The following is a 72,089-nucleotide window of genomic DNA, read 5'->3' as shown; positions in this document are numbered from 1 at the left end:
GTTCAGCTCAGTGCTCTGTACTGTCCTCTTTGGCTGGTGTGTTTGGAATTTTGCAGAGCTGTGTCAGTGTTTGGCCGAGCTGAGGGGCTAAAAGGTGAAAGAACCACACTAAGCATAGCCAAGCTATTTCAGGGCTACAATCAGTGTAGCTGAGGACTGCTCTCAAGCTATTGTGTATACAGACATGATGGATGTATCCTGACACCACAGGCAGAGCAGTGAAACAGGCAGATTCTCTATTCTTGTGCTGAAACGTACATTCATGTAAATTTTGATATGAGAAAAGTGATCGTTTGGTCAAAAATGAAATTTACTAAAATGTAGTCAATCAGTTCGGATAAGTTTGGTGTCCAAAGTTTACACCTTCAGTTTGGTCTGGAACTATGATTAAAGAAAGGTTATAAGCAACAGTTTTGCATCTTGCATGTCTACCACACAATGTGCAAAAACAAAACTTACCTCAAAAGACTTTTGGCCTTATTTTTCAATCTTTAATTAAATTGTGTGAAAAAGTTTTCATAGGCCAAACCACAGTAAATATGCCCACCAGATTTACAAAAAGTTTTGGTAAAACTCCTTTTCGTCATACTGCATGTTGATAAATGCTGGTCAGCCATATGTTACCAAGCTGACAAACTGCACAGGAGTGAAAAGGGCAAAATGATGACTAATCGATGAAACTCCAGTAATGCAGCTCAGTCACTGCAGCTCATCTGCTACAACAGGCACAGATGAACTATATCTCCTTTTATAGAGTGCCATTTGTTTTGTCCTAATTTAAAAGCTAGTCTTATTTGTCTTAATTTATGGGTTTGTATTGGATTGCTTCCTTTCAAGTCATTAATAGGACATGAAAGGGTTTCTGAAAATTTTCACTAAATTCTTGTGTGCAATTGAAACTAATTAGTGATTTAAACTTGACAGCAGAATCTGTGTATAAAATGGCAGTAACACATGGCAATTATAGGATGGATTTGAAGCCTATCAATCAAGGTTCACATTTCTTGCTCCTGCAAACAATTTACAAATAAACTTGTGTATCCAGCTTTATATATGAGGCCCATTGTTTGGCTCCATCATAGAATTTGTCTAAAAAAACACGTTTATTTGTCTTTATAAAACATCCCAGTCAAATTTGAACTACATATCAATTAAATAACATCTAATTTTGGCTTTATAACTTGGAAATCTGACATATACTACCTATGTACTAAGGATGAAAGTTATTCTGACTTTAATCCAGTTTAGAACAGCATTTTTACACAAGGCTGATTTCAACATAAATTAGCAACCGAAAGAATATTTTTCTAGAGGGATTCTAGAGGAATTTAAAAGAATTAAGATTTTCATTTGACTCACCCTTGAAGATAGTGGTGCCATACAGTGACAGAAAAAATACAAGCAAATCTCATTGAGATCATGATCACTTTCAGTGCATAAACTACAAGTACACAGACATCCCTTGATTTTCCTAATCCCCTCCTCCTGCACCTTTCGCCCCATTTTCCTTCGTTCTGCAATCCACTCACTCATCCGCTCTCTCTTGTATTCTCTCGGTGTCTCCGTCCTTTACCTTTTCATAGTACTGGATGTTTTTGTCCGCCATGCCGGTCAGCAGCTGTCTGAAATCCTGCCGCTTGTTGTTCTGCCAGCGCTCCCAGTCGGCCTTCAGGTCGGCGTTGAAGCATTCCACGCGGTCCTGGCACTTCTCCACGTCTGTGGGCACCTGCATGAGGACACACAGATAACTTTCTTTTATACCCTTCAGATGCCACTGCTTTTATACCCTTGTTGGTGTAAAACTGACTGAATATTAAAATAGCTTTTGGTTTCAGTTGTGTTATAGTCTCTGCTGTTCCACTAGTTTGCTGGTACTGTTAACAAAACTTCATCAAAATTCAATATTGGGCTATGCAGTACGTATTTTGATGTCTTTGCAATATGATAGTTTTGCCATTTTCCACTGCACTGTTGAATTCTCAATTCGAATTGGTCAGAAGGTGTTGATTCATTTTCTATAACAGCGCCTCTCACAATAGTGACCGCTACAAGGTGAATATTGCAATGGACTCATCATTATTACTAATCATTATTATAGTATGTGTAGTGTAATTATATTATATATATATATATATATATATATATATATATATACACATATACATACATACACACATACATACATACATACACACACACATATATATATATATATATATATATATATATATATAAATACATACACACACACACACACATGGTGAGGTTTTCTGTAGTAAGTAGACTTTAAAGTTTATGGAAGGAATCAGTGTCAGTGTTTTGTAATAGTCAGAGGTAAAGCTACAACTTTAAGTTTTCCAACACAGGAATATCCTCAGGAGAGAGGGCTTTGTGGTTTCTCTGTGATATGACAAGCTGCACTTTTTGTCTTGACTTCAAGAGATAGAGATTACAGAGGTTGGTGAGGGAATGACTGTTTATAGCTGCTATGACATACAGTGATCAGCCAGAACATTAAAACCACCCACCTAATATTGTGTGTTTCACCAGTTGTCCTTCTTCGGAGCACTTTTGGTAGGTACTAACCACTACACAAAACCTGCTGCTTTCGAAATGCTCTAACGCTGGCCACACACTTGAAGATTTTAAGCCCGATGCACCCTTCCCAACAACTGGAGGCGTGGCTTGATTCAAGGCTTATTACTACCAAATTTTTGTCCAAAAAATCCTCGGTTGTGTGGTGTCATTACAATTTTTTTACTGCTTTGGATCGACTCGGAGCCTCCCCGATTCCAAATCTCTTGATCGGGCTGCCGGAGGTGGGATACCCGCAGTAGCCAATGAGAGCGAGCAAGCATCACTAACCAGGTGTTGCGTGCTTTTATAGCGGAAACATGGCAGCCACAAACGTGGAGTATGGTTCCACAACAGAGACAACCAAAGAATTTTTTTGTAGTATGCTGAGCCTAAAATGCTGCACACTCTGGTTCTTGAGAGACAGAGACAGACAGAGAGAGAGAGAGAGAGAGAGAGAGAGAGAGAGAGAGAGAGAGAGTGCTAAATAACTTTCTACTGTGTGAATGAGGTGGGTGATATTCCGCTAATAAACAAAATGAAGTGTGAGTAATATTGTCTTCTGAGGTCACAGTTGATAAAATATGAGTTTCTGTGAAATCGTTACTACAATAGATATGAAATGAAATCGTTACTACAATATGGCCAAATCGTCTAGTGTGTGCGTTCTGAGGATTATAATGTTAAAAATTGGTTGAAACAGTCCTTATGTCTGTGCTCTCCTATGGTTTTAAAATTGGTTAAGAATAAATAAAAAAATTCGTATAATGTGTCCATGGCATAACCCAGTCATCTAGCCATCTCAGATTGGTCCTTGTCAATGTTGCTCAGATCCTTAGGCTTGCCCATTTTTCCTGCTTCCAACACATCAACTTTGAGAACTGACTGTTCACTTGCTGCCTAATATATCCCACCCCTTGAGGTACCATTGCAACGATATAATCAATGTTATTCACTTCACCATGTTATGACTGATTGGTGCATGTGATAACAGGAACCAACTTGTTTCATGGATTAAAAATAACTATTAAGAGATTAAAAAATATCACGTCGTTCTTTAATAAATAAAAATTTGCTAACGTTTGCAAAATGCTGTGGTGTAAGAGGCATAAAACTCTTTGGGACGTGCTGTTATTGAAAAATAATCAACTTCAGGGTGGTAACAGTAAATTTGCTTCTGGTCACCTCACACCTATAACAGCACCAGGTTTTATTTCTTACATGTCATCTACCCCTTAAATGTCATACATCATGATTTTATTTTTTAATCATACTTTAATAATTAAAAAAAAAAAAAAAAGATTCTTACTGTTGTCCTCTTTTCCTCACGGAATGCTACAGCCTCCAGTTTGGCCTCGTACTCAGCCTGGACTTGGTCCCTCTTCTTCAAAACATTCTGCAAATTAAGAGTAACAATGTGATTGAAACACTGTGTCTAAACTTCGTAAAGAACCTTCCAACTGTGCATAAATTAGGTTATAAAACCAAGACACCATTATACTATGAGTCATAGTTTGTCTGAAATTAGTTCACAGCTCAGCGTTTGGCATCACTGCACTTGCACACACTGATGCAGCTCCAATATGGAAGCTATTAAAACAGCTTTGCATAAACGGTGGCCTGAAGTGTGTGCTTGGGAACTCCAGGGAGAAGAATGATGGCCCTGGAGATTGGAAAAGTTAACAACATGCAGTCAGCATCAAAGAAGCGCTGAGCCTCTAGGTCTATTCTCATCAGACCACTGTCAGCTGAAGGATATACGCTTTTCCTTCCTTTTTGAAAACTGAAGATGTTTTTACTGTTGAATCTGCAATACAATCACTGCTGCAAGGCAATAATTTACCATTTAGTAAAGCCAGAATATCTTGTTGTGAGATCAGTCCTACGGTAAGCCCAATGTTTTGCAAAAAATGATGATCACTGGTGTATTTCCTGTACAGTCTGCATTTTTATTAAAATGATATTAACCACACGTTCTCTATCTTGTTATTTTTTTCTCAAAGCAGAGACGCTCCATACAAATGCATGCATGCATTCATTTTCACAGATAATGTCTATTATATTATCATATTATATGCAATTACATTTTATATGAAAACACAACTCCATTCTTTCTGGTGTAACACTTCCTTTCTCTTTCTCTGGCTCTTGCCCAAAAGGAAAGTGAAGGCTTCATCGTCTACTGAGGTTCAGATTTTTGTGACATGTATGTATGCAAGTGACTGGAAACACTCCAGAAGGTTCGAGAGCAGAGATCAGCACACAGACAGAAATCTGACAGGTCTTGGTAATATGCAGCGATTCCATGACAAAGCATGTGACATGAGTTACAGCTCTGCAGCTATACTGTTATTTACCCTCCTGTCAGATTAGCAACTGACATAACAACTGTATAGCAACTTGACGACCACTTGTTTTGTACGTACATGCAAAACAATAAGCCACCATTTCACTGACGGTGACAAAGTGACAGTACGATGTCTGAATTGAGATTTTCTCAATTCTGTGCAAATTATGTACAAGTTCAAATGACTGGCCTCATTGAGCAATCCTACGGTAAGTGTTGTCCAACAGTTCTTCACTTCCCCACTCACAAATTTAGTTCCTACCTGCATGTAGTTCTCTTTTATTGTTTGACATGCAAATATGGAAGAAAAATTTATAATCATGGTGACAGTCTTGACATCCTCCTCTAAACATACAGTCTGGCAGACGCGTTTCCATTTGGATACACATTTTTGTTCACCATGCAATCTTTATTAGGATTTATGAGCCAAGAAAAACATGGATCAAGTTTGTTAGCTCAGACCAAACCCCCTGTTTACTAATTACTATCTGGCTGTTCTTCAAAGACAGTGGAAAGTCCATTAACCCTTACACATCCCCAAAATAACACCACCACCACCACCACCATTACGCAAAACGCCACACACAAAAAGTCTGACAGGCAGCCTACCTTCATGGATTCAATATAGAGAACGTATTCTCGCAGGACAGGCAGGAATTCATCACTCATGTCCTCTGTGAGTTCCTCCAGAGCGCTGCAGCAGTTACCCACACAGCCTGCTACGCCGTCCAGCGGCTCCTGGAGCTCCTGCTCAGAGGAGGCCCATGAGGAGTAGAGCGGCCCATACTCTCTCAGCTCCACCAGGTACTCTATGGAGAAATATGCAGGATAGGAATGCTGTTTAAATTGGGTTTTATTTTGCATTGCATAGTCTAATTAAAGGAGCCGTTTGTAATTTTTAGAGCCTTCTGCTACCTAAGATGCACACTGCAGCTGAAATTAGAACATTGACTAGGTTTACATGCACATCAATATTAATCGGAATTTGGCGATATTGTAATTAGTATTGAGTCTGTAAACACCGCAATCTGATTGCCTAATAGACAATATTCTGATTCCCACCCCCGGAATATGCCCGTTTTAATCGGAAATTTGTTGCATGTAAACAGCTTATTCAGAAAACCCACTGAAAGGAGATGTATGCACATGCTCAGTCCGCAAGGAATTGTGAGTGGCAACGGCAGCATCTTAAATCTCCTGGGAAATAGACAGCAGGAAAGAAAAAGCACGTGTGTAGATCGGCATACTTACAACAACCACGTATATAGGAATATTTTTGATGCCTGTATGCATATAAACATCATATTCGGGAATATGGCTGCAACCCGAATATAGCCCTTAAACGCAATTTGATGTGCATGTAAATGCAGTCAGTGTCAAAACTTTGCTTTCCCCGAAACTGACTCTATCTACATGTTGAAAGTACATATATTTTGCAAGTTGCCTTTTAAGGAAAGGGGGCAGAGCTGAGCTGGGGGAGGAACTCATTTCTGGGACAGAAAATGTAAACAGAAACCTGGTATGATCAAATTAGCTATAAGCAATTGTACAGTGAAACTGTGAAGCACAGTTCTCTAAGGAGTCTTTGAAACTGTTCGATTATTACTAGTCTAGAAAGATTTTTTAAACACTTTTGCAGTCCTACTTCTTCCTACTGAATATTTCGAAATCTGTACACATATAAACATCATATTCGGGAATATGGCTGCAGCCCGAATATAGACCTTAAACACAATTTAAACCCTGCGTAAGGTGATGATATTATCGGTATACACAGTACATTTGAAAACCTGACTGGTCCATTGTTACTCACAGAAACAAATAACTGACTGGATGTTAAAATCGAATGTTAAACTGAAGCATTTTAAGATAGTTTTTTGGGCTTAAGCATCCAAAATAGCATAAATGCATTCACTCTCACTACTTACTGCTGCTATTAAGTTATTTCACAATGAAATGCTTGGTCATCAACATTCTGAAATCTGGAATGCCAGTGTTTTCTCATACAGATCTTCGAAAGAGAGTGGTCATTGTAGCCCTTACTTACCCGACTGCTCTTTGATGATCCTCTGTGCTATCCTGTCGATGGTGCCTAGTTTCTGCGTGAACATGTCCAGATAGTCGCCCATTGTGGCAAACTCTATCGGCCGCGCTCTCAACTTGTAGCCACCCGTCACATACTTCACAGACTCACCCATCTTGGACAGCAGAGCCAGACCTTGCCTTTTATTCAAATCCTATAACACAAACATAAAACAGCTCATACCGAACATTCTTACAACATCAACTCAGCAAAAAATAAGAAACGTCCCTTTTTCAGGAGACTGCATTTAAAATTTTGTCAAATCCAAATAAGCTTTACAGATCTTTATTGGAAAGGGTTTAAACAATGTTTTCATGCTTGTTCGATGATCCATAAACAATTATTGCACATGCACCTGTGGATCAGTCCTCAAGACAGGAACAGTTTACAGGTAGGAGGCAATTAAGGTCACAGTTACAATAACTTAGGACACTAAAGAGACCTTTCTACTGACTCTGAAAAACACCAGAAGAAAGATGCCTAGGGTTCCTGCTCACCTGCGTGAACATGCCATAGACCTGCTGCAGGGAGGCATGAGGACTGCAGATGCGGCCAGAGCAATAAACTGTAATATCTGTAATGTAAGATGCATAAGACGGTGCTACAGGGAGACAGGAAGGACAGCTGATCGTCCTTACAGTGGAAAATTACATGTAACCATGTGTCCCCCCCAGACGTGATCGAGAACTTGTAAATGCCTTGGTGGACTCTTGTTCAGTTGTTGAATCTTTTTATGTTAATACAAATATTTACACATGTTAAGACCTTTGCTGTAAATAAAAAAAGGGCCAGCCATGATACAGCATCCCTGGAGCAGAGAGGGTTAAGGGCCTTGCTCAAGGGCCCACAGTGGCAGCCTGGCGGTGCTGGGGCTTGAACCCCCAACCTTCTGATCAGTAACCCAGAGCCTTAACCATTGAGAACATGAGAGGATGTTTCTTTTTTGTTGATTTTACAGTTGTACAAGAGTAATCATTTATCGTTCCACTATCCAGGTCTCCTACGAGTCTGGTTCTTCTCAAATGTCCTAATAAGTAAGACTATGTCTATTGTTAAAACCAACACACAAAATCTAATTAGCTGATATTATACCAACAGACAAACTCCAGGTGTCTTGCTGGGACTTGTTTTAAAAGCTTGCCCACTCCATGAAACACTTGCAATGCATGGCAAGTCTTGTTAATAAGCACGGCTGGCCATCTTTGAAAAGTTTATAAGAGTGATTATATAAAAATCCCATGATCAGTAATAAAACACGCATTAGTGATCTGACCAATGACACAAGTGGTGTTTGTATACCAACGTACAGCCGCAAGCCACATCATCATGACAAACTTCATTACTAATAATGAGCCCTAAACAGCTGCAGCTAAAGAGCTACATAAGAGCTGTTTTATGAGTTAATCACAGAGCAAGAATATGTGACAATCTTTTTGTCTACAGGGATCCTCAAGTTAAATTGAATATTTTATGGCTTTTTCCAATATCATTTAAAATGTGTAAAAAATATATATATATATATATATATATATATATATATATATATATATATATATATATATATATATATATATATATATATATATATATATATATATTAAATACAGAACCACAGCAGCTTCACATCATTAATGATGTGTTGGTGTACACAGCATTAATCAGCAAAAATATCTGTTCTTCTTCAGCCACTTTGACACGTGACGTGTCTCTGTGTTTGTTCCCTCAACAGCATATAGAATATTAGGCTCACCATCTTAGGAATGTTTATAGCATCAAATCAAAGAGCATGCAAATTTAAATTAAATGTTACTCATTAATCATCTAATGAAGTATGCTGCAATGACTGATATAACCTTTGGGCCAGTAGAACATTTCCCTGCCATAAAAAATTCATTTAGTCTCACTCCGAGAGCTTTGATCAAACGTCCAGGAAATGGAAAATGTGACCCATTAACATCCTTACAAGACTAGCAAACCAAACCGATGTGGTTAAAAAGTCAGGTATAAAGAGGAGTTTAAACAATCCTATCAGGACACCAATGCACACCAAAGGTGTGTAATTTTTTTTTATTTTATTTGTTTCTTTGCCAATAAACTTGTTCATCAAACAAAGAGTTATTGTGAGTTAGAACATGAAGCTGTTACTTTGTCTGAGCCCTCATTTGCAATTCTATACACATTTCTGGAGAGTTGAATGCAGAAAACATGATATAACATGTGAAAACTGTTTTCTCAGTCTCATGCTAGCTGCCATGCTAAGAACATTGACAGTCTCTCACACACACACACACACACACACACACACACACACACACACACACACACACACACACACACACACACACACACACACACACAAACACACACACACTAACCTTGGCAGAAAGGAAAACATTGAAGTGCTCGTTGAAGGAAAGGACAGGGTGATCGGCAACCCGTTTCAGGAACTTATCCAGAGCTTTTCTTCTCGTCTCGACAAATTCCTCTGAAAAACGATCCACCACTCCTTTCATCACAAATTTCTCAGGTAGCGGCTTTGGACGCAACAGTAAAAACACACCGAGAATGAAAAAGACAAAAGTTATAGTCAGCTAAAATTTGACAATTTCAGCCCCTGTGCACTTAAATTAATTATCCCCTGGAATTAACATGCTTTATAAAAAGTGTAGGGCTAACATATTCCCAGCTGAAAATAATACCCATATTCTGCTATTTGAGGGTTTTTTTGGTGTAAGTTCCATAATAACTAAAATGAAATCAGCTTCATTCGGGTTAATATACTGTGCTGGCTGGAAGATTGATTAGATAATTTCTATTTGAGGCTCTACCTACTGGAATAAGGTGGGTTGGTTGGCTGTCCTCTAGCTTGTTCCTCAGCCAATCAAAGTCCTGGTAGCGCCGCCGCACTGAATATTCAGGGAGGTCAAACTCTGTTCTGGTAGTCTATGGATTAAATAAACAAACAAACAAACAAACTAACTGTCACATGACCTTTTTCAGTAGGTTTACTGGTATACTGCTAAGCTTCTGTACAGGTATGAGTGTCAATTATTTACTTTTGCCACTCACTGATATGTAATATTGGATCATTTTCCTCAATAAATAAATGACCAAGTATAATATTTTTCTCTCATTTGTTTAATTAGGTTCTCTTTGTCTACTTTTAAGACATGTGCGAAAATCTGATATTTATGCAGATATAGAGAAAATTCTAAAGGGTTCACAAACTTTCAAGCACTATTGTAGATCCCGTTATTTTAAGGAGTGAAACATGACAGGGTTATGATGTTATAGGCAAATAAATCACAATGAGATGGTATGTTTCAAAACGGCGTTTAAACCTGATCCTGAAGTGTTTAAATCCTCTTATACTACAGCAATTTTCCAGTGAATCATTTTATTAATTAAAGCTTAGTTACAGTTAATGTTAGGGGAATGTATTTCCTGTTACCAGTCATCCCCTTATATAAAAAGTCCCTTACAGACCATTACAAAGTGCTGACAGTAGAGACTCCTTACATAACTGCTATATACATATCTCCTTACAGAAATTTTCACAATATAAATGATTATATAGTTTTCTTTGTTAAATAACATGTTACTATCAGAGCTTATAGAAATGAATCAACACTTTGTGTGGTATAACCTTGTATATTATAATGTGAACATAATCAGTGTCAATACTTACAGTATATTCTGTGTAGCATCTTAAACATTACTTAGATGCATCTTTTTCTAAACATGCCACTTTTTTAAAACATGTAATTACAGCTTTAGGGTTGCAGAATGCTGGAAATGGGGAAAAGACGATGGCGCGTCAGTGATGTTTATTTTAGCATCAGTGTCAGGTTTGCGGGACGCCTAAACCAGTATCAATTTTTTTTTACAAAGGCAGAAAGAGCACTAAGTGTTTCTATTTTCTCTCTCTGAATTAGCTGAGCTTTATGTAAATGATCTGTAATGGAGACACAATGCAGCAGTTATCCATTAACCATGGCACTATTTCCACTACCGCTAAAGATTACTGTCTCCGGGAACAAAAAGCAAGCAATCATCCACGGATGAATTCACTGCTAACAGTGTGCCACTAGTAACACGTCTTTTAAATCACCAACAGGATGAAAACAAGCTTTGTTCTGAAAAGTCTTTTTATAGAATACTGAATAAAAAGTGGTCCAAGCACCAGGATCTATAATTGGTAACATGTTCCAGCTCAATGATTCAGCTTAATTTAGACTGTATCTGGTTTCAGTGATATTTCATATTAGAGTTAAAATGTGATCACTGTTTTCTTTTCAGTACTTGGAAATCCTTGTAGCTGGCAGAGCACCTGATATTACGACATTTCAATTAGCACTCATCTGTCTGGCAGGGTCACATACTTTGGCTCGTCCTTGTGACGAAGTGAAAAGAAGGTCAAACAAGAACCTGCTTGAGTGAGCAGCATTTCACATAAGGACTATGAGAGAGCTGTAGAAAAATACAGCTACCATCAAGAACACTTATATACGATTAATACATTTATAGAATGAGACCGAATATTACCACTAGTAAATGAAATGACCGATCCAGACATAAACTGACTAATTTAGACACAATTATTGATGTCACAGTTGACCCACTAACCTTAGTAGACACTCTGTATGTGATGTAGGTCTCCATGGCAGACACGTGTTTCTTCGGATCGTCCACGGTCACAAAAAGATCCCGCGTCTCTCCATCCAGGTCGTCGTCCAGTTGCAGGCGATTTAGCAGAGAGGACGAAGAGGCCGGGCTAGACGTGTCCACTGCATTACCATTTGGGAGACTCAAGTCCTAAAATGCAGCAAAAATAGTGATTAAGTATCATACAGTAAAAACATGAACAGAAGTGACCTACAATAAGCATATTCTATTAAAATACTTATTCTCAGTCAAGAGGAAATCATACCAAGCATTTGTAGCTATGTTTACATCCACGTATTTTGATGCAAACTTTTGGGATATTGCATTAAAAAAAAAAAAAACACGCTGAATGGAAACACCACATGTGAATAAAATCTCCAAAATGCACATAAAAGTCTTATGCATTCAATTGAGGCAGATCATTTTTTCCGTTTGATAAGAAGTCAAAGAAAGTCATGTGACTTTGCCTCATCAAACCATGTGATTCGATAATTGACTAAGAAAAGTAAAAATGGCAGAGAGTGAGAGCTATGCTTGGAAAACAGATTCCCTGAAAGAGACTATTTTGTTCTCCTGCACAAACAGTGCTTTATTCGCAAATGCACATACAATGCCCTCCACTAATATTGGCACCCTTGATAAATATGAGCAAAGAAGGCTGTGAAAAATTGTCTTTATTGTTTAACTTTGTGATCTTTTGTTCAAAATATTCACGAAAATTCTCTACTCTCATTGATATCAAACAATTGCAAAGAACACCGGTTTATCCGAAAAGAAAAAAAAATTGTTAAATATAGGCGTGCAACAATTATTGGCACTGTTTTAGTCAATAATTTATGTTAATCCAATTCAATTCAATTTTATTTGTACAGAGCTTTTTACAACGGTCATTGTCTCGAAGCAGCTTTACAGAAATGTATAAACATGAGATACAGATTTTAAATGTGTGAATTTATCCCAATTGAGCAAGCCGGTGGCGACGGTGGCAAGGAAAAACTCCCTAGGATGTTAAGAGGAAGAAACCTTGAGAGGAACCAGACTCAGAAGGGAACCCATCATCATCTGGGCAACAACGGATAGTGTAAAAGCAAAGGAAAGTACATTATGGTTTTACATGAAGTCTGTTTGTTGAACTAGTCCTCCCTTTATTGAGAAAAGAATAAAAAATTCCACTCAAAATCTTTCCTTCTGTGGATGATCTCTCTAGACTTGTACAAAGGAACTACTGCTGTCATCATAAAGACTCTCCTGTGCTCATCCCTGGACTCTTACTCACAATATATTCACAGCCATTGCACGTACTGATCCGATACTGGACTGAAATCCTGAACCAATATTAGATCGGATTTGATTTTACAAACCCGTCCAGTGATGCATTTGATGTCATATTAATCAACTTAACACACTAAGATTATGCACATGAAGAGGGAACAGTAAAAGGATATCAGTACTGTATTCAAATTCACACACGCCCTTGACTGAAGGACCCGTGAAAATGTACAAAATATGAGTTTTACCTAAACATGTATTGACTGCCCCAACAACTGTCTCTTCTCTGTCCGCGGTCATTCTTATTTTTAAAAAAGCTGAAGTACTCACTTCAGTACACATAAAATCGCTTATTCTGTCTGAATCAGATTGCTCAGAATATAACTGACAATTTGTAATATGCATCATTAACCACAACCCTTGTGTCAATGATACTAAAGAGTAAAGGAGTGAAACATGATGCACTCAGTCTACACTCTATGGCCCTGTCCCAGATTGTGTACTACACCCTGTGGTCCACCTCCAAATCAACACTTTGGCAGCAACATCAAGGTACAGACGTATAGTAGACAAGAGCTCAAGGGCTTGAGGATTTAAAAGTAAGCATTTGGGACACACCTCAAGACGACTTCACATTTCTGAATGTTTGGCATGTGAACTTTCACGATGGTTCGCATTTCAACAATACAAACTCTGTTATTACTCCCTCACGTATCTGTAAGGATAGTTTCAATGTGCTCTGAATGAGAAATAATTAGAAATAATTGGTGCTTAGTGGTAAGCAAGTTTGCCTCACACAATCAGGGTTCGGGGTTTCGAATTCCCGCCTCTGCCCTGTGTGCGCAGAATTTGCATGTTCTCCCCGTGCTTCAGGGGTTTCATCCAGGTACTCCGGTTTCCTCCCCCAGTCCAAAGACATGCGTTGTAGGCTGACTGGGATTTCCAAATTGTCCTTAGTGTGAGAATGCGTCTGTGATTGTGCCCTGCGATTGGTTGGTGGCTCGCTTTGTGTCCCGAGTTCCCTGGGGTAGGCTCCAGGTTCCCCACAACACTGTGTAGGATAAGTGGTAAATAAAATGGATGGATTTATGGATGGATGGAGTACATATGATGATTGCTAAAAACATTTACTTTACTTTTTCATTCAATAAAATTCAATGTTCTATGCTGGCCTTGTAAAAGGGTATTTTAAAAAGGTGTATAGAAGGCTCTTGTGAGCACCATTTAGAAAACCAAACTGAGACGTAAGACACTCTACGGGTTCACAGACCTCATGGGCATGCTCAAACGAGGACTGAAAGACTGTTAATGTGCCATGTGGGACATGGCAAAAAAACAAAAAAACAACTCTGTATATAAGACAGACACGGTCAGCTTAGATTGGAGTCACCTTGATGCTCAGATACTATAACCGCAATGGATCTGGAGCACAACTAAACAGAGTGCACAGCCCAAACCAAAAATCCAAAACATTTCTTAGATGTACAAACAGTGTTAAGAGTATGATTTATTGAGATGCTAATCATAACAGGTGGAGAGAAAAAAATCAATGCTTCTGGCTTGAAAGAAGTCCTTTAAGACATTATAAGACTCTGGAATGTATCAAATTTCTGTCAGTCTGGGATAACAGCAGGGCAGTGTGTGTGTTGCAGGTGTTCTATGAAAAGGGATGTGTGTGTGTGTGTGTGTGTGTGTGTGTTTCATAGGTATGAGAGAAACACACACACAACATAACAAGACTACTCTGGCGGGGGTGAACAAATCACTAGCCCGGGACATCAAGACAACCTACGGACAAGTAGGCTAGCAGTCCTGTGTTGTTTTTTCTTCTCTCGTTTAACAAGAAAAAGAAAAAAACCCTAGTTTTTATTTCACATGAACATTTAAACAAAACATGCTTCATGGTGGTGTGACAATTCTTGATGCTATAACTATAGAGCACTGTTCTGAATCCCACTGCCTTATGCACCCCCCCCCCAACCACATATATATATATATATATATATATATATATATATATATATATATATATATATATATATATATATATATATATACACATATATATATATATATATATATATTACACACACACACACACACACATACACACACACACACACACACACACACACACACATACACACACACACATACACACACATACACACACATACACACACATACACACACATACACACACATACACACACATACACACACATACACACACATACACACTATATGACAGCTTTCACTTTATGCCAATCCATCGCAGCACACAATGGCACACACACCCAGTCACACACTACGGACAATTTAGAGATGCCAATCAGCCTACAATGCACGTCTTTGAACTCTGGAGGAAACCAGAGTACCCGGAGGAAACAGGGGAGAACATGCAAACTCTCTTCAATAAAGCAGTGTTAAATTCCAGATCACAAACTCTCCTATCTGATAGAAATTTGATAAAATCAGTACGCTGTAGAGAAAAGATTTCACTAAAGACAAACCGAGGCCTGTAAAAGCTTTGCGTCTTGAAGCAGAGCAAAAAGTTGCTGCAAAAACAAATTTTTCTAGCCAACATCCTCATTTTAAATTCAGTACTTTTGGAAATGGTGACAGCATTTTCCTGACTGCATGCCCACATACAAGAGCTCTGAATCATTTTTATTTTTTTTCATGCATTAACACTGTCCAGCTGCGGATGTGTTCGAGCCACGGTGCAACAAGATGGAAGTGAAACTTATTATTAAAACAAATTAAATCTATGAGATGGAATCTCATGTTTTTGTCTTGATCAGGAAGTTGGCTGTGATCTCTTCCTGTCTGAGGTCTATATGAAAACCGTTTATATTACACAAAAAAGGGGGAGTGAGGTCCAGATCAGCAGCATTTTGGAAAGAAAGCTGACTTCTGAACGCCAAGGCAATTCATCACGTACAATCTGTCTGCAAAAGCACTTCTGATTTAAAAAAAATAAAAATGTATTCAGAGTTTGCCTTGAATAATCTACACATCTACTGAACTAAAACAGTGTGTACAGTCTTCATCAGGAAGTAAAACAGGTCAAGATGGCTTATGGTTTCTTCCTTCCTCATGAGTGACCGAGCAGAAAATGCGCTGATGGAGGAAAAGCACCAGGTCAAAGTCTTGAGATGCGGCTTTACGCTTCATTTACCTGTGAAAATAATACAACATAGTTGTGTTGCTTGGATTCATCTCCATGTCATCAACTAGTGATGGAGCTGAACTGTAGAGTGGAAAGATGACTGCCCTTGAAGGGTGTAAGGAATAAAACTTCCAGGCGTGCTGTTAAAGGAAAATAATGAACGACAGTGTCGTGTCATGGGGCCTGATATGAAACACAGCAACAGCACTTCCATTAGTGTTTTGTTCCTCTTGTACCACGGCAAGTTGCAAATGATCACAATTGTTTTGTTTGTTAAACAACACTCCACATACGCTGCTGTGAAAAACTTTTCTGATTTCTTCTGTTAATCGTACTAAAGTGTTTCAGAAATTAAAACAAAATCTAAGATAAAACAAAGGCAACCTGAGTAAACACACAATACAGCAAAAACGTTATCCAATACCAACTGGGCCTCCGTAGTTACTAATTTGTGGGGTTCAGCCGGACTAAACACAACCAGACCTGATTACCTGTTCAATCAAATCAACACTTAAATAGAACTTTTTTAATGAAGTTGGTTAGAATGTCTTACCCAGTAACACACTGTGCCAAAGTTGAAAGAAATTCCAGAAATGATGTGGAAGAAGGTGATTGAAATACATCAGCCTGGGAAGGGTTACAAAACTATTTCAAAGGCTCTGGGACTCCAAAGAACCACAGTGAGAGCCATTATCTCCAAATGGAAAAATTTGGCACAGTAATGAACCTTCCCAGAAGTGGCTGCTCTTCCAAAATTCCTCCAAGAGCACAACAACTACTCATCCAGGAAGTCACAAAAACCCAAGGACAACATCAAAAGGACCTACAGGCCTCTAGTGCAACAATAAAGGTCACTGTTCATGACTCCGCTTTCAGAAAGACACTGGGCAAAAATGGCATCCATGGAAGAGAGGCGAGGTGAAAACCACTGCTAACCCAGAAGAACATTAAGGCTCATCTGAAATTTTCCAAAACACACCTTGATGAGCTTCAAACCTTTTCGTAGAATGTTCTGTGGATTGAGGAGTCGAAAGTAGAACTTTTGGAAGACAGGGGTCTCGTTACATCTGGCGTAAACCAAACGCAGAACTCCACAAAAAGAACATCATACCTACGCGCAAGCATGGTGGTGGAAGTGTGATGGTGTGGGGATGCTTTGTTGCTTCAGGACCTGGGCAACCTGCAGTAACTGAGGGAAACGTGTATTCTGTTCTCTACCAGAAAATCCTAAAGGAGAATGTCCGGTCTTCAGTCTGTAAGTTGAAACTCAAGCACAACTGGATTATGCAGCAAGACAACGATCCAAAGCATAGGAGTAAATCCTAGTCCTAGAAGTAAGTGAAAGACTGATCTCCAGTTATCGGAAGCGTTTGGTTGTATTTATTGCTGCTCAAAGTAGCACAACCAGATTTTAAGTTTAAGGGGGCAATTAGTTTTGGATAGATGTTGGACAACTTTTTTTGCTTCAATAAAAAAAAATATATATTAAATAAAAACTGTATTATTTGTTTACTCAGGTTGTCTTTGTTTAATGTTGTATTTCATTTGAAGATCTAAAACATGCTTTAAGAAAATGTTGTCATGTCTTTGCCATTTAAAAAAAGCACAACTGACAAAATATCTGCAGGTACAGTGCTTCCCACAGGTCTGAAACATGCTTGCGGTGGTAGCCCGTGGAAACCATTACTCGCCAATAGTCTACTCTGTGTTACAAACAACAAATAATGTCCGACTTAACACAATATTTTGATTTATTGAATATTTATATTGATTTCACATAATATATTTCACAGACCCAACCACCCCCAACCCTCCTCTCCTTCTACCCACATGGGAAGAGTAACACATGGTTTATAAAAAAAAAAAAAAAAAAAAAAACTTCAGCATGTATAAAGCTGGCACTGTTTGTCAGAGCACTTAATCTTTCTGGGTTTTCCAAAGAAGAGCCTCAGTGTCTTTGCACATAGGAACACCTTCGGTGCTGGTCCATGTATTGATATTCGCAGACATGGAGCCAGGTGCTCCCCTTTCAAACTGTTTCTCAGGTCAGTTTTAACCTGAAAAACAGACGAAAAACAGGCAATTGGCTTTAAATTAACTATACAGAAATTAGATCCAAAATACATTTAGTGCTGAAAGAAAGATAAAATTCACTTACCCTCTTTATGGTTGAAAAATCTCTCTCACCGTTACCGCTCGAGATGACCAGCCCCGCTGACGCTAAAAGGCAGAGGTTTGGGTATATGTCTGCCCATTCACTGCTTTCACTGGCTAGTAGCTGCTTTATCATTTAATTTCATTGTTGAGTACAATTGTAATTTCATTCCAAATTAACCGACACAGTTATTTAGTTATTTCTTAAAATTTTCAAAAAATTTGTAATTTAACCTTAATTAAAGTTAGGAGTCTGTCTGTCTTCTAACTGCCGTAGCCCCAAAATAGCATAGTTACCGCTTTCTCTCATAGGATTCAATGCTACGTAGCCCCACACCCGACGTGCAGACGAATATACTGTATATATTGTGGCCACGAATTAAGAATATGTCCCTCGTTTCGATTTAAAACGTGGCCACGATTTACTAAAATGAGGTATGAATTCTTGATACTTGGCCACGATATTTATATTTTTTCCCCCGCATGTCATGTGCGGGTCTCCGTACTACCAACAGTTACACAATAAGGAGAAACTAAGGAGCTTTCACCGTCTTTTCTTGTAAAGTATCCACCTTGTGCGCAGATTCTGACGTAAAACCGAAGAATGTCTCTCCGTGGTTTTCTACAGCGCATGTGCAACTGTCAGGAGAGGAGACCATTCTCACAATAGCAGAGCGAACAGGCACGGAAGGGGTAGAGCGATGGGAGAGTATCCACTAGATAATTGATCGCAGATGGTGTCGTTATCTCAGACGGATTAAAAAATTTTTAAAAAGGGTCGCCAAATATACTTGGGCGGTCATTAATATACCTGGGCGGGTCGCCCAAGTAAAGTCTATGTGTGGGAAGCACTGCCTTGTTATTATTTTTCAGAGACAATGTCGGGGAAATAATGATGACACAGCAAAAATTCTCAGCTCGTCTTCTAATCTACAGCTGAGGTCTTACACCTTGCAGAATCTGCAAAATGTTTTTTTTTTTTTTTTTTAATGTAAGAGGGATCATAAAATCCCTAGTGTTTTATTTAGCATTGCCATGAATAATCTATTTCACATAACAGATAGTCCACAAGACACAATAATAACTGAACTTACACAAATGAACCAGTTTAAAAAAGTTTAAATACGCTTGATTCATAATACAGTGTGTCGTTACCTGGATGATCAACAACTGTATTTTTTTTTTTGTTTTGTGATAGATGTTCATGAGTCCCTTGTTTGTCCTGAGCAGTTAAACTACCCACTGTTCTTCAGAAAAATCCTCCAGGTTCTGCACATTCGTTGCTTTTCCTGCATCTTCTCCAACTTTGACCCCTTTCCAACAGTGGCTATATGATGTTGAGATCCATCTTTTCACACTGAGGACTGCTGAGAGACTCGTACACAACTATTACAAAAGGTGCAAACATTCTCTGGTGCTCAAAAAGGCAACATGATACAGTAAGAACAGGGGGGTGTAAACTTTTGAACAGGAAGATCGGCATAAATTGTTATTGTATTGTTTAAAGATCTTACTTTTTTCCATTTAGTACTGTCCTTCAGAAGCTACACATTTACATGTATTGCAGAAGACAATAACATAACAATTTGCACTGATCAGTCTGTTCAAAAGTTTACACCCCCCTGGCTCTTAATGTATCGTGTTGCCTTCTTGAGCATCAGTGAATGTTTGCACCTTGGATTAGGGTTAGGATTAAAAGAACAGTAGGCAGTTTAACTGCTCAGGACAAACAAGGGACTCATGAACAACTATACATAAAAAGTCATTGATCATCCAGGTTTATAAAAAAAAATAATAAAAAAATAATTAAAAAATAAATAAATAAATAAACAGTACTAGTTCATCTGTTATGCGAAACAGCTTATTCACAGCAGTACTAAATAAAATAAAAACAAAATGCAATTTTTATGATCCCTTTTATTTATTCTTAAATTATTAACATTTTGCAGATTCTGCAAAGCATATGTAAACTTCTGTCTGTGTCCAGATGCCATAATATCTTAAATTCAGCAGTGTTTCAGACATCCACAGCAGCTCATCCACAGTCAAAGGAGGAACTTGAAAGATGAATCTTCATCTTTGTTCCAAATGACACACAATCAACAACAGGCTCTAAACACAGCCAATTACATGGCCACAAGCTGAACACAGGCCTGTTGTCACTGTTTATCCCAGATGTCAAAATAGCAATTTTAACTCTCGTGGTATCAACTTAATATATGGCCTCAAATCATGACTTAAAGCAATGTTACTTTTAGTATACTTGGTTTTATGCTGTGCTACGTCAGCACTCTTTTGTTTATTACTTACGAGATGATCACAGTGTGATACATCATGTGTTCATCATGTCAGATTATACAGTATAATGAAGATCTTCTAACGATAGATAGACCTGTGCTTAAAGAAAATGACTATGTTCTAGATTTGAGTGAGCTTGAGGTAATAGGGATGTTTTTCGAGCCATTAACATGTTTATAACATGTTTATCTTACACCATCACCACTACTGTATTCATAGCTGTCCTGTGAGCTCCGCATCATCCATCATAACGGCAGTCACATAGCTTTTCATGGATGTCTTTGGTCACAATGGCACCTACGGTGAGCACATCACATTGTTGTTGCTGAGATCACTTCTCAACTCATAACCAAATAATTTGTTTAACATGTGTGATTTTCTTCTATAACAGCAAAATCGGGCTGAAAGCAGAACAGTGTAAACCTGCCTTATTATTATTATTAATAATAATAATAATAATAATAATCATCCATAGCACTTATCCTACACAGGGTTGCAGGGTCACCTGCAGCCTATCCCAGAAACTCGGGGCACAAGGCAAGGGACACCCTTGATGGGGTGCCAACCCCATCGTAGGGCACAATTGCACACCCATTCAGCCACTACGGACAATATTCCAATCAGCCTATAATGCATGTCTTTGGACGGGGGGAGGATGACAGTTATATAAAACAGTCGAAGAATAAATGGCAAAGGATATCACATAATACAAGAAAAGATTCAATGCAGAAGTAGTGAACTGGTTCAATCTAAAGTCCATAAACCCAATGTGTCACTCATTATTTAATGGCCACTGATTTTAGAGCTCTAAACTGAGCAGCTTGAGTATAGAGGAAGACTATATTATTAGTAGCACCGGGGAGATGCAATCACTGTGTTTTGATCCTATACAGCATATACCGTATACACACACTTTATGCCTAAATATAGCCTAGTTTACGGACATCTGACCATTACAGCCATATGTGTTTTTTGAACATCCCATTCCAGATTTAGTCTACTCTTCACTATTATAATAACCTCCACTCTTCTGGGAAGGCTTTACACTGGATTTGGAGCGTGGCTATGGGGATTTTACCATTCAGACACAAGAGCATTAGTGAGGTTGAGCAATGATGTCTGGTGAGGATGCCTGGAGTGCAGACAGCGTTTCAAATTATAACAAAAGGTGTTCAGTGGGGTTAAGGTCAGGGCTCTGTGCAGGCCACTTGAGTTCTTTCACACCGACTTTGGCAAACCATGTCTTCATGGAGCTCGCTTTGCGCATAGGGGTAATGTCATGCTAAACATGTTTTGGGCCTCTGAGTTCAGTTTCAGGGGAAACTGTAATGGTACAGCATACAAAGACATTCTACGCAATTGCATGCTTCCAACTTTGTGGCAAAAGTTTGAGAAAGGCCAACATATGGGTTTGTTGGTCCACAAACCTTTGGCCATTTAGTGTATATACACACACAGATATATAAACTCAGCAAAAAAAGGAACTTGCCTTTTCAGGAGACTGTATTTGAAAGGTAATTTTGTAAAATCCAAATAAGCTTTACAGATGTTTATTGGAAAGGATTTAAACAATGTTTTTCATGCTTGTTTAGTGAACCATAAACAATTGTTGCACACGCACCTGTGGATCAGTCCTCAAGACACGAACAGTTTACAGGCGGTAGGTGATTAAGGTCTCAGTTACAATAACTTAGGACACTAAAGAGACCTTTCTACTAACTCTGAAAAACACCAGAAGAAAGATGTCCCGGGTTCCTGCTCACCTGCGTGAACATGCCATAGGCCTTCTGCAGGGAGGCATGAGGACTGCAGATGCGGCCAAAGAAATAAACTGCAATGTGTGTAATGTAAGACGCATAAGACAGTGCTACAGGGAGACAGGAAGGACAGCTGATCGTCCTTACAGTGGAAAATTACATGTAACCATGTGTCCCACCAGACGTGATCGAGAACTTGCAAATGCCTTGGTGGAAGAGTGGAGTAACATCTCACAACAAGAACTGACGACGCTGGTGCAGTCCATGAGGATGAGATGCACTAATACTTAAAGCAGCTGGAGGTTACTTTTAATATTGACCCCCCCTTTGTTCAGGGACTCATTATTCCATTCCTGTTCATCATGTCTATGACACTTCTTCAGTTTATGTCTCAGTTGTTGAATGTTTTTATGTTAATACAAATATTAACACATGTTTAGACATTTGCTGGAAATAAAAGCCGTTGAATGTGAGAGGACGTTTCTTTTTTTTTTTGCTGGGTTTACATGCATACAGACTTACTGCATACACATACTACAACCCTGCAGAACACTTGAGACACCCTAATATTAAAGTTTTTTCCTACGTTACCTGACATTAGCTTCAGATTGTCCTGTTATGTCTAGTATTAACCTATACCTATAACCCTGCACAGTGATTTTCTATTTTAGTAATAATTTAATACTATACATCTCGCTGTTGAACCCAGTGATATTGTGATCGTGATATTACATGGCAGAGCACAAATCTAATATCGGTCATATTAGATTAAATGAAACTGTAATCAATGGCATAATAAGAATGCTGTGGTAACTATTACACACACACACACACACACACACACACACACACACACACACACAGCTGTAATCATGCACTACTAGGTTCATGCTGTATTTCCTCTGAATACCAAACACATTAAACAGAAAAACTGTAATCCTTCCATTCATAAACCAAAAACACTAAACTTACTAAACTGTTGTCTGTCCTTCTGTGTAAACTGGACAATATGTGTTTAGTGTGTCTATTTTCAGTTCCTGTTCTCAGTGAAAAAAGGAAGACAGGGTAAATAATCCAGCATGGTCACATTCACTACACTCATGAATGTACTTAACATGCACTTTCTCGATCAATGCTTGATCACGTGTCAATGAAACGGGCTGAAATATATCATCCTAAATGCAGATTAAATAAAAGCTGCATGAATCAAAAGCCTGCGCTAGAAAGAAATCAGCCACAGCCACGCTCCTTCATACCATTGTTATTTGAGTGGTGACGCTGTGCTCGGTTGCAACCAACATCCAAAATCATCACCATGGTTGTGCAGACGCCAAAAATGAAACCTTCTACTGACATCTTTTTCTCTTTGACAAATGGGGGGATTTACGCTGCTAGCCCACTTAAACCAGCTGGCTAAAACACAGCACTGGAAACACTAACGGTGCGTCTCAATCACTAGCTCTGTCAGGACACTGATCAGGGATTCGGCCATTTTAAGGGCCGTCTCAATCGCAAAGCCCTTCTGCTCTGGAACATTTATTCCCTAAAAAAATCCCACAATGCACAGAAAAATTTAGGGAGCATTGATGCTCACTATGTTGCCTTACTGGAAATGATGCCATATATTCTGAAGCCTCTCAGATCGGGGAAAAAAAAAAAATAATAATAATAATAATAATAATAATAAATAACGGTGGACGAACTCTCAGCCAACTTCATCTACAAACCAAAGTAGCTTGTTATCGTTGTTGTAGCTCTCAAACGATTACTTACGTTAGCAATTTTTAACTTTATTTGACGTTCTATGTATGGTTTGTTTGTGTCTAACAGCTTTTAAGTGTCTAACGATTTAACAAAAATCCACCAGCCACTAGCTCCAATCCTGCTTGGACAGAAACACATGTGATTAAGCAAAACCTCCAGGAATTTGTCAAGCAAAACGCCGCAATATTCTGAGGATCTTGTGATTTTTCTAAATTATCGCAGATTTTCCACAGATTTGGGCCAAGACGCGACATGTGATGTCATCGCAGCACACGTTCGGCCAAAGCCCTCTTCGATTCACGTGCGTCGGACATGAGTTCAGCTAAAAGGTCTCATGCGAAAGACTGTACGAAACAATTCCGCGTGATTGCGGTGTCGCCAATTCAAATAGTTTTCCTCCAAAAACAAGCACAAAAAAACCTTCTCAGATTGCATCTCAAATTTCGAAGAAAATAAAAAATCCGCAGCAAAATCGAGCATTTTTGTCCGCAACAATCACAAAAAAACCTTGCAAAATCCTGTACCAAATGGATTAAGCTGACAAATTTAGATGACGTATAATGTCAGAAATATACCGGTCCTACCTGTTGTTGATAAATACCAATGGTGACATTTTTACAATGCAGGAAACAGTCATCAGTGTCACGTTGTCTACTGAGCCAGGGTCCTTACAACGGTGTCTGAACCGGTTTACACGATATACTGATTCACAACCTAGGGAGCTAGGCAACTGATTGAGACGTACCCTAAGACTGTATTACAAATCAGATGTTGAGTTTTAAACCCCTGAAGACTGCAGGGCTCACCGCCGGGCTCACCACAGGTTTGCATTGGGTCTACACTTGGGCTTTGAAAATCAAAAGCAAAAGCAGTCCTGCTTCCAGTCTCTTGCTTTTCGTTTTTAAGCACACAGACAAAACAAACCTGCTTATTCCAAACCTGAAGAGCAATCTGACTCTTTATGTCATGTGAGTGTAGGTTATAAGAAGAGTTATACAAACAGCTTGTTTATTAATAAACACTACTGAGAGGAGCTTTAATGTTTAGGCTCAGGATCAGTTTGTAGCAGTATTAAGTGCTTTTATAATGCTTTTTTCCACCCAGATCCGTCAGTGAGTGAACGCATTTCAAAGCAACACACACACACACACACACACACACACACACACACACACACACACACACACACACACACACACACAATCTTTCAGTCTGCTGTGTTTAAGGAGCAGAACAGGCTTCCCTGTACAGATGGAGCTGCTTACCTTGTGGCCGATGCTGCTGCTGGTGGTGTTGTTTGCTGCATCTGGGCTGGGTGTGAGGACGGACTCCTCGGCTGACAACGGGTGGCAGATGTCCTGGATAGATTTCTGGCCCGATGAGGGCAGAGATTTTGGGGTGCCGGCACTCATTGTGCTAGCGAAAGAGATAATGCTCCGCGAAATCACTTTATCTTTGCCCCCTCAGGTGGTTTGAAAATCTCGGAACACCGCGTAAACCCGAGCGGCAAACATCTGTCAGCTGACTGGCAACGCGCATTTCCGGAAGTTCACCACGCTCAGGCGGAAATAATATTAATGATTTAAAAAAAAAAAAAAAAAAAAAATTAAACGCATTACGTAATGACATAATTAAACATCCTGGGGTTGTTATCTTTTAATTAAGGCTTACTTTTCTGTTATTTTTCTCGATGTCTGCTTTACAAGCGAGAATAAACACTAGATCTGAAAATACTGTGCGATGTTTGTTTATGGTAACGTGCACGCAAGAGAAGTGTGAAGCGGACGTCAAGCGTTATCTCAGTGCTTGCCAGATTTGTACAAAAGCATCATCTGTTATTAAGCTCACTTAATAGTAATGTTATACAGTACTTTAATTGCCCAACGTTTTTACTTTTTGCTACATACCAAACAGAAAAAATCTATATCTATATCTGTCTTGGCTAAAGGAGGAAAGATTGCTTTATGGGTGATTTTTCTTTCAGATTTTTCTCTGTTTTTCTTCCATGGTTTCATCTCCTGGGGGTGCGGTGGCTCAGTGGTTATGGGTTCTAATCCCACCACCGCTTTGTGTGTGCATGGAGTTTGCATGTTTTCCCCGTGCTTTGTGGATTTTCACCGAGTACTCCGGTTTCCTCCTCCAGTCCAAATGCATGCATTGTAGTAAGAATGGCATTCCCAAATTGTCCGAAGTGTGTGAATGTGTGTGTGATTGTGCCCTGTGACATGCTGGCCCCCTGTCCAGGGTGTCCCAAGTTCAGTAAGCAGAACGAATGAGTTTCTTCTCTTCTTCTGTTGCCTCAGATTCTAAGTCAGATTGAGGTTTTGGCCTTTCACTGGGCCATTTGAACAGATTCAGGCTCTTGTCCTGTTGAAAGGTGAACTTCAATGCACAGTGGCTTAGTGGTTAGCATGTTCGCCTCACACCTCTAGGGTTGGGGGTTTGATTCCCACAGCAGCCCTGTGCACGTTCTCCCTGTGCTGTGGGGGTTTCCTTTGGGTACTCCAGTTTCCTCCCCCAGTCCAAAGACATGCATGGTAGGTGGATTGGCATGTCCAAAGTGTCTGTAGTGTATGAATGGGTGTGTCAATGTGCCTCCCCTGGTGTACCCTGGGCAATGTTCAGTATCATACTGCGGAGTGGAACCATGATGGTTCCACTATGAAGTGGAACCTTGACATGAACAGAAGAAGAAGGTGAACCACCTGTAAAAGATTTTCCTCTGGGATTGCCCTGTATTTGGCCCATCCATCTTGCCTTTCACCATTTCCTCAGTTCCATCTGATGAAAAGCATCCCTACAACATGATGCTACCACCATCATGCTTCACTGTTTACTGTTTTACTGATTTACTCTTTTAGTGTTGGACAAACACAGAGCTTTGTGCCAAGGCCAAAAAGTGACTTTAGTCTCATCAGACATTTGTGTGTGAGCGTGTGTGAGTGTGTGTGTATTTGTGTTCGTGTTCGCGGGCTTTGTCCAGTCGAGAGCATTGGGACTTTTATTTTGAAGAGAAGACGAGGTCTATTCTGATCGCTGTAGCTGCTTTCAGACTTTCGTCACGTGGGCAGGCCCCACCTCATAGACATATAAATATGGTCCCCTTTCCTGTGTTTAGTGAGGATGGTTCGTGCAATTCTTGTGTTAGTTGTTTAAGGTGAGCGTCTATAAAAGTGGTTTTTACAAATATTTATTAAAACGTCTGCTTTTTCAGTGTTTTATTGAGATTTGTAACAATGTAGAATTATTAGAGCACGTTTTACTTTGAACAATGATGCACTTAATGTGGCCTACTAATGTTGGCCGTGTTAAAAGTAATATCTGTATCTAAAATTTCAAATTAAAATTCTTTATTTTTACCACTGTATTTCATCTAGGGATTTTATTCATGATTAGTTGCAATACACAACAAGTGAAAAATGTTGGCCACGTGGAGGAGTCGACCACGTGGTTGGGTTAATATCCTTATCTTGCTAACTTTATGAAAGAAGTCCATCTTTGCTGAAACTGAAAAGTGACTGGCCCAATGATTAGATTCACTACCCATCTGACCCTGTTTCTGGGAAGGATTATTTTCTGTAATATGAGGGTTCAGTCTATAAAATCACCTGGATGTGTTTTTGTGATAACCAGAGTCTCAAGTTTTCACCCCAGATATAATATCTCTCTCTCTCACTCTCTCTCACTCTCTCTCTCTCTCTCTCTCTGTTTGTTTTCTGTATTTTTTTTTTCCCCAGGAAGTATCTGATGATGACGATGAAGCGTCAAGGTTTTCAGGCATCAACAGGCATTTCAAATGTTATTGTGTGGTTGTTGAACTAATTAAAGCACTTTTTTTGGGGGGGGTATGTATATAACTTGGTGGTATTTGTTAGACAGGGTGTGGAAAATGTGGCTTTTGCATAAATATGTATTTTTTTGTTTTAATGTTTAACTTCTGATTAAAAAAGAATCTTTTATCAATTTAAATAAAAACTGTAAGATTCCACAGTTGGGTCTGAAATTTTGTTTTAATTGAATAACTGTTTGAAATTCCCCTTTAAAGCAAAAGTAAAAATGGATAAATGTGAGTGGTGTTTGAGTACTACATTATAAAGGAATAGGTTATGGTCAGTGGTATGTCAATTAATGATGTCACTGTTCACATGTAATACAAAAATATTTATCATTAGACATTGTTCATGTCTAATATTGTTAGATTGTTTTTAGTTTAAATTGAATGGGGTTAAATGCACTGTGATCACTCTTGGCCATAGACTTCACATGAAAATATAGTAATTACAATGTCTGAAATATCAACCCAGCATAATCAATGTTTTTCTGATGCATAAATGACATCAGCTTCAATTATTTTATTTTATTATTAGACACGGTGGCATTGCAGTGTTTAATTTCTACAATCCTAGAACTACAGAAGGCCTGTCAATCAATAATGAAGTAAACATTAGCTAACTACAAGTTGGTGTTCAGGGTAATGTTAACTAAGCTGTTGGTGCCAAGTTCAAGTGTTATGTACAGTACTGTGCTAAAGTCAGAGATCACCCTTTGTTTTCAATCAAATGGTAATTCAGTACTTATTGTTAGATATTTGGTGGGAATAATGTACAGTACATTAATAAAAGTGCATTAATATACATGAATAGATTTTCTTACTGTTGATAGATCTGTTTGGGATTTCTGATAACCAATAACAGTAATGATGGGGAATGTATTTAGCAGAAAGTTACAACAGCATTCAACAGTTTAAAAAAAAAAAAACAGCCAGGAAATCTAAATATTTTATTTGTATTATTGAGTTGTAATATTGACCTGCAGAAATAAGTACTGCATGGCTGTTTGACTGATTAATGAAATTAATGTACTGTATATTTTCCCATCATTACTGTTGGCCACCAGTTGATTAACAAGTACTGAATGGCCATTTGTTTGGAAACAAAATGTTGATATCTGACTTTTGTACAGTACTGTACATATTTCCATATTGGACATTAGTCATCAGTGTCTTAAATCACAGCAGACATGTTCTGTTAACTCTTGAATTGTCAACATTTATATGTGCTCTGTGGGCTAGAATCATACGCAAAATTTGGGGGATTTGGTGATATTTGTACAAAAATACTGCTTGTATGTTTGTGTCTCCTTCAGGCACTTGGAGGCACCAGTACAGCATCTTTTATTTTGTTTGCAGTGTGTGACAAGCAAATAGCACAAACACCTCATGTCTATTACTGTACAGTATTATATTTTATGTCAATTATCATGTCTATATCTATAAGATATAATATTGGGAAGTCAATGAATGTTAGGAATATATCATGGGAGAAATCAACAAGCTAATTAGCTAACATTAGCTATATAAGTGATATGTTAATGTTTTATGCATTTCCTTCTCAAAACAACTATGTGGTCAGTGTTATAAATTTAACCAACTAATGTGTATGTTGATTGATCTGGTGATGGTGCCACAGTATATTAGACATTTTTTTGGAATGTTAATACAAAATGTTGGAAAATTAACCATCATAGGCTTCTGTATAACATGGGGCTTTGTCAACCGGGGGTGTCTGTCTAAAGTGGGAATTTGTCCCTAATATGGAGATTCAACTAGAAACTTCTGCCTAACCAGGGACCTCACTGTACATCATGTGTCATGCAACAATCAAGGGCTTCTGCCCATCATGGGGCTTGGTCCAACAAGGGGCATTGTCTAGCCTGGGGCTTTTGGCCAACACATGGCTTGGTCCAGTCAAGTGAAAGCCCATCATGGTACTTTGTCCAGCCAGGCACTTCTGCCCATCAAGGGTTTATCTATTGGCCTTTGACCAATATTGTCCAACCAGTGATTTCTGTCCAATATGGGGATTTGTCCAACCGGTGGCCTCTGCACGTCATGTGGTCTGCTCCACCCAGGGACGTCTGCCCAATAAGAGGTTTTGTGCAGCCAGGGGCTTTTGTCCAACCAGGGACATCTATCTAATATGTTGCTATGTCCAACCAGGTGCATCTGCCCCATGATCATTTATGTTCATCATTGCTTTGTTCTCATTTGTCCAGCCTATCATGGGGCTTTGCTCAGCAAATGCTTCTGCCTGACATCGGGCTTTGTCTAACCAAGGACTTCTGTTCAACACAGTGCTTTCTCCAACCAAGGGCTTCTGCTCCATGTTGGACTTTCATATCTAATTTACATGTGATTTAATAGCTTATTTTAATAAAATATCAAAAATCTAATAACTGACACCTAGATGAACACTTTACAGTTGGTTGTGTGACTGTACATCATTCCCTTCAAATCCTATTGAGCTTTAAATAATGGCATATTTTGTGTATGAGCCCATTCTGTAGTGAAATACATGGCAATATTTACATATGATTTAATAGCTTATTTTGTTAAATATCAAAAATCTAAAAGATGTGCATTATAGCTGACACCTAGATGAACACTTTACAGTTGGTTCTATGTCTGTAAGTCATTCCCTTCAAATGCTATCGGAGTTAGAAACGTGTTTAACAATGTCGTATGTAACTTTAGAGACCGTCCCTTAATTTCCGCATATCCAGAATATCGAACGTCAAACCAACTTTATTCCAGTTGATAATGGGCTGTGATTTTCACTACTCTCACACAAAATATAAATCAATCACAGACCCGACTTTGAGAACCAGTGTACTAAACCAGTGGTTTTCAAAGTGGGGGCCGCCAGGGGGCGCCCGGGGGGGGGGGGCCTCAACAATTTGGTGTGAAAATAAATAAATACATGATTTTTCTCTTTCTCACTCTCAGACAACCACACACACACACACACACAATCAATTCCTAATCTAATGTAATGGAAAGATGCAAGATGTAATTATTAATAAATTTTCAAAAAAGGGGGATATATTCAGAAGTCTGTATTTTTAATGTGTTTTAAAGACATCTTGCAAAAGGTCAAATGTTAATGCCATCTGGGGGGCCTTGCCCTGGAAAAGTTTGGGAACCCCTGCACTAAACTACTCTCCTACAAGTTCGCGGATTTAATTTTGAACGCAGCCACCATTGCTGTGTCCACCGGAAGTTCTTGGCATTGGAGGCGGGACTTCTTGTGCCACGTTGATGGAGACCCGTGGAGACGTGGAATTCTCCTGGACCGCCGCTAACTCCGATCAGGAATCTCATACAACCAAGACAGGCAAAGCTTTAGGTTACCGAGTAAAGTTTTAAAACCATTGTTGACAGCTTGAATGAGTTTGTGCATGCTCGTGAGCAGTGCTAAGAGGGAAGGTAAGCACTTTTAGTGCGATCGGTAACCTTTTGTAGCGGCGTTAGCTTTGCGCCTCTGTGTTGCCTCCTACCCGGGTAACATTTTCTCCAACTTCTCCGAGGTTTGGTATCGCTCTGACTATCTCGATCGGTTCTGATCTGATATTCGTGTGTCTGATCTTATCTGAAAGCGTTGATGGATATGTTGTGTACTGCTATACTGACACACAACAGTAACTAGCTAACGTATTAAAGCTAATGTTATCCCAGTCGGATTCATCGTGAGTAATTAATCACATTCTTGTTGTAAAAGTGATCATAGATGTTCAGTTGCTTGTGCAGAACATTGTTCCTGATTTAAACCTGATTCCTGAGGCTGCCTGAGTTGTTTAATCATCACTCATGTACCGTAACACGAACCTTAACCAGTCCACGTCACTTCTTTCCGCTTGTCTGTACGAACACACGTTTAGGAAACAGATTTATTATTATCATTATTTTTTTTAAACTTCTTGCAAATCCGCTGCAGCGGGTTAGCTTTGATTACAACGCGGACAATATGAGGATTTGCTTTAAAACAAAAAATCGAGGAACACATCAGTGTTTACTTCCTCCTCGTCCAGCCGATAGGGCTCTGTTTGAAGCCGCGCTCAGTTTCATGCTAACTATTGAGCGAATTAGCTCAAGTGACGTATATTTTGTTGCTAATGTCACTCAAATGCGTAATTGCGAACAAATTTAAACACCCATATTTCTAATATACAATTCAATAAAACATAAACAAATACACTTTGGAGCAAGGGTACACACTAAGCTGTGTTCTGTGTAATAACCTAGCATGTCATGCTAATCACCTAGCCGAGTGTGAGTACGTTACTAGCTAGTAACGTACCGTTAACTCTGGAGGAACAACATAGGCGAGTTTTATTGAAAATAGTCTGCTGTATGCACAAATTGTGAAGTAAAATATAGCATGTGTGCTTAAATATTATGTAATATGTCTTATCTGGGCCTGTGACTAAGAGTTTAGGAGTTAGTACTGTAATTACTAATTGAATGATGTATACAAGGTATCTGAAGTTAATGGGTTATTTTGGATTTAGAGGGTTATTTGTACTTTAGAGGTATTTGAAGCCCCAGAAAAATGTTAGTTGGTTCAATAAAGTAAGGATGAAATAGTAGTAGTTTTTTCTTTAAAGATGAAGATTTAATAATAGCATGTAGGTCAGAAAGAAGAAGCGTGTTACACTGGATCTAGTGGAGTGTGATAGCACTTTTCTGTCATACTGTTTACATTTGTCATTTCTTTATGCAAAACACAATGCTCACATCAGAACATGGTGTTTTTGTCTGGTCCAAGAGCATACATAGGCAAATCTGTCTCCAAAACATGTTCATGCAGCTCTGGGAAAATGCGGCCTGCAAAATCTAGCATAGACGGATTAAAACTGAATTATTAAAATGTTTATTCTAATAAAATCTTGGTCAAATTCTGTGGCAAATTATATGATGTTAGTTATGTGCTGCAAGTCTGTTTATACGACTAAGGCCAGCTTTATATGTGGCGCTTTATATTTTTCCTGCCCGATTTTACTGTCACAGACAAAAATTGCACATTGTGAAACAGTTCTTTGGTTGCGAGTATATATATGTATATATATGTATATGTATATATATATATATATGTATATGTATATGTATATATATATATATATATATATATATATGTATATGTATATATATATATATGTATATATATGTATATGTATATATATATATATGTATATATATGTATATGTATATATATATATATGTATATATATATATATATATATTTTTTTTTTCTCTCTCTCTCCTGTGACAGTATTATCATGAAACCCACCCTTTTCAAAGCATTGTAAAGCACCCTTAAGTGTGTGCACAGCCTAGCGCCCTGCCTTTTGTCATTTTGTCAACTCAAAGCATGTTTTTACTGCACGAGTAAGTTATTACTACAGACAAGAATATCAACTTCTTTTTTTCCAGTACTGAAAAAACATTACCATATAGTTAACTCACTCATAAAGGAAATGTCTAAGCACAATCATTGGAGCAGTCAGTAAACATCTGTGTAGAAGTGTACATTTTTCAACACTTTTAATGTATTCTTTAGTATGAAAATAGTCTGAAAACTAAGCTCTAAATCGATATGATGTGCTTATACGTTACAAACGTTGTCATCTGGGTGTGGTTCTCAAAACAACACCCACAACAATAACAACACCATCACCAGCATATTGTTACCAGCAGACCACCGGCAGGAACTGGCAATCATATTAGTTGTAACATAATTCATTATTATGTTCATAAAAGTTCATAAAAATAACTAAAATTTCAAATGTTTATCAACTGAATTCAACAGCTGCCCTTACACTTCCATATACAGTTATGGTCACCTCTGCATTTCTGTCAAATAATGCACTACTTCTCTCAGAAACATTAAGATCTCTGGAGATGGACTTGTAGCCTTGAGATTGTCCATGCGTTTCCAAAGTTTTGGTTCTCAAATCCTCAGACAACTCTTCTTTCTTTTGTCCATGCTCAGTGTGGTACACACAGACACACAACACAAAGGTTGAGTCACCTTTTCTCCATTTTAACTGGTTCAAGTGTGATTTCTATATTGCCAGCACCTGTGAATTGCTGCAGGTGAGTTTAATTACAAATTAAAGGAGCATCACATGCTTGAAATACAATTATTTCTGAAGATTTTGAAAAGGTGCCAATAATTTTGTCCAATTTATTTCTGGAGGACTGTGTGGAATGTCTCAGATTTGGCTTTTTATTCTCTCTGCTTTTTTATTTTGTTGTTCCAATGCAAACAAAAGAAATAAACATGAGAATACCAAAGTATTTGTAATTGCAACAGTTATCTGACAGACATGCAGAGGTGCCCATATTTTTGCCCATGACTGTAAGTCCACAAGTCCCTTTTTTCGTAGTGCAGCTAAATGTCAAATTTCCAGTTGCTGGTAATTTCCCATACACTACAACTGCTATAGATAGAGATCGATGCACCTTGTAATATACCATAACTCATCTGTCATGGGGTCTTTGTTGCAGGATGAAGCTAAAAGAGATTAACCGCACCGCCATCCCAGCTTGGAGCCCAGCTCAGCAGCACCCGATTTACTTAGCTGCAGGTAACTTTTACACACACACACACACACACACACACACACACACACACCCACCCACACAGACCCTATTATTATTATCGTGCATACACACCCTTATTCTTCGAGCCTCTGAATGTACTATGCAGATACAATGGTTTTGTTCTTTTGTTAAAGGAATGTGTACTGTCAGTAAAACAAGGGTAAAGTTGAGTGTGTTTGTAACCACTGGTTACCCAAGTAATATCAGCAATAATATGAAGTCTCTTCTTTGTATTCATCTTCCAGTCTTGCTAAAACAGTTTGGCTTTCTCTATTGTGTTTAGTTAAAAATAAAAACTTTTTTCTTTCTTATTTTTCGAAGGAACTTCCGCTCAGCAGCTCGATGCTACGTTTAGCACCAATGCCTTACTGGAGATTTTCGAACTGGACCTGGTTGAGCCTGCATTGGCCATGAAGTCATGTGGTGCTTTCTCCTCACCTCACAGGTGGCTCTTTTACATTATGCTCTTTACATTAGTGTGTGATGTTATGGGGAAATAATCATGACATTGTAGTCGATTAGTTTCAAATAACAGCAGAGTCCAATATGTTCATTCCTCTTATACCACAGAGAATTGCCGAAGTTTGCATTGATGAACAACACATTGTTCTTTTTAATGCTTTTAACGTTTCATTCACGTTGTGAAATGTCCTGTTATACCTTGCGTTGTAGGATCTCTATACTTTTTTTTTTTTTCTCTCTCTCTTCTGTCCTGCAATGGAAAACGTACTGACCAAGAAAGCTTTTTCAGACAAAAGATTTTTAATCTGTTCATTAATATCCTTAGATTATGTACCTGTGAATGAGTTGTTACTCTCAAAAAGATAATGTATTACAAAGAGCACGTTAATATAAACCTATGATTTCGATTACTGCTGGCAGAATTGTTGATTCATAGAAAATGAATCATCACCTTCTGACCAATCAGATTAGAGAATTCAACAGAGATGTGGTATAAATGTTGTTTATTGCATTTTAGGTAGAGTACAGTTATCAGTGTAGATTAGTCCAGGTTTAGACTTGACAGCTGTTTATGGGGGGTTTAACGACCCAAGGTTATTTAAACTGAGATTTTGATATAATTGGTCAACCATGAAAATAGTTTTTTAATCCAGATGTTTTTGGATTATATCTGGTTTACCTAAACACTGTTGTCTGGCATTCACTGGGGTTCTGATGCAGACTGCACTGTGTGTCAATGATATCTATTTATAGGGGTAGGCGTCAATTAACTGTTCTTATGTAGGTTTAGAAGATTGCATCACCTTATGATGCTACTTCCATGGTTCAGGTTTCACAATAGCAGGGAAAGGGATGTTGTGAGTGAGTGCCTTCTCTAGGTGCTCGTCCTAGATATATAGAGTAAAGAAAAAATGCTAAATTATTTCTGCAGGTAAACTAACGTCTTTGACTAAAAGGCTTCCCTCTAAATATGCATTACTGGTCAAAAGATTGGAGACACTTACCTGAAATGTTTCTCATGATCTTAAAAACTTTACGATCTGAAGGTGTATGATTTAATGTTTGATGAATGAAATCGATGTTGTAGACAAAAATATAATCGTGCTGACATTCATTTCTTTCATTAGAAAACGAACATTTTATTTGCAAGAAATATTGTTTTAAAAGGGTGACTTGGAGCGAAATATTCTGAAAAGCAGCCAATAAATGTCCAGCGTAGGTGTGAACTCCTTTTAATACTGTTTAAAAAGCATCTCAGGGGGATTCCTCAAGAAATTGTTTGAGAAAATGCCAAGAATACATTTCTGGAAATTCTAGGCAAAAAGGGTGTCTACCTTTAAGATGCAAAAATATTAAATTATTTTGATTTATTTGGGATTTTTTTTTATCACAAAATAATTCCCATTGTTAAATTTGTGTTACTCCAGAGTTTATTATTATTGTAAAATGTGGAGAAAAAAAATTGAGTGCGTCTAAACTTTTGACTGGCAGTGCTGAGCAAAAGTAAAGACACTTTAAACTAACATTAACAGTGAAAGTGATTTATAAAATTGTTTGGAAGGTATTCATCTATGTGAACGCAAACCTTTGATGATGAAACATGCCCGTAATTGGACTCCTGTGTTCAGGACAAATGTGAAAAAATGTTAATGCCCTGAATTATAGTGACTGACAAGACACTACAGTGCTAACTATGGTTAAGGGATCTGCTCTGGGATCTGCAAGCAATTACTGACTATTGAAGGACAACAGAGGCCTTACTGCATGTCAGTCATCCCTTCTAGTTATGTTTTTTCCCTCTTTTGTTATTCGGTCTAGTTCTAAATTTTAGGAGGGTAAAGTTTTGCTTCCATGTGTTTATACAGTATATGGCCAAATGTATGTGGACACCTGACTGTCACACCCATATCTGCTCGTTGAACCACCCATTCCAGATTTAGTCCCCCTGTGCTATTATAATAAGCCTTCCCAGAAGAGTGGAGGATTCCACTAGATTTTGTGGTGTGGCTGTGGGGATTTGTGATCATTCAGCCACAAGAGCATTAGTGATGTCAGGCACTGATGTTGGGCGAGGAGGGCTGGGGCACAGTCAGCTTTCCAGTTCATTCCAAAGGTGTTTAATGGGGCTGAGTTCAGGGCTCTGTGCAGGACACTCCAGTTCTTCTACTCCAATCTTGGCAAACCATGTCTTCATGGACATTGTGTCATGCTGGAACTGGTTTGGGCCTCTTACTTCCAGTGAAGGGAACTCTTAATGCTAAGGCAAACAAAGGCATTCTAGACAATTGTGCTTCTAGCTTTGTGGCAACAGTTTGGGGAAGACCCACATATGGGTGTCATGGTCAGGTGTCTACAACCCTTTTGCCATCTAAGGTATATAATAATGGTCTAATGTCCATAATGCTCTTTTTTTCTTTTTCTTTCCAGATACCACAAGCTTGTTTGGGGACCACATGGCGTTAATGACCAGGGCCTGCTTTCTGGAGTTCTTATAGCTGGAGGAGAGACTGGTAACATCATTCTCTATGATCCTGCCAAGATCATTGCTGGTGACAGTGAAGTGGTCATCACTGAGAGTGATAAACACACAGGGCCTGTACGAGCGCTAGATGTCAACTCATTTCAGGTAACATCTGATCTGTATTCTGAATCCTGCAGATACTATGTACATGGAATTACACTTCAGAGTTATATGTTGGTCAGACTATAAAAATTGTATTGTATTTTTATTTTTTTAGACAAATCTGGTTGTGTCTGGAGGTAATGAGTCGGAGATCTACATCTGGGATTTGAACAGCTTCAGTACGCCAATGACTCCAGGACCGAAGTCACAGGTGCACACATTGTATTTACATCTCCTATGTGGTTTTATTTATTCTCAGGAATTCTATTGAACAAAAAAAAAATCCTGTGGTAGTAATTTTGCCGTCACATACGAAGTTCATGTGGAATAATCAGTGGTACAAGAATGGGTTATTAATTTTAATTGCTATTATATTTAATCAATATAAAGGATCTAGCATACCCCTGCAAGCCTCATGATTTTTGTTTTGCTGATTATTTTCTTGGTGGATGTTCTTGTTGCTATTGTTAGCCTCTGGAGGACATTAGCTGCGTAGCATGGAACTGCCAGGTGCAACACATCCTTGCCTCAGCCAGCCCCAGCGGCAGAGCCTCCATCTGGGACCTTAGGAAAAATGATCTCATTATCAAAGTCAGCGACCACAGCAACAGGGTCTGTCACTTGTCTCTTTTTCTTTTTTATTTTATTTTTTATTTTGCTGTGTGCGTTAGGCGTTTGAATATGTATTAACATTCAGAAATATGTGATTAAGGGAACATTTCAAACCATGTGTTTAGATGCATTGCTCTGGTCTGGCATGGAACCCAGAGGTTGCCACTCAGCTGGTTTTAGCCTCTGAAGATGACCGAATGCCTGTCATCCAAATGTGGGATCTGCGTTTTGCTACCTCCCCTCTCAAAGTCCTAGAGAACCACACAAGGTAGAAAAAAAACCCATTTGGTATCATGTTGTAAAGTTCTAAATGTAAAATTATGTTGACCTTTTATGGAAATGGCTCAAACTCTAGCTCATGAGTTAGTTGCATTGGTTTCTTTCAACACTGTGCTCGGTGACTGAGATTTTTGTGTGTGTGTGTGTGTGTGTGTGTGTGTGTGTTTGTGTTACTAGGGGTGTTTTGGCAATTGCTTGGAGTTTGGCTGACCCGGAGTTGCTGCTGAGTTGTGGGAAAGATAACCGTATCCTCTGCTGGAATCCGAACACTGCTGAGGTTAGTGATTCTCAGGACCTTCTCACATCTATTAGTCCACATCCAGATTGATATGAATATTATAATATTAGTCTGCAGCACGTCAGCTGTGATTTTTGGCTCATTGTGCACCTTGTGGATTCTTTGATTATTTTGGTCCACACCTGAATGCAATTAATGTGTTCTGACCAGTCCAAACAAGCCAACCACCCCAAAAGGGTAACATACTAAGGGTTTGATCTAAATGGACATATGTGAAAGATCTCTATTGCCACCCTCAAAAACAAGCCACTATCAAACCCCACTGGGCCTCTTAGCAATGTAAAATACTTGCCCTTAATCCTTTCACAATATTTCAAACATTACTGTACCAGTATACTTATTTACTGATCAGAGCCTCTTTTTTAATGGCAACAGCTATGAAACTTGTTCATTATTTTGTGTGAATTATTGACTGATTTATATATTATTTGTGTGTATCTTGTGTGTGTGTGTGTGTGTGTGTGTGTGTGTGTGTGTGTGATTGTTTTAAACAGGTCCTGTATGAGCTTCCAAGCTCACAGTGGTGCTTTGACATCCAGTGGTGCCCCAGGAACCCAGCTCTTCTGTCTGCTGCTTCTTTTGATGGGCGTATCAGCATCTGCTCAATCATGGGAGGCAATAACGATGCTGTCAACAGTGCCCAGGCTGATCAGGTAGCTCTGCTGTGACAAGAGGTCGCTGTGCATATCCTGGTTATGTTTATCCCTTATATTGCATCTACATGATCTGTTTCATGATTTGCAGGTAAGTTCCTCGTTTGCCAACATGGATCCCTTTGGCACAGGCCAGACATTGCCCCCGCTGCAGCTGCCTCAAACCAGCAGCGCTAACAGCACCGTCATACCACTGAAGAAACCACCCAAATGGATCCGTAGACCAGTGGGGGCTTCCTTTGCGGTAAGTTTAACTGTAGTCCATGACCGAGCAGAATCTTTTATGTATTTATTGGTCATTATTTGTGCTTCATTGGTATACATATGTGGTCTCTGACCAGTTTCGTTTTCTTTTCATCATCTGCCAGTTTGGTGGTAAACTTGTCTCACTGGAAAACATCAAACCGACGCCACAGCAACCCCAGCACCCCTTGGCCCACGTCGTCCACGTTAGCCAGGTTGTCACAGATACAGATTTTTTGGATCGCTCAAACCAACTTCAGGCCACTCTCACTGCCGGAAGCTTTGTGGAATTCTGCCAGAGAAAGATTGAAGTTGCGCAAAACGAGTTTGAGAAGACTATTTGGGCTTTCCTAAAGGTAATATATTGGCTATGTGCAGGCAGATGCTTGAAAAGAGGTGGAAGTAGAGTCATGCTTATCAGAGGCTAGAGCAATATTCAGGCTTTCATAGTACTTGATTTGTAATACATGTGTGATTCATGGAGCTTAATTAATTAATGTGTTATCCTCAGGTCCATTTTGAAGATGATGCCCGGGGCAAATACTTGGAACTTCTGGGATACAAGAAGGAGGAACTAGCGCTGAAGGTGATTCTTTTGCCTCCTCATTTCATCATTAATTCATCACTTCATATAATCATCTGTGCTATTTTTAAAGAACAAATCTAGTAACGTTTTTGATACTTCATTTGATGGTAAATGGTTGAGAGAGTTTTATTAGACATTTCCATATTTCTAGATTCAACGCACCACATTCAGGAAAACCAAATAACCCTATATAAAACAACAAAAGGGAAACAAACCTTAAGGAGTTTAGAAACTATGTTCTGCAGCTTTGCATAAAGCTATATATTAAGACGTATAACTTACAGCTAAGGTAGCCTACGAGTAGTTTTAGAGGTCAGGTAGTGGTGGGAACCACTACCTGACCTCCACAACTATATCACAAGTGTGAGTTATTGTGTTTGAAATGCCACCTCGAAGTGCATTATTTTGTTTAACATTCAGGTCTGGAGTGTGTTGTTCCACTTATATCACAGCGATTTGCCAAAAATGACAATGTTTAACTAGTTATTGAACGACACGTCACACATTGTAAAGGTTTATAAATAGATTTAAGGTTGCAGAAGGTCCGAGAAACAAGCTAATTCCTGTTCTTACTTACGTTATAGCCGCAATAGAAAACATCACCACATCAACGATTATTATGCACATCATGTTTTTTAAAACCGTCTATTGTTAGTCATGTATCATGTGGAGCGTCCACCATACTAGTCCCTGTGTATGAGCTGTTACAATAGAAGCAATAACGTATTAGAATGAGCACATTATTATTAACCTGTCATTCATGTTACAGCCAGAACTACTCTCCTAGTCATGGTGTTTTACAAAAAATAACTTGTTATAAAGTGTAATGTCACGTTTGGTATATTTTTCTTGAAATTAACTGGAGTCGCTCTTAAATTTGTTCTAAAGTGCCGTGTTCCATTGTTATTTGTAGGTGTTATAGAAGACCTGTTCAGTAACCAGTTGATTAGCTGCAAGCAATCCCTGTAGTCTCAGACTAATACTCCTAATACACTGTGTGCTTTCAGATTGCTTCAGCGTTAGAAAGGAAAGACCTCAAGTCAGATGAAGGCAATGAGGTAAGGTCCTTCGTACAGAGTTGTAGACTAAACTACATACGTGATTGATTCAAAATTTGAAATGCTAATTCATTGATGATAACCGGGTGAATGGCACTTTTAATGGGGTAAATTTTGGCTCGTTATCTGAAGATCAGTGGGTTTTACAGTATTTCTTTTTGACGATTCGTTTTAAGAAGTATGTGGTACTAAAGGTTAAAGCATTGCTTTTGGTGTCCCGTATCATTTTTATTTTGACTTTTTTTTTTCTATTGGCAAAAATGAGATTATTTAAAACTAACATGCATTGCATTAATGCATCTGCCCCAGAGAAGATTTTTAATTTCTGACCAGTTCTCTGCATGCCTTCTGCATGTTTGTCATGTTTTTTATCGCTGAGCATGTTTCTTTAATTTAATGGAGCAGTCTCTGCTAATTGTCAAACAATCCACATCTGCTGTGCCATCAGTTAAGGCTCAACCATCCCTTGCATGCTTATATTGAAACTTTTGCTGTATAATCTTCTTTTGCTGAATTCAGTGCAACTTTTTACACCTCTTCCCAACCCTACATCTGGTCTAGAGTTCCTCTACTTCTGTACTCGACCCTGCCACCATACCTGATTGTGATCCTACACCTGGACTAGATATCATTCCATTTCCCAAGCTTGACCCCTCTGCTTTTGCCCCACTCAGACATTATGAAATTCTGCATGGGGAACCTGCATACCAGCCATTGGTTGAGCTTGGTGTGCAGGTTCTGAAAGAACCATTACTTGATCTCACACCTGATTCCTCTGGCGATCATGTTCTTGACCTCAAAGCCAAACCTGAGCCTTCCCTTTCATCTGTGTCTCTGCTCGATTTCACCCCACCGTCTGACCTCATCCCACCATCTGATCTCGTATCTGCTTTTGCACCAGCATATCCTGTTGAACCATCTCCTGATATGACACAGCAGGTTGACCAGTTTATATCTGAAGCCCAGCCACAGCTGGTGCCTACAATTGCACCTTCTGGTGCTTTACATGAGCCTGAGTATGATGTGGTTTCTCTAGATCAAGAGACTTTAACACACTCTGTGCCTGCCCTAGCTCCACAAGAGACTGAGATAGATTTACCGGTAGTCGATCTTCAGCTGTCAGCACCAGCTTTAGATCCATGTTGTCATCCTGAATCAAAGGTAGTTCCACCATGCATCGGTGATGACTTTGCATCAGCAACAGTTCTAGACCCTGTTATTGAACAACCACAGTCAATGCCATTATTAACTCCACTTGGAGATGCAGAAGAACCAGTGTTAATACCTGCTGTTGAACAGCAACAGTCTCGTTCATCTCCTGACCTCACAGATGAGGCTGGACTTCAGTTAGAATTTGCAACTCCAACATCCCTCCAGCATGTACCAAGCTTCTTACCTCAGCTTGACCCACAGCCTGTTCCCATGTTTACCCCACCCATTATGACACAGCAACCTGAAACGGGCTTGACTCCAACGGATGAGTTAGACGTTGCACCCCAGACGGACTTCACTCTTCCTGTTAACGGTCAGCCAGAATCTGAGCTGGATCTGAATATTACACCGTTAGTTGAAGGGGAATCCAAGGATGTGGTCCAAACTGCCAATACAAGTAAAGAAGAGTCAACCCTGCCGGAGGAGGTACCCTCAACCTGCCCGCCGTAGTCCAGTCCTCTCCCACAGCATCCCTGTGTGATAGCATTATACTGCCCTGGTTTGCTAATCTTCACTCATTGCAAAATATTAGCTATTTGAATTAAGAATTAAGCTTAAGGTTAAATGCTCTGAAACATCATTCGGGGTTTCACACAGGAATGCTGACATGTTTTGTAACTTCCTTCCATTTATGTTTTAATTAATGAAGGCATGGCATTGAAAATCATTGTAGATTAACCATGGTGCCCAAAGATTTGGTTGGATCAGTTTGTACTGGGACCAAATCCTGAATACCAAATGTCAATATTCTTTTATATGGATATTTTTGTATGATTTAAATAAATGATCGCAGCTTTGAATTCTGTTTTTCCAGTATATCTGAATTACAAAACTAAAATATACAACTATGAACTCTTAGGGGTAGTTTCCTGGACATGGATTGAGCCTAATCGAGGACTCATTTGAAAATGCCAACAGTGATTCACAATTTAATGTCCTTAAACTTGGTCCAGGAAACCGGCCCTTAAACCCATACCCTATTGCACATTGTAAAAAATCCTTTCCTTTGTGTAAAAAAGGGGAAGAAAAAAAAAAAAGTCTATCCATTAAGCCTGGTAAATTTTCTGAATGTAAACTATTTATTAAGCAACAGCTTTATTAGTTTCATTGTGCATGTTTTGGCTTGAAAAAATAACATGATTGTAGATGAAATTTTCATATATTTTCACTCTGAGCAACCAATCAAATGTGTAAACTAAAGCCCACATTTAAAGGCTGCTTTACTATTGCTCTGCTCTATCTACTGCTCCTGACATTAACTTAGAATTATTCAAATTTCACTTTTAAATGTGTTCCTGCAAATGAACCTGAATCGTTATACCTTGCATGTATTGATCAGGGTGTTGTGTGCTCAGTTTGTAAGAAGTTTCTGCACTGGAAATCCATTGTATAAATAAGTCATTAATAAGTAGAGTAGGATAACAAAAACAGACCGATGCATTCAGTCAAAACATTCAGCATTGTTGTTATCTGGCAGAACACTTTTTGGCAAATGTATTTGGTGGCCGAACTTTTGCTTCAACCCTAATATGTAAAGTGAGTTTTTAACAGTGTTGAATATTACTTCAGCATAACCAATATTAAGGTATTTTTGGTGTTCAGACAAAAGTTAAATGATAAAGTTTAAAAGTAAAGCTGGTTTTCTAAGCCTTTAGTAACTACTGCCATACACCCAGGTGGAAGAGAATGGAGACATAACAGCAGAAGATGCCCCTGCAGCCGAGGAGAGCCCAGAGCTTGCAGAGATTCCTGTTGCTGAAGAGAAACCTGTTCCGCAGATCCCATCTAACATCAAAGTTAATCAAGGCAAGTGTTTATCATTAGAAATTGGAGACCTGTGCAATTTAATGTCCGTTAAAAGGATTGAATTTATTATGAAATGTAAGTCTTTGTTTGAGTTACTGTTTGAGCTCTTCTAGTAGTCCTAATGGTTTTGATTGGTTTGGTGCCACAGATGTAGATAGACTGATCACCCAAGCACTTATCATTGGGGACTTTGAGGCTGCAGTCAGCCTTTGTCTCCACGACGACCGGATGGCAGATGCAATCATCCTAGCCATCGCGGGTGGACCAGAGCTTCTTGAAAAAACCCAGAAGAAATACTTGACGAAATCTCAAAGCAAAATTGGCAAGGTGAGGCAAGACATTAGAGTTCATATATTTGTGTTGCGTTTTCCTTATTGTTGCTTTTAACATTTTTATCTGAGGCTCTAATGGCAAGAATTTATTGATCTAATAGTTCTGCATCAAAATCTGTGTGCTTTTCACTTTGTAGCTCATCAGTGCTGTAGTTATGAGGGACTGGTTGAATATACTTGAGACATGTGATCTTCAGAACTGGAAGGAGGCTCTGGCTGCAGTCATAACCTATGCCAAACCTGAGGAGTTTTCCTCCCTATGTGGTGAGTATAATGTGGACTGGGATATTCTAGAATGATCAGATTAATTGATCTCACCACTTTTAGTCCATCTTGAATGTTTTCTTCTGAATCCGAAGAGCAAAATGGGTCCCACCTACTTGCGTAGGTTATTAGCCTAAAATCAACAGACATATGCATTATGAACAATAAATGTAAAATCTGGGGCAAGCCATTGTTGTGTTAATGATATGATTATGTATGCAGATGAGATTTTTTGCATCACACTGTTCAAAAATCAGATTTGTGCCTTTAAAACTTTTGTAATGAGAATGTTGCCATAGAGTCTGAAGAGTAGACAAATGGAAGCTCTAAGCTGATGGCAGACATGGTTGTTTGTGTGTTCAGGGCTGCTGGGCTCCAGGCTGGAGGCTGCTGAAGACTCTGCTCTGCAGGCAGAGGCCTGTCTTTGTTACATCTGCGCTGGTAGTGTAGAGCAGCTGGTGTCTTGCTGGTCCAAAGCACAAGATTCTAGCAGCCCTCTCTTACTGCAGGTAAGGCTCCAGTCTAATGAAAGCAAGGACATTCATAAATGCATATATAAAAAAATGTTTTGTTTTGATTTAAAAAATTTTTTCTCCTCTGTGAAGGACCTGGTGGAAAAAGTGGTGATACTGCGGCAGGCTGTGGAGAAGACTCAGAGTGGAGTGGCCCCTGCTGTAGGCACCCTGTTGGCAGAAAAGATGAGTCAGTATGCCGGCCTGCTGGCCTCCCAAGGCAGCCTGCAAACCGCCATCTCCTACCTGCCCACCAACACAGATCAGGCAAGCACAATCAAAATTTCTCTATTATTATTAAGGATATACCAATCTTATTATGAACATACTAAAATGCAGTTTTATTCTTGGCATTAGCTAGTTAATAGATCATCTTCACCGTAACACACTTTAATCAAATTCTGCAACAAATAAAGTGGAACAAAGTCTATATCAGATCAGTAAATCTCTGGTATGAAGAGAAAAAAGATTATTATATTTACAAATGGTGCCACAAATGAAACTCACAATCTACTCTTTTGTTTCATGCAAATATTTTACAAATTAATATTACAAATTTCGAAGACAGCTTTTGCATCTGAATATTTACACATGTTACTGGGAGTCACATTCAGACAAGCTGCATTTAAATGATTACATGCTGTTTCGTCTTTTTCACTGTCCCGAGAAAGCTGCTCTAGTGTAGTTCAGCAAAAGAAATGCAAAAAGAAATGATTAATTTTCTTGTGCATTTAACACCGCTAAATACACTAATTTTGTCTCAATTTGAATATTTATGTGCTTTTCTAGATTGTTATTAACAGGGTTCATACGAAGTGTTTAAAGCACTTGAATTTGTTTTTTAATTGGAAAACCTTGAAAATAGCCATTTTTATCTAGTGGTGCTTAAAAAGTGCTTGAAGTAAATTAATATGAAATTGCTAAATAACCAGCACGGTGGTTGAGTCGCCCGCAGGCCTGTTCTAAAAATAACACAACTCACCATTGAGCTGCGTCTAAAATTTGACATGCGTTTCTAATTAAATTTAATTATCTCTTTTTTTTTTTTTTATATACTGTCAAATTTTTATTCCCATATTGAAGTTGACTATTCCCATATTGAAGTTGAAAAGGTATAGTTCAAAGGTCAGTTCATGGAGAGTAAGCTAGCGGGCGCAGCGAAGACTGGTGGACTGAATGCGGTTTCTTGCCCCAAAAACATGGCCGAAAAAAGAAAGAGAACTTATCATTTTCACAGTGAATGGGAGGAAGAGTTCTTTTTTACTACTGTGAAAGAAACCTGCGTGTGTTTAATTTGCGGGGCGACTGTGGCAAAAGCAGCACATTGTGGAGAGACACTTCACTACGTGTCACAAAATCTACCATGCTAACTACCCACTGGGCAGCGCGCTACGGGCAGAAAAAGCCCGTGAGCTAAAGGCAGCTTTGGGTAAGCAGCAGTCTTTTTTCACGAGGCCGGCGAAAAACACCCAAAAAGCAACCGAAGCCTCGTTTGGAGCTACACATTTTCTGATAAAGAAGAAGGCGGCATTTTCAGATGGAGAAGTTTTCAAAGAAGCAATGATGATAATTGCTATCACTGTACTTAAAGACGAGAAAAATGGAACCGATCTAATCTCCACTCTCTCTGATGTCCAACCTGGGGCATCTACGATAGCTAGACGAGTGTCGGCTATGTCCGGTAACTTGGCCGATCAGCTGGACCGGGATCTGGTGAAGTGCAGGTGGTTTAGCATCCAGTGCAACGAGTCCGTGGACAGCAGCAGTACAGCGCTGGTGTTTGATGATTTCTCCACAAAAGAAGATCTCCTGACACTACTGCCACTAAAGACAACTACGAGGGGAATTGACATTTATAACGCAGTGAAGGAGTTTTTTGTGCTCAAAAAGGTAGCATTGGAAAAGCTGGTAGCGGTGACTACAGACGGGACTCCTACTATGATCGGCCGACATACAGGTTTCATCGCTCACTGTAAAGGTGACCTAGACTTCCCAAAATTTCTGCATTACCACTGCATCATTCACCAGCAGGCGTTATGTGTAAAAGTGATCGGCTTTGGGCACGTGATGACTCCCGTTGTGAAAATCATAAACAGCATGCGTTCCAAAGTGAAACAGCACAGGATATTCAAGGTGCTATTGGAGGAGAGGTCAGCTGAATATGGTGACCTGCTGCTACACACAGAGTTTCACTTCGTTTTTTGTCACTTTTGGGTGAAATCAAAGAGTTCATGAAGTCCAAAGGTGAAGACGTGTCGCTGCTAGAGGACACAGAGTGGACACTTGACCTTGCATTTTTAACGGACATTACTGGGAAACTAAACCACTTGAACTGTGAGCTGCAAGGCAAGGGTAAGACTGTTGTTGATATGATAAGTGCTTTAAATACATTTAAAGCCAAGATGAACATTTTCTCTGTGCATATACAGAGAAAAAAGGTGCTGCACTTTCCCTCTGTGTAGTCGGTGCTGAAAGACTATGCTTCTGCATCGGAGACATTTGACAAAGTTGCAGAAAAGTACTGTCAAGTCATAAACAGACTTGTGCAAGAGTTTGAGAATAGGTTTTGTGACCTTGATCAGCTTGAGGCATGTGTCATTCATTTCCAATCCTTTCATGAACGTGGACATAACATGCATTGCTGAGCAACTAAGTGCAATGTTCAACTTGGATGCTGAACAGGTGGAGCTTGAAATCGTAACATTGCAAAATGACCTCCACCTCAACGTCTACCAGGCTGCACCAAACTTTTGGTGCCTTGTTGACACAGAAAAGTACAATGGGGTATGCACAGCAGCTATGAAGGTTACCAGCCTGTTTGGTTCAACCTATTTCTGTGAATCAGCATTTTCTGACATGAACTTCATCAAGAACAAACACAGAACACGCCTCACTGATGCACATCTGCAAGACTCGCTCAGAGTTGCAGTGTCAAGTTACACACCAGATTACAATACACTGGTGAAAAGCATGAAATGCCAGTCTTCCCACTAACAAAGAAACAGATACCAGATGTTGTCAGTGGCAACATGGCAGTGCCATGGCAAAGTTGAATTAAAATATTGAAAAATTGTGTTCAATTCGAAAGTGTGTTCATGAAATGTAACAGATATAATTTTGTTAAATGCTGCAGATTTGGTCATTAGTTCAAAATGTCATAAGATTTATTTAAAAATATGAAAGTTGATTTTTCTCAAACATTACATAATTTTCAAACATGGTGCAACATAGTTCATGATTTGTTAAAATGGTTTGTCAGTGGCTAGTGACAATGGGACATTTTTCCTATGAAATGTTGTAGAAGTGATCTCAAAATTTAAACAATTGCTGCGATTAATAGAAATAAAGTGTTGAATATTGATATTATCTGTTTCCCACCTTGTAAATTCATTGTTGATAATTATTGTGAGAAATCATTAACGTGATCGGTGTCTTCACATAGATGAGTATCATTTATCATTAATAATAATATATAACTAAAGGCAAACTGAGCAGATTTGTTACTTCAGAAGAGTGTATCAAACTGGTAGCCCTTTGTAAGTCTCAGTACCCATGAAGTAGCTCTCAGTTTCAAAAAGGGTGGTGACCCCTGCTTTAGTGTCCTTTTTTTTTTTTTTTTTTAAATGTAAAGTACATAGTGACAAACTTGCCAACTTTTTGTAGCAGAGCAGCAGCTTGGAAAAGGCTTGGAAGTGACTGCTGGTTCACATGTAGTTTTAATGGGACGCGCTTAGTTCGCCATTTCTTTCTCATTCCGTTGTCTTCAACAGAAAAAGAAAAATTTGTAAATAAGAACACCTTTATTGGGAATTAACATGCAGTATTAAAACTGTATTCAATTAAAACAGTATTAGAACTGTATTAATGCAGTATGTGAGCACAGATTAGGAGAGAAGCAAACTGATGTAAAGAGCCGACACTAGGCAGAATGCAAATACAAGGCAATGACGTAAAGAATATGCTAATTAGCACATTACATCATCTTGTGACATTTTGCAACGTTCCAAGTTGTTGGCAACAGTACTGCTATCACTCACCTGGAGTACTGTATATTGAAGTTACGGTGAAGATGAAGAAATGCCTGGGAAATGCACATTTAGTCCAGCTTGGCTGCAAAAAGTGCCATATAAAAAATTTTGTTTTTGTTTGTTTATTTATTTGGAATTTAAAAAAGAAGAAATAAAGAATGTTTGACAGACATCTCATGTATAGTCCTTGAAAACTAGTGCTTGAAAAGTTCTGGAATTTCATTACGAAGCATCTGTACGAACCCTGTATATAGTACTAATATTATTCAGTTTTCCTATTCCAGTTACTGTCTGAATTTTAAAAACCTCTCACATTGAATGCTCTATTGTCAAATAGTGTTAAGTCAGTGTGACTGAACATGTGGTACAATTGTGAAGCCTCTCAAATGAGTAATGGGACATCAAGACCTGATTTAATACTCTTGGCATGCTTTCACATATGCAGACTTTAGTCCATTTGAATCAAACCCTGGTTTGTTTTCCTCCTCAGTGCGATTTGTTTAGGCAGAACACATTAATGACACTCAAATATGGATCAAAACATCTGGTCCAAGAGCATTTGAGAGATGTGGTCTTGGTCTGGTATCAAATGACCTCCAGTGAGGTTCGATCGCAGTGAGAAAGCGATGCAACCCTGAATGAATCTAAACCAAGCATGCTGTGTATTATGGGATAGAAGCAGCATTTTTTTTGTAAATGTGAGGACAGAGCTCTGATTATATTAAAAGAATATAATTGGCTCTGGCTTTTTTTTTTTTCTTCTTCAACTTCATTCAATTATGTGCAGTGTGCAAACAAAAATTGTGCTCTAAATCGGACTCGGACTAATAGGGTGTGAAAGGGTTCTTAGACTGTCATTAGACATTTAACATCATATGGATGGCTGGGATTTATTTTTTCCCCAGGTTGCAGTGCAGCAATTGCGAGAGCGTCTGAGCAGAGCACTGGGTCAGCATGGATCAGCGCCTGTACACAACAGACATCCGGTTTCTCGTGCTGCTGTGCCTCAGCAAACCTACACACAAGTCCAACCTCAGACTCAACCACTGCCTCCTCAGCCCACTCCGGCGGCTCCTACACAACAGTATTACCAACAGGTACTGATCTCTCTCACACACATGCATACATTTATACACTCCTATCAAACATACTCAGTAGGAGAATCCAGAATAAATATTCTGAGATGAAATACTTGACACATTTAATAGTACAGTCTTGAAATATTATTTTTTTTTTAATTATTATAGAATATTCAGGTTAGTAGAGTTGACTTAACACGCACAGTTTTATTTTGCATGCCGCCACCTTTTTTGTTGGAAATGATATAACCTGTGTAATTGGTTCATTTCTTTCTTAACAGTGAGTGTTACACTCAGCTGAGGGATTTTAGACAACCGTCAGTACTCCTTAATGTACAGCATCCCCCAAATCACTCTGACCTCCTTCCTTAAGCTTTTTTTCCCCCCCCATTTGCATCCTATCCATTCTCCTCATCCGACGGCAGCCACAGTGTGTGTGAGTGTGTGTGTGTCTCTGTTGTATTCAGGTTAGGGCTGCCTCTACTGTCACTTCCTGGAGTAACCAAACCCCAACCGTTCTGCCCAGTGCCCCTCGTCCACTAGCCCCAGCCAAAGACCTGCAGGTACAGACGGAGCTGTGCCCGCACCACACACATGCACAACACAACATACCTCTTTTTCCCAGGAAACTGAAGTGTTCTCGAGATTTGTTCTTACCAGAGGCATGCTTAAGGCAGTCAGTGAGCGCATCATATAGTCATTTTTGTACCAGTCTTCCTGCTGTGCTGTGTGACGATCTTCCAAGATTCCGACCCTTTCATATTACTAGTTAGATAACCTTAGAAATCTTCATTATACAAAATTAAACTCGCGATGAAGATTCTATCCAGACTACTTTATATTTTTCTCTCTGACTTGTTCTAACAAACAAAAGATAAACATGTTAGGGTGCTTTCACACAAGGTGTTTTTTTAACATCCAGTATGTGTTTTATCTATAATTCTATGGGAACTTTCTAGAAAGTTTGTTCACATAGGAGCTTCCAAAGTTGACAAAAATGTAAACTTACCAGAAGACCTCAGGGTGATGTCAAGTGCTTTTGCTTACCTCTGACCAGCACGTATGTGCTTCCAGTGAAAGTGCAATATAAATCTTTTCCAACTGCCACTTATGTTACATCACAGGGCAGCTGAATGCACTTGGAGGAAAGCAATAACTGCTCTCTTCCACATTCATGAGCTCACAGATGCCCATAATTGTTGTCACTCTTATTGACAGGAGAGTGGGTAATGCCATCATTCCCACCCGGAGAACGCAGCTAATTATGCTCTCTTGGGCTTCCGGCAATGGCGTAATTCAAACTAGTGGTCTGTTGTGGCACTTGGAAGCCCAGGCTAGCTTTTTATTTATTATTTTTGTGTGTGTGAAAGCACCTTTTGCTTTGTAAATCCTAAATAACATGCACTAATTCATCAAACAGGAACCCTTCTCTCTTATTCTCTTTTGCTATTTTAGTATTTAGAAAGCCATTTCCAAACTGAACTGTTGTGTTTCTTTGTGATAACTGCAGTACTGACTCGAATTTACAGACCTGCAATACTATAGACACGCTCACCCGAAATCTCCCACAGTAAATCACAGCGCTGACTCCCCTCCACCCCCAAACCCATCTCCCTTCAACTCTCGGTAGGATGCACCATGTCCCATTGTCAGTCATGTCATACTCTTTAGTCCATCATGAGTCTTGCATGTCAGACTTACTTTTTTTTTTTCCTGTAACATCTATATTTGTGCTTTTATTTGTTTTCACAGTTTTCACACTGTGCCAGGAGCAGCTGCTGATCAAGAGCTCTTTTGATATTTTTCCAATGCTTATTCTGTCCATCTGCATGTTAATTACACTCTCAGTCCTCGTATTATGCCATGAATATCTTAAGCAGCAACTCATATACGACTGGTCCAAAGGTTTTTCAGTCCATTCAGTTTTATTTTTTCCCCCTCTGCCTTGTGGTAATTTAAAGCAAACTGTGGAACAAATGATGTGCAGATGTATGTCAGATGGTAGGGGGCGATGTAGTATGTTTAACGGTTATGGCAGTGTTGGCCTTCTCAGTTGAAGTCATAGAAGACTACATATGCAAATAACAGGTTTCAGAGTTTTCTGTGGGGATTTTTCTCTTCTTTTTTTGTTTAAAGAAACAAACAAAAAAAGCCTGTGGGATTATAAACAGGCTTTAATTATAACGTTTATTCATCATGGCATTATATTGCAATGTCTAGCAAAATAATTGCATTTTGTTACATTGGTCCATATTTTTCATCCCTGTTAGACAGCATTGCATTGTATCAGTGCAGGATACAAAAAGCTTTTGTAATGCAAGGATTTTAAATTAAGTTCGAGCCTCAATTAGTGTGATCGATAAAATATCTTTTTACATTTCCTATGACTGTAGGTACTACAGTATGTGGAACTGGCAACAGTTAAAGGCTATTTATATTCTTTTTATATAATACATTGCTTTATAATACTGTCTAATATACACATGACTAGGGCTGTGACGGTTGCCATGACAACCGCACCACAATTAATGTTTCTGTTTGAGTGGGCAATATGATGAGCACAAAGTACAACGTTTTGTATACAAGTGTAATAATAATAATAATAACAGTTGCAATATTAATTTGTATTTATAGCCTACCATATAGCGGGAGGTTTTATGTTAATACACAAATTGCGTAATCATTATCAAACGCTTTATGTGGTGTTGTCTGTTAGTTTGGCGCAGGTTGGTTTAAACGCGGCAAAATCCAGTCAGGCGAATTCTGCTATTTCATTTTGGGTTCTGCCGCTGTGATGAATCTTGTTAGAAACCAAATGTTACATCGGTGATCTGGGAACCTTTTGGATTCAAGAGAGGCGAACCAATAAATTTGGATGAAGCCATATGTCGGCTTTGTGGGGAAAAATAAGTGTTAAACAGGCAAACACTAGCCTGTAAATCTCAGGAGACATCTCCAGGCATGTCTGAAAAACCCGACCTCGGTTTTTATTTTAGTTAATATTTCCATTTTTAGCATATTATTTAGGTCACTGTTATCCACTTCTTCTCCTCTCTCCTTGCGAGTCGATCACGATACTGTATCCCACAGCGCCCTCCGGTGTTTCTCATTGCAATAACATGACACAACAAGGTTGTATTGAGTTGTTGGAGCTAAAATAAATCCTCACCGCAGTGGTTTGGTCATTAAAGCTGCCACCGTCACAGCCCTACACATTACATACGGTGCATTTTCGGTGTAATCCTAAAACTATTCCTACATGAAGCTGATTTTACAATCTCATGCTTCGTATAAAATGGTTAAAAATGATTTTATTTGGACCTGACATGACATGATCGTAGGTCTTGGTGCCAGATGAAACCTGGACCCCATTCATGAAGAGCAGAGGTCATGATGACTTGGTTATGAAATTATTTATCATACCTCTTCTGCTTTGTTTTCTTTTTCTTGTTTCTTGTGTAGAGTGAGCCAAAGCCAGCAGCTTTCCCTTTGCAGGCTCCAGTGAGCGCAAGTCCTGCTGCCTCCAATGCGTTCATGTACTCGCAGCAGTACCAGAGTAAGTGTTCAGATGCACCTCAGCTTCTCAGACACACATGCACAAAGTAGTTCTCAACCATTGACCAAACTGGCAGACATCTTTATGGTGTTTCTGGATCTTTTTCCATTCCAAAGAGAATGGAGGAAAACTCTGTTGGAATGTGCGATGGCTTAAATGTTACAAAACATTTTGACATGGCTGTTGATAATTTCTGCATGAGAACATTTTTAACAAATGACTGTATCCATCTTTTTTTCTGAATGCTAAAAACTAATTACATTAGAACTTTTTCATACTGTAAAGGATCTCTGCATGTTTGGCCTTTTGGAATGTGTTTGACTGCATTTGCCAACTCTCTCTCTTGTCTGTGTAAATCTCAGCCTACCCCCAGGTCCAGCAGTTCACGCCTAGCGCTGGGGGACCAGCAATCTATCAACCTCTCCAGTACTCCTCCTCTACATCTGCTCCTCTTCCTCCTCCACCTTCATCTTCTGCTGCTCCTCCTTTCTACCCCTCTCAGTTCATGCCTCCTGCCTCATCTCAGGCTGCACCACCCACCTTCCCCAGACATCCTTTCTCTGCAAGCCAGCAGGCTCCCAGTGCACCCCCTCTCTCCTCTCCCTCCACTGCATCCTTCTCTCCTCCTCCTTTCTCATCGGGAGCCTCGTTCCAGCACGGCGGGCCGGGTTCTCCCACTGCCTTCCTCCCGCCTCCACCAACTGGAGCCTCAGGTACTCAGGCTGAGCCCGACATGATCCCAGCCTCCCAGAGAACAGGTCTGCACCACAGTGCCTTCACTTAAAACTCTCTTAAAACACTTCCAATGACAGCATCATTCTGCCGCTTTCTACACGGACAATTAATACAGCTCATTGTACCACAGATTTGAGGTTACATGAGCTGTCCCCTTGCTTATACGCATTCTTTATCAGAGTGGTTTTTGTGGCTGAGGTTTAATTGTAGTCGGGTGCACGTAGGAGCCGTGTTGAGCAGCAGACATGCTGGGTTTTTGACTCATTGTGTAATCGGTCCTTGAGTGACTTGAATTCGGTGAAAACACAGTAGTAACATTAGCTAACTAGGTAGTTTATTTTTAAACGTGAGCAGTAAAAGTGTGAGTGGACTTTTGCCTCTGACAAGGTTAAACGTTAGCTTTTACGTCTATCTGTTTATCTTCAAATGTTATTCTTACTGCTGGAGAGTAGTTTTTTTTTTTTCTTGTGCATTATTGGAGCCTTGTGGTCATGAGATCACCAGATTAATATCTTTTTCCCACTTAAACACCTAACCATCTTCCAGCCATTACACTTGCGCCTCCCTATTATGGTTCAGGTGTCCCAAACTGTGGGATGCGGTTGCTAAAACAAAGGAGCAGTTAGCATAAGAAGAAATGGATGTGATTACTTACAGTTTATGTGAATTAGTTCAGAGCTTATTAGGGTCGGGGAGGAAGATACATGTGTTTAAGCTGAAAGATTCACAAATAAAACAATTATTAAAAAGAGTTGTACTTTGCTTTAGGGATAAGTTAGGTTTAAAAAAAAAAAAAAAAAAAACACAACCTACAGAGTGTCCTGAAAGTCTCCATTAGCAGCACAGGTGCAGAGTGAAAACAAGTATGGTGGAAGGCGGTTGTGAAGCTGAGGAGGAGTTTATCACTAAACGAGTAGCTACTTATTCAATCTGGAGCTGGTTTGGTTACAGAAAATCAGTTTAATTTTAGATCAATGTTTGTGTTTCTGAGCCTCTCAAGACTGCATGCAGCGGTCACTTGTAGCCAAAAACACTGGTGAATGGTACTATATTTAAAGCGTCAAAGAACTCGTTATCCCAATAAATACCAGAAAATATCGTAACATAACATTTAAGGACATTAGGGGGCGCTTCAGTTCAGTTATTCTCTGTGTGCTACCTCTATAGTCCGGTAAAGGTCCAAAGAAATATGAGCTAGAAAGAAAGAAAAAAAAAAACATAATCACAGTAAAACCAGTGGATTGCTTCTAATTATATCAGTCTATCCTCTTTCTAAAATGTGAAGGTGTTTCTCATATATGCAGAACACCCTGTCAGTTCATAGGAGGCTGCTTTAGTCTTTCATTAATGTGGCCCTTTCCCTGATTTCCTGTGCGTTAAGTACAAGAACGCAGGGATAATGATTGTTCCCGGCCAAATCCGATTTTAACAAATAGACGTGGCTCAATTCTAGAAAGCACATTTTGATATTGTTTTGTTCACAGGGGGAATTACCCAAGATGCAACCTGGTTTTACGAAGGTGAATTTTCATATCGGTTGTAGTGCATAGTATTGTATAATGCACTGTAATCATGCTGTGATGACAATTATGTGATGGAATAATTATGCAAAATCAAATATAAAAAGTCCTGCTGTGGAAATTTGGGGCAAATAATGGAAGCAATCGGTTTATAGCTTAAATCTGAGCCTGGAAAGGCATAATGAGCATGACCAGTTGCCCTAGATTCCATATCTGATAAGTGCAGTATGCTGATCAGCCCTGTGCATGAAGACCAATGTAGGTCAGCTCTTACCCTGATGAGAATAGGGCTGTGGGTGCAGCAGTTCTGTTTTTCAGCACTGTAACGTACTTTTTCTTCTAAATTTAGTGCAGTGTATTGCACAGGAATCGTCAAATCAAAGCCGTTTTCCTCACTATTTTTAGAATGCATTTAAGATGACCAAGCAATGTAATTCCTGCACACCTGTTTATTTTGGCTGGTGCTTAAAAAGAAATCATTGATTTAGTTTAACCAGCTTTCTTGATGATGCATTAATGAAGATGCACATGCTGTGACCAATCCTCATATGGCATATTGAATTAAGATCAAAAGCGTTAGATAGTTTAGCGTAGGCTATAAACATGATTAATGACATTACCCGTCTCCTGTTCTGGCTTAGGGCCCCAGAACGGCTGGAATGATCCTCCCGCTCTCATCCGAGGATCCAAGAAGAAGAAGGTGGGTTTCATGATCCGCTATTCTATCTAATGTTGATGGATTTGCTCACTGTAAGCTTATAGAAAAGCCAAGTCTATTGGTTCTTACTAGGGATGCAGTGATACCGATGCTCATTCATTTGTGCTAAAAAAAAAAAAAAATGCCAACCCACCATTCAATACCATGTAATTATACAGTTGAGGTCTTAAGTTTACATATGAGTTGCAGAATCTGCAAAATGTTAATGTATTAAATGTAATTGTAAAAAAAAAAAAAAAAGAGAGGAATCATAAAAATTGGATTCAGTGTTTTGTTTAGCACTGCCCTGAATACGCCATTTCACATAACATATGTTTACATATAGTCCCATAAGACACATTAATAACTGAATTTACACAAAGCTCAGAAGCTACATAAGATGATACATAAGATAACATGTTTCCTGGAATACAAAATAATAATTTAAATTATGATGTCTTGTGCACTGTATATAAACATCTGTTATGTGAAATAGCTTAATCGGGGCAGTACTAAATAAAAAATAAAATTGCAAAAAAAAAAAATGTTAAATCCCTCTTTTTTTATTATTATTCATATTTTGCAGATTCTGCAAGGCTCTAACTTAAAACTTATAACCTATTACCTGAGCCTAGTATAGTTTGTCATGCTAATGAACAGACAACATGAAATAGCATCAATTTTGATGTATTTCACAATCAAAGCAAACATGTCTACAGGCAATGCTTGGTGAGTGAAAATAACAGTTTACCTTTTACGTTGTTCTTGATGATTAGCGGCTATGGTCTTTGACATCATGGGATCCCGAAGCAATGGGGGGAAAAACCTGTACTTTACTTCCCCCGTGTGAAACAAATCCTGCTTTTGACAGTTCAATAACCTGCTGAATATACCATACTAAACAGTTCTATAATCTGTTACAGATATAATACCGCCAAACATACAGAAAATGTTTGCTAATGGCTTACCATTCTTGCATTTATTTTTTTCAAATTAGAAATTATATAAAATGTACATCTCTGCCTTTTGAACCATGGATTTTTCTTTCTGTTGATTACAAAATTGTCTCCAGGTCCCAGAAAACTACACTCCTCCTGCTCCAATCACAGCCCCTATCATGGCTCCACTAGGAGAGCCGCAGCCTATAGCCACCATGCAGCCGTCTCTTCAACCGCAGCAGCTTCCTCCACAGCCAGCTGGTGTTCCTGCTCCCTTCAACCCCATCCAACAACAGCCACAGGCTCCTACACTCAGAAACCCTGCCATGCCCAGCATGCCTCTGGAGGGGCCACCAGGGGCACCCACTGGGGATATCATACAGGTGTCAAAACAGTTGCATGCACTCAAATGCACTTTTTTTAGTGCATTTGAGTTTATAAGCTGTATGTGTAATGTATAAGCATATATATTCATGTAGCTTAAAATATGGACTGCGGGCATGTTTGTCTCAGGTCAATGTAGTTCTTGCCTGCTCAGATTCCATATCAAATTGATCAATAAAACTTCAGTGTGAATTGTCTGTCTTTTTTTCTGCTCCAAGCCAATGCAGTCCCTCCCTACTGAGAAGATCACAAAGAAGCCCATCCCAGACGAGCACCTCATTCTCAAGACAACGTTCGAGGGCCTGATCCAGAAGTGCTTGGCTGCTGCCACAGACCCTGTTAGTTCAGTCTAATTTGTCTTCTCATAGGATTCTGGCTTATGTCTAGCTATTTTTCTTTTGTGTAACTAATCAGTCTCTTCCTGTCTTCTCATAAGCAAACCAAAAGGAAGTTGGATGATGCTAACAAGAGACTAGAGTCCCTTTATGACAAACTGAGAGAGCAAACTGTGAGTATTTTAATGAAAATTCCATCACACTTACTTTCTAATGTGGGGCACCACTCAGATCTTGTTATCCTTCGAGTTAGCCTGATTGATAAGTCTGGGATAGAGCAATATTTTCTCACAATCTAGCATTCCTCTCAAGAGTTCAGATACTTGTTGGGTTGCTGAAATATTTTCTTCCATTGCCAAGCCTTCGCTTTCAGACTTTACATTGTTAGTAATATGAATTATGAAATGGGTGTAATGCAAATCTGGTTGACCGTCAACATGAATTGTCATATTTTAGCTGTCGTCTGCAGTCTCTTAAAAACTTTGTTCTATGGTCCTTAATTGCAAAATGTATCATGCAGTCAAGCTGGTAATACTTATTGTATTTATAGTCAAAAGTCTATTCGTTTAACCAAGTAACATATTTAAGATTTAATGAAAATATATGTGGATTACCTCAACTTGTACACATAGGAAGAATATACATGCTGAAATACATATATAATTAATCAAAGGACATAAAGGCGATGGACAGAGAATTTTTTATTTATTTCAACTGCAAATATTACTTTTTTGTTTGTTTGTTTGTTTTTGTGTGTGTTTTTGTTTGTTTTTTATATGGGTTCTTTTCATCAGAAAAAAAGATGTAACGTGTGAACACAACCTTTGTATGGCTACCAAGCCCCGTCAGATACTAACGTTAGTTCAGTCGAGGTATGTTTATGCTTCGCTGGCGCTGACGAAACTTAATTCAGTACATGAATATCTACATAAGTTAGCTAGGTTAGCAATTTCTTTAGTTGTAAAATAGGCTACATTTAGTTAGATCAGTTCTCTATCTGCTATCGCGATTGTTAACGTCCCCAAGAATTACTCCCCGACAGATTTCTTTTTTGAGGCTTGTTGAGAGTGTGAAGGATATCTTCATAGATTTTCAACCATCAATGAGGTCAAAACAGATGCCTTTCAACATTATATTATTTTTGAATCAATGTTTTAGGGTAAAACCTTCCATGAGATTAATGCCGTTTAAATAACCTTAGTTCATTGTTGCCAAGAAGTCTGAACATTTTAAAGCCAAGGTCTACTTCCAACATTAGATGTTTTTATGGAGGGAAATCTCTGGGATTTCTACACCACGATTTAAATGCTTTCCATTGTATAACCATAATGAGCTATGCAGCTTTGTTCGGTAGAAATGTACAATTCTAGGGCTTCAACATTTTATTTAACATCACCTCCACTGTTTCTCCAGCTTTCTCCGGCCATCGTGGGCGGCCTGCACAACATGGCTCGGAGCATCGAGTCACGCGCCTACACCGACAGCCTCAACATCCACACACACATCGTCAGCAACAGTAACTTCAGCGAGACCTCCGCCTTCATGCCAGTGTTGAAGGTGGTGCTAACGCAGGCTAATAAGCTGGGCGTCTGATGCCATGTGTGCGCACTCAATACTCACCAGTATTCCCGCAACTCCAACACAAGCCATCAGTCAATAAGGACCAACTCATATTGACATGCTTTGCCAGTCTTAAATCTGGAATAGGGCAATCCAGCTTACAGGCGTTTCTTTACTTTTTTTTTTTTTTTTTTTTATTAAGTTTTTGGTCTTGTACATGTTTATGTTTCCATTATTTCATATTTGTAATCGTGGCAGAGCAGAGTGCAATGGGGGTGTTTCCCCCTCTTTTTTTTTTTTTTTTTTTGTTTTGTTTTGTTTTGTTTTGTTTTGTTTGAGTCTATGTTTTTGGGCAACTCATAGGATTCACAGCCTGGAGAAATCAATCACGTGCCAGACCGGATTTGTCAGATATTTGCTATTATGTAATTGAGCTCTGGCTTATCATTTTAGATTTTTTTTTTCTTCCCTTCTAATTTTTGTCTGTAAGAATTTTAGGCTATCGCTTTGTGTGCTAATTAGAAGCCTTGCCATTTCAGTGATGTTCAATGCAATTTCCTGCAAAAAAAAAAAAAAAATGTAATTGCATTTTATCCGTTTACCAGGATCTACATAATCTTGGTAACAAGGAAATATTTTCAATAAATGTTATTTATTTAAATCTTTTAAGATTTGAGTTAATCAGTAACTATACAGCATTAGCAAACCAAGGCTGCCTAGTTATATGGCTGTCTAGTTTTATTTCTTTCTATAGTAATTTGAAAATTTGATGCCAGAGAGAGATGTCTGAAATGGTTTCGAAGTATCACAGTTGTCTACTGCAGAAATAGTGGAATGAAAGTGGTAGACTCACTGTAGTCCTTCTTTTACACCAGGAATTGGTTTGAAATAAAAGGAAATATTTTAGTGCTCAATATCACCAACCATTCACAATATTCTGACACTTATATCATGTAATCTTAAATGATGGCACGATATTTTAGAGCCACTGCTGGTTTAAACGGTAGGGAACGATATCCCAGAGAGAAAACTAGCCACTGGTAACATCAATTTAATCATTCTCACCACTCCTGTTCAAACTCCTTATTTTGTATACAAGTTCTGTACCCTATAATTTTGAGGGGGAATCAATGCACAATGTTTAAATGACTGTTGTAAAAATTGGATGAGGGTGTTGCATTTTAATGAAGTGGTCAAATAAAGTGCTCAATATTTCTCAGCTCTGGTCTTCTTTCTAAATGTGAAGGGAAAAATTAGCCCGGAATGACTTGAATATGAATTGTTATAATTATCACTGGTGTCTAAAATGTATTTTGTTTTGAAATTATGAGCGGACATATTAGTTGAAACTTATTTGACATTGATCTATTTTCATGGCAGCGGTATCCGCTAATGTCAGTGGCCTCTTTCAGCAGGATAATGTGCCCTGCCACACTGCAAAAATTGTTCAGGAATGGTTTGAGGAACAAGAGTTCAAGGTGTTGACTTTGCCTCCAAATTCCCCAGATATCAATCCGATCGAGAATCTGTGGGATCCACCTCAAAACTTGCAGGACTTAAAGATTTACGACTTGGTGCCAGATACCACAGCAAACCTTCAGCAGTCTAGTGGAGTCCATGGCTTGACGGATCAGAGCTGTTTTGGTGGCATAAGGTGGACCTACACAATATTATACAGGTGACTTTAATGTTATGGCAGATCGATATATATTTCAATGTATGTACATGTTTTTTTTTTTATATAGTTGATAAATTTGTTTACTTTTGGTTAGTGCCATTTGTATCTTTTTTCTGTTATATGTAAGAGTTAATGATAGGAGATTTGTACAATGACAATAAAACAATTCTGATTCATGTTAATGCAAAATGTGAATGGGACCATAGAAAACTGATCTGTCCTTGCTGAAACCAGGCAGCAATTGCTCTGTTGTTGGTGGCACCAGTGCCGGTCCTCCCTATATGCAAACTAAGCAAGTTGTTTAGGGCCCCGAACCACCAGGGGGCCCCCTTGATCTCGTATATTATTTACCATCGGTAAAAAAAAATTAATAACATGCAAATATAAATGCGGATTCAGCTTTAGAGGAGTCATATGGAAATTTCTCTCTCTCTTTTTAAAAAAAATACATTTATTATATTTAATTACTGTTTTGGACTCGGAAATCAGGTGGCAGGTAATGACCTCATTGACCTGCATTTTCACATATGGCTATGGCTTCCAAACGAAGCCATCCGTCGGGAGCATAAAAAAGAAAGAAAAAGCGCCAAGAGCATGAAGCAAAAAAGCAAGAAGTACTTAAAGATATGTATTTTTTTGTAATATTTTTAAATTCATATTTAGTCTTGAAAAACCATGCAATGAATTAACTAAAACTAATACTCCAGTCAGTCCAGATCAACAGATTCAATATTAGTGAACTGTGTTTCGTTAGAAACACCCCATGATGAAATATAATTTTCGGTTTGTGTCGATAGACATCAATAATCAAAACGTTCTTATAGGTGTTTTAATGGATAGGAAATAAACATTCCTGTTTAGCAAGGCAAGCTGTCGTATGACTCTTGTCAGTGCTTTAAAAACAATGCAAATTATTCTAAAGTTTGTGTATTTCAAGAATTATTAATGTATTTAAATCAACTCACTGTATGTTGTTTGAACAGATTAAGGGGTGGGGGTCATTTGGGGGTTTTTAAGAAGGCACTGACAGGGGCCCTCTGACAAAGTTTTGCTTAGGGCCCCTAGTCCAGAAGTCTAGGACCGGCAATGGGTGGCACCACTTCTGGTCTCAATACCTCGTACCAAGCCACGGCTTTGAATCCATTTTGGCACGTATGGCCTTCCATACACTCTTCAGCGTATAATAGGGATCCTGCGTCTCTGCTGCGTAGTCACCACTCGGAGCGCTTTTTTTTTTTTTATCAGCTGCTGCTGTTATACAAACTCGCAGGGATATCAACCGAGCTTCCATCTATTTGTTTTGATTCCCAGAGGGCCGAAAAATCTACGCTGTTTTCGTAATTTGTGTATTTTAGAGATGGACGCACTTCCGGATGATGAGCGCTGCGAGGTGGCGGACCGAGCCGGACCGGATGGCGCTGAGAGCCGCGAGCTGAATGGAGCAAAGCGTCTGCGCATCGTCTGGAGAAACGTTATTCTCATGAGTATGCTTCATACCGGCGCACTTTACTCCCTGCTCCTCATCCCCAAAGCGCATCCCTTCACCTGGATCTGGTGTAAGTATGAGAACGAGGTGAACACTTTGGGTTATGTTTGTTAGTGTAGCTACCAACCTCCGTCATTATCACATCAATGTACTATACCGCATTCAGTGTTTTGCAATAATGAACATTTTCCTGATCCATTTTGCCCAGTGTATGAACATCCTGCCAGTAGTCAAGTCATAGTTGAAAGAAAACACACGGATGAGGTTGTATTCATTCATGCATGTAAACAGTGAGCCATTTTCCTCACCTCATATAAATAATTTAATCACATACATCTACAAACCCTAATGAAAAAAAACAACAAATATGACATTTAGGATTATTTCTGAATGGCTTTATATTCCTGACAAATTTTCAATAACCCCAAACACCACCAGCAGCCTATGTGTTTAATGTAACATGATGGAAAACTGTTTGTTTGTTTTTTGTTTTGTCGTCCCCCCCCCCCCCCCCCTTCCAATGTTGATATATGTGTGGTATTATGCGTATGCTTTTTTTTTTTTTTTTTTTTTTTTTTTTGCTCATTCATAGATCATGTGTGAGTCAATCAACTAAACTGTCCTGTCAGTCAATAAAATTCTTCTAATCAAGCACTGGGCAAAAGCATTATCATTATATTTTCACTGAAGGAAGGACTATCATCAAGGCCAACATGCCACAACAAAGTGTGGTGCTTGTAGTAGATGTCAAAACCATCAGGTGTGTTTGTGTATGTGCAACCCTGGACCCAATGTTACAGTCTGAAAAAAAATAGCAAGAGTCCAGTTTCTATGGAAACATAGGCCTGAGGAGGCTGAACACACCCCACCTCTACCAGACAAACTCATTCACTTCAGCTATCATTGCTGCAGAATATGTTCCAGTCTCTTGATTAGTCCTTACTACACTTTGGAGCCTGAAAATATTATTAGTTATTGTTTTTGTAGTCAGTGTTCATATGATTTGATGAAGCCATTTGTGTTGTTTAGCCAGTTGCCTCCTCAACACTAGACTGGCTACTTAAATTACCATTTTCACTCTGAGGTGTCTTCTACTGACTGGTATATTTTAGATATTTAATGAGGAGACTGCTGTGTTGTGCTTTTCCTTTGCAGCCTATATATGTTTCATGATCACAGCCCTTGGGATTACAGCTGGGGCCCATCGCTTATGGAGTCACAGGTCTTACAAAGCCAAACTGCCTCTAAGGATCTTCCTGGCTGCTGCCAACTCCATGGCCTTCCAGGTGATTAGGATATAGCGTGATGATACGTATGCTGTTGTTTGTGTAAGAAAATGTCAAACTGAGTTAGCAGGAATGAAATACATAATATGGCACTCTATAAGCAAAACCATTCAGTATGAATATTATTATGGCAACTTTTAATCATTCCTTATGGTTCTTTGTGTTATGAGGAACAATTGATACCAACCATTCTTGGTCACAGAGTCTAATATCTCCAGTAATCTCTGATTATTCCAAGTTGTTATAAAGTTGACTTATATGTTTATTGCTATTAGTGTCAATAGATCAAGAGATCTGTTTCATGGTACTTTCAAAACTTGTTATAGCTCGACCATTTTCCTAAGGAAAAAAACTCAAACAAGCTGGAACCTAAGTGATAACAGGAAACAACTTGTCCATTGTATTAAATAGAAGTGCAGTGGTGCTTGAAAGTTTGTGAACCCTTTTAGAAGTTTCTATATTTCTGCATAAATCATCAGAAGTCCTAAACGTACACAAAGATAACCCAATTAAACAAATGAGAGAAAAACTATTATACTTGGTCATTTGTTTATTCAGGAAAATGATCCAATATTACATATCTGTGAGTGGCAAAAATATATCAACCTCTAGGATTAGCAGTTAATTAAAAGGTGAAATTACAGTCAGGTGTTTTCAATCACACTCACACCTGATTGTGAAATCACAATCAGGTGTGAGTGAGCGGCCTGTTTTATTTAAAGTACAGGGATCTATCAAAGTCTGATCTTCACAACACGTTTGTGGAAGTGTATCATGGCATGAACAAAGGAGATTTCTGAGGACCTCCAAGAAAGAGTTGTTGATGCTTATCAGGCTGGAAAAGGTTACAATACCATCACAAGAGTTTGGACTGCACTAATCCACAGTCAGACAGACTGTGTACAAATGGAGGAAATTCAAGACAATTGTTATCCTTCTCAGGACTGGTCAACCAACAAAAAATCACTCCAAGAGCAAGATGTGTAATAGTCTGCGAGGTCACAAAGGGACAGAGGGTAACTTCTAAGCAACTAAAGGCCTTTCTCACACTGGCTAATGTTGTTCATGAGTCCACCATCATGAGAACACTTAGTTACAGTTACATAGTGCTTTTCAAGACACTCAAAGCGCTTTACATAGTATGGGGAGGATCCTCAACCACCACTAGTGTGTAGCATCCATTTGGATGATGCGATGGAAGCCATAGCGAGCCAGAATGCCCACCACATACCACCTATTAGTGGAGAGGAGAGATTGATGTAGCCAATTCAGGCATGGGGATTATTAGGGGGCCATGATGGAGAAGGGCCAATGGGGACCACAGAGAGTCAGGACCCCGGTCTCATTGGAAAGACTGCTGTTTTCACAGTTGAGTGGCCCCACACAGACCACAGGGTGAATACCCCCTGCTGGCCTCACTAATACCAGCAGCATCCTTAGTTTTCCCCAGGAGGTCTCCCATCCAGGCTCAACCCTGCTTAGCGTCAGTAGGAAACTAGGCGAGAACTGCAGGGAGATATGGCTCTGGCAACACTGAACAACAGTGGTGTATATGGCAGGGTTGCAAGGAGAAAGCCACTGTTCTCCAAAAAGAACATTGCTGCCCGTCTGCAGTTTGCTAAAGATCACATAGACAAGCCAGAAGGCTATTGGAAAAATGTTTTGTGGATAGATGAGAGCAAAATATAAATGTTTGGTTTAAATGAGAAAGGAAAACACTGCATTCCAGCATAAGAACCTTATCCCATCTGTGAAACATGGTGGTAGTATTATGGTTTGGGCCTGTTTTGCTGCATCTGGGCCAGGATGGCTTACCATCATTGGAACAATGAATTCTAATGTATACCAGCAAATTCTAAAGGAAAATATCAGAGCATCTGTCCATTGAACTGAATCTCAACTGCGTCATACTGTCACGTAATGTAGGCGCAGACAGAACCAAACTCCAAAGGATAAGGCAGAAGACGATAATCATGAACAGGCAGAGGTCAGGCGATCAGGCAAACAGCACAAACAGGGCAGGGCAAAGGGACAAAGTCGTAAGCATATGCACAGTCCAAAAACACGAATAAACAGACAAGATATAAGGCTTGGTTAATGCCAGAGACAAGGCAACTGGGCGTATACTTCACAAAGACTAAGTGTTTGAACAGTCTCTTTTATGTGTGGTGTGATTGTGAGTGTAAATGGGAACAGGTGTCTCTGATTAGAACTCCAGAGAAGGTGTGTATGTGTGGGGGGGTGTAGTCCACTTCAGTCATGTTTGTGGCTGGTGGTGCATACTGGGAAATGGAGTCAGTGGTTTGCTGTGATATGACACATGCAACAAGACAACAACCTTAAGCGCAAAGGTATGTAATATTGGATCATTTTCCTCAATAAATAAATGACCAAGCATAATATTTTTTATCTCATTTTGTTTAATTGAGTTCTCAATGTCTATGTTTAGGACTTGTGTGAAAATCTGATGATGTTTTATTTCATATTTATGCAGAAATATAGAAAATTCTAAAGGGTTCACAAACCTTCAAGCACCACTGTATAAATGGGTATTAATCATTCTTTATTAAATAAAAAATAATAATTGTTAGAGCTGGCAAATTGTTATGGTATAATGGCGAAACTATTCATCCCCTTGGTGTTTTCCCTGTTTTGTTGCATTACAACCTGACATTAAAATGGATTTTTGGGGGGTTGTACCATTTGAATTATACAGCATGCCTACCACTTTGAAGGTGCAAAATATTTTTTATTGTGACACAAACAATAATTAAGTCAATACTTTGTACAGCCATTTTTGCTGAAAGTCTTATGGGGAATGTCTCTATTGGCTTAGTACATCTAGCCCCTGGGATTTTTGCCCATTCTTCAAGGCAAAACTGCTCCTTCAGTTTAGATGTAAAATGTTGGTCCTTCAAGTGTTGGTGTAAAGCAATCTTCAAGTCATGCCACAGATTCTCAATTAGACTAAGGTCTGGGCTTTGACTAGGCCATTCCAAGACATTTAAATGTTTCCATTTAAACCACTCCAGTGTAGCTTTAGCAGTATGCTTAGGCTCATTGTCTTGCTGGAAGGAGAAACTCTGACCCAGTCTCAAATCTCTTGCAGACTGAAACAGGTTTTACTCAAGAATTCTCCTGTATTTTGTCCCATCCATTTTTCTTTCAATCCTGACCACTTTTCCAGTCCCTACCAATGAAAAGCTTCTGCACAACATGATGTTGCCACCACCATGCTTCACTGTGGGAATGGTGTTCTGGGGGTGATGGGAAGTGTTGGGTTTGCATCACACATAGCGTTTCTTACGTGGCCAAAAAGTTCAATTTTAGTCTCATCTGACCAGAGAACTTTCTTCCATCTGTTTGGGGAGTCTGCCACATGCTGTTTGGTGAACTCCAATTATGTTTTGTTTTTCTTTTCTTTTTATTCTTTAAGCAATGGCCCTTTTTTATTTAAAAAAATTTTTTTAATGTACAGCTTAAAGTTGTCCTATCTACAGATACTCCCATCTCTGCTGTGGATCTTTGCAGCTCCTTCAGTGTTATCTTTGTTGAATCTCTAATTAATGCTCTCTTTGCCCATTCTGTGTGTTTTGGTGGGCAACCTTCTCTTCTCAGGTTTGTAGTTTAATGGTGCTCCATGTTCAAAGTTTGGGATTTTTTTTTTATAACCCAACCCTTATCTATACTTCTCCACAACTTTGTCTCTGACCTGTTTTGAGAGCATCTTGGTCTTCATATTGCTTGATTACTGGTGCTGCAGACTCATTGGCCTTTCAGAACAGGTGTATTTATACTGATATCATGTGACAGATCATATGAGACTTTGATTGCACACAGTTGGACTTAAATCCACCCGTGTTAATTGGTTGGAAGTTGATTATTTAGAGGGTTTCATAGCAAAGTGGGTGAATACATATGTTCTTACAACTTTTCTGCTTATTTTACAGCTTATCATTCTTTCTTGCAGTTCATTTCAGTGGTTCTTGTATTCACCCGAATGAAATCTAGATGCAAGACAACTTTCCTAAAACTTCAGAAGGGTGATTACACAGATTTCCCTGTATAATGCATTATTTTCTTTGCAGAACAATATCTTTGAATGGTCCAGAGATCACAGATCCCATCACAAGTACTCAGAGACAGATGCCGACCCCCACAATGCAAAGCGAGGCTTCTTCTTCTCACATATAGGCTGGCTGTTGGTGTATAAACACAAGGACGTGATTGAGAAAGGCAAGCGGCTGGACCTCAGCGATCTGCTGGCTGATCCTGTTGTTGTGTTCCAGAGGAAGTAGGTTCACTATGCTGTAATCCTGAAGAAAACTTTTAGTGCCTTGCATAAGTATTCACCCCCTCACACTTTGTAAACTTTTTTTATTGTTACAACCTGGAATTTTGAGTACTTACAGTATGCAAGTCACTGAACAACAAAAACATTTTTGATTGTCTTCTAATAAAGTATGTTGAAGTTATTCATTATAAATGAAGGGTGAGACTATGTAAACTATTAAGATATCTCATACACGTGCATTTTCTTTTATCCAGATTTTACAAAATATCAGTGCTGGTGATGTGCTTCCTCCTGCCCACTATGGTGCCATGGTACTTCTGGGGTGAAAGCTTGTGGAACTCATACTTCCTGGCCTCCATCTTACGCTACACCATTTCTCTTAATATCACCTGGTTAGTCAACAGCGCTGCACATATGTACGGCAACCGGCCCTACAACAGGAATATCAACCCTCGAGAAAACCAGCTTGTCACGTTTGGAACTTTTGGTATATTTGTTTTTTTCCTTCCAACTAGTAATGTGGTAGGGGTTTGTGCATGACCATTCACTGTAGTTGAGTCTGGATTATTTAATGACAATAGTTCCTACTAAATGACTACATTATTACAATGTTTTTTTAAATAGTTCAGGTAATCATAAAAACCATTTGCAACCCAGGGTTGATGATATGAATAATGGCAAACAGATTACAGATAGTTGGTTTGATATTTAGATTTGAAATTAATTCGTTTAAAATTTTGTTTGGTTTGTTGAGTTAGTGTCTATATAAATTGTTATTGTGGTTATAAATTGGTTGTTTTAAAACTGTTGACATTGGTCATTCACAGGGGAAGGTTTCCACAACTTCCATCACACATTTCCTTTTGACTATGCGGCCAGTGAATTTGGCTTTCGTTTCAACCCCACCACGTGTTTCATCAATCTCATGTGCTGCCTTGGCCTTGCCAGCAACCGGAAGAGAGCCACACCTGAGATGATTATGGCTCGGAAGCTAAGAACAGGTGATGGGAGCGCTTGATAACCAAACGCAGCATAGTTCTCTCCGCACTGCTTATATATCAGAACGGCAATGTAAAAGTGGAGTGCTGTGTTCTTTGTTTAAAATGTCTTTACTTCTAATCTGTCACAGAGCAGTTAATTATAAACAAGATAACCATTTTGATGGCTTAGATTTAGCTGGAACCTCGGGACATTTTTGACTGTTTCATAGGAAAGTAGATTTCAGTGTGAATCTTTTTGTTGCATATCTTTCAGAATTCATTGGTGTTTGATTTTTCTTAGGAAATCCATGTAACTTTAGCATTATCCAATGCATACACCTATTTTTGTAGCATACTTAAGGTAGGGTACATTAATGCTATGTTTGCATTTGCCCAATACTACACTATAAAGTGATATCTTAATCTTATTTTCACTATAATCTGCCATGTGCAGGCTTTGCCTTATATTTGCTGCTTTTTGTAATATTACCCCAAAAACGGCACTTTAATAAAGAAAAGTTCATGTTTTTTGTGAACACAAGGCCTAATTGATCCAAATGATAATGAGTAAATTTGCACTATTTGAGCACCCATTCATGCTAGAAAAATTGTATGTCTGCTCATGTTATATATTAGCTATCAGGTGCAAGATAACATGGCAGAAGATCACTAAAAAGAAAAAAATTAAGTGAAATCAACTGTCAATTTTCTCCTGTTGCTAATATTAAAATACATATTATAGGAAAATTTGCACAGATTTTGTAGGAATGCAAGGAAAATGTGTATTTTATTGTCTCCCATTTTAAAATCTGGATTGTACATGTTTGTTACATGTTGGTCACATTAATGCCCTGGGTTATTACATATTTCATATATGATTTATAGCCTATTTTTAGATTACTATTACATAAAACACTGGAAAATGCATCACATGAGTAGAAATGATTTGCTTTCATTCACATCAGAATTTTGTAGAGAAGCAGATTTTCTTCATACCTAAGAGTTTTTCATGTGTAGATGCCCATAAGTGCATTAACGTGTGGCTGTGTAACTTCTTGCTCTGTGTACATCAGTGCATGTAACTACTTTTGTCTTTAACATGATATAAGAACGAAGTTTCTTTTAGATGCCAGGCAAACCGACTTTTTCTTGCAAGTATTTTTGCAACATTGTCACCACAGTGTTGTTAAAATATATTATATAATATATGATAAGTTGATTTGTTCTTGACACTAACATAAGCAAACAAATTTGCATACCTTTTATTTGACATAGTTTAAAGAAGTTAAAGGAAAAGTTTGCTCTGAAACACAGTAAATGTGTGTATAATAAATTATTTGTGATGTACCTAGCAATTCTTGTGCTAATTTGTTGGTTGATGTTGTATTTACATTATTTCCGTGAGAATTTAGCAATTTTTTCCTAAACTGACGTCACAAGGGAACATTGTTAGTGCCATTTCAATGGTGGTTTTTAAGAGACAAAAATTCTACAATTTCAAACATAATGGATAACAGTTAGGTTTTGCTGTTAGCTCCTACAAAATAAAAATGACAAGATCTCACTCATCATTCTAAGAAAAAAAATCTCTGGATCCCAGTGCTGAATTTTCAGCTCTGATCTCATTCTGTCCTATATAAATATACAGATAAACACCTACATCATTTCAAGTAATTGTTTAAGAAAGTGTTCTTTCTTAATTTTTCTTCCTCATTTACATTTACATTTATTCACTTAGCAGACGCTTTTATCCAAAGCGACTTACAAATGAGAAAGATACAAGCAAAGCGATATCAAGCAGAGAACAATACAAGAAGTGCTACCATACGAGATCTATTAATTGAATTCTAGAAGAAGCAAAGTGCAGAGTAGAGCTGTAAGTGCATTTTTTATTATTATTTTTTTTTTTTTTATTATGAGTTGGTTAGGTGTTCATAGAAGAGGTGGGTCTTTAGTTGTTTTTTGAAGATGGTGAGAGATTCTGCGGTCCAGATTGAGATTGGAAGTGCCTTCCACCACTGAGGAACAGTTAGTGTGAAGGTTTTGGAAAGGGACCTTGCGCCACGCTG

At 38.8% G+C, this 72,089-nt stretch overlaps 3 protein-coding genes and 1 long non-coding RNA gene across 14 annotated transcripts in view; 3 read left to right on the top strand and 1 right to left on the bottom strand.

Annotated features, from left to right (window-relative positions):
• snx30 (sorting nexin family member 30) overlaps window positions 1-25,660 on the bottom strand; it is a 26,859-nt gene extending 1,199 nt beyond the window's left edge. The window contains exons 1-8 of the mRNA XM_017489875.3: window positions 25,349-25,660; window positions 11,631-11,819; window positions 9,837-9,947; window positions 9,380-9,538; window positions 6,969-7,158; window positions 5,531-5,730; window positions 3,884-3,970; window positions 1,574-1,726 (exon numbers count right to left, since the gene is read on the bottom strand). Of these exons, the coding sequence (XP_017345364.1) occupies window positions 1,574-1,726; window positions 3,884-3,970; window positions 5,531-5,730; window positions 6,969-7,158; window positions 9,380-9,538; window positions 9,837-9,947; window positions 11,631-11,819; window positions 25,349-25,495 (1,236 nt within the window). The 5' untranslated portion in view covers window positions 25,496-25,660. The remainder of the gene's footprint in view (window positions 1-1,573; window positions 1,727-3,883; window positions 3,971-5,530; window positions 5,731-6,968; window positions 7,159-9,379; window positions 9,539-9,836; window positions 9,948-11,630; window positions 11,820-25,348) is intronic.
• A 1,205-nt stretch (window positions 25,661-26,865) lies between these two features.
• Window positions 26,866-28,073, top strand: LOC124629035 (uncharacterized). Its single transcript, XR_006983878.2, has 2 exons — window positions 26,866-27,240; window positions 27,821-28,073. It is a non-coding gene; the product is annotated as an uncharacterized LOC124629035 (long non-coding RNA).
• Window positions 28,074-31,147: 3,074 nt separating this feature from the next.
• On the top strand, window positions 31,148-61,515 carry sec31a (SEC31 homolog A, COPII coat complex component). 11 transcript variants are annotated; one of them, XM_053686909.1, is made up of 29 exons: window positions 31,148-31,255; window positions 34,429-34,508; window positions 34,846-34,969; window positions 37,414-37,612; window positions 37,725-37,820; window positions 38,081-38,221; window positions 38,347-38,489; window positions 38,678-38,777; window positions 39,293-39,451; window positions 39,543-39,695; window positions 39,820-40,050; window positions 40,206-40,280; window positions 41,288-41,338; window positions 41,900-42,976; window positions 44,227-44,356; window positions 44,505-44,683; window positions 44,826-44,952; window positions 45,316-45,461; window positions 45,558-45,731; window positions 50,398-50,589; window positions 51,039-51,134; window positions 54,034-54,127; window positions 54,490-54,885; window positions 56,347-56,382; window positions 57,024-57,082; window positions 58,152-58,400; window positions 58,620-58,739; window positions 58,838-58,909; window positions 60,150-61,515. In XM_053686909.1, exons 2-29 carry the CDS (start codon window positions 34,430-34,432, stop codon window positions 60,327-60,329), a joined length of 4,878 nt encoding a protein of 1,625 aa, XP_053542884.1. In that variant the 5' UTR covers window positions 31,148-31,255; window position 34,429; the 3' UTR covers window positions 60,330-61,515. The 11 variants fall into 11 exon arrangements, with proteins under 11 accessions (XP_053542884.1, XP_053542887.1, XP_053542883.1 ...); XM_053686912.1 differs by having other exon boundaries at window positions 31,155-31,347; window positions 54,490-54,840; XM_053686908.1 differs by having other exon boundaries at window positions 31,155-31,347.
• A 1,593-nt stretch (window positions 61,516-63,108) lies between these two features.
• Window positions 63,109-71,367, top strand: LOC108277083 (stearoyl-CoA desaturase 5). Its single transcript, XM_017489442.3, has 5 exons — window positions 63,109-63,530; window positions 64,616-64,746; window positions 68,835-69,040; window positions 69,295-69,527; window positions 69,868-71,367. Exons 1-5 carry the CDS (start codon window positions 63,332-63,334, stop codon window positions 70,056-70,058), a joined length of 960 nt encoding a protein of 319 aa, XP_017344931.1. The 5' UTR covers window positions 63,109-63,331; the 3' UTR covers window positions 70,059-71,367.
• Window positions 71,368-72,089: the final 722 nt, after the last annotated feature.

This window comes from Ictalurus punctatus, chromosome 16 (assembly GCF_001660625.3).
Source record: "Ictalurus punctatus breed USDA103 chromosome 16, Coco_2.0, whole genome shotgun sequence".
NCBI lineage: Eukaryota > Metazoa > Chordata > Actinopteri > Siluriformes > Ictaluridae > Ictalurus > Ictalurus punctatus.
Note: the sequence above shows the minus strand (reverse complement) of the source record. Positions and strands in the feature narration are given on the sequence as shown.

Coding starts and splice junctions, on each gene's coding strand:
- LOC108277083 (XM_017489442.3), top strand. CDS start 63,332: ATGGACGCACTTCCGGATGATGAGCGCTGCGAGGTGGCGGACCGAGCC. Junction 64,747..68,834: donor CCAACTCCATGGCCTTCCAG/GTGATTAGGATA, acceptor TTTTCTTTGCAG/AACAATATCTTTGAATGGTC. Junction 69,528..69,867: donor TGTCACGTTTGGAACTTTTG/GTATATTTGTTT, acceptor GGTCATTCACAG/GGGAAGGTTTCCACAACTTC.
- sec31a (XM_053686909.1), top strand. CDS start 34,430: ATGAAGCTAAAAGAGATTAACCGCACCGCCATCCCAGCTTGGAGCCCA. Junction 38,490..38,677: donor GTCCTAGAGAACCACACAAG/GTAGAAAAAAAA, acceptor TTGTGTTACTAG/GGGTGTTTTGGCAATTGCTT. Junction 44,953..45,315: donor GGAGTTTTCCTCCCTATGTG/GTGAGTATAATG, acceptor TTGTGTGTTCAG/GGCTGCTGGGCTCCAGGCTG.